Source organism: Tachysurus fulvidraco, chromosome 9 (genome assembly GCF_022655615.1).
Source record: "Tachysurus fulvidraco isolate hzauxx_2018 chromosome 9, HZAU_PFXX_2.0, whole genome shotgun sequence".
NCBI lineage: Eukaryota > Metazoa > Chordata > Actinopteri > Siluriformes > Bagridae > Tachysurus > Tachysurus fulvidraco.
The window spans coordinates 15,564,504-15,636,592 of record NC_062526.1 but is presented as its reverse complement, the minus strand read 5'-3'; the positions used below and the strand labels follow the sequence as shown (position 1 = coordinate 15,636,592).

At 37.0% G+C, this 72,089-nt stretch overlaps 2 protein-coding genes and 2 pseudogenes across 4 annotated transcripts; all 4 read left to right on the top strand.

Annotated features, from left to right (window-relative positions):
- The first annotated feature begins 11,707 nt into the window (after positions 1–11,707).
- Positions 11,708–15,813, top strand: LOC125145400 (deoxynucleoside triphosphate triphosphohydrolase SAMHD1-like). Its single transcript, XM_047817954.1, has 9 exons — positions 11,708–11,831; positions 12,024–12,124; positions 12,232–12,343; positions 12,430–12,521; positions 12,705–12,808; positions 13,578–13,720; positions 14,221–14,265; positions 14,649–14,753; positions 14,923–15,813. The coding sequence occupies exons 1-9, from the start codon at positions 11,715–11,717 to the stop codon at positions 15,067–15,069; spliced, it is 966 nt and encodes a 321-aa protein (XP_047673910.1). The 5' UTR covers positions 11,708–11,714; the 3' UTR covers positions 15,070–15,813.
- Positions 15,814–29,627: 13,814 nt separating this feature from the next.
- On the top strand, positions 29,628–41,923 carry LOC125145526 (annotated as a pseudogene).
- Positions 41,924–42,096: 173 nt separating this feature from the next.
- LOC113658749 lies at positions 42,097–51,091 on the top strand (annotated as a pseudogene).
- Positions 51,092–62,791: 11,700 nt separating this feature from the next.
- LOC113639149 (deoxynucleoside triphosphate triphosphohydrolase SAMHD1-like) lies at positions 62,792–71,802 on the top strand. Of its 3 annotated transcripts, none has more exons than XM_047819048.1 (14): positions 62,792–62,897; positions 64,378–64,434; positions 65,271–65,431; positions 65,985–66,094; positions 66,599–66,666; positions 66,891–67,082; positions 67,268–67,368; positions 67,487–67,598; positions 67,681–67,772; positions 67,959–68,062; positions 69,503–69,633; positions 70,144–70,242; positions 70,622–70,726; positions 70,896–71,802. In XM_047819048.1, the coding sequence occupies exons 1-14, from the start codon at positions 62,877–62,879 to the stop codon at positions 71,040–71,042; spliced, it is 1,500 nt and encodes a 499-aa protein (XP_047675004.1). In that variant the 5' UTR covers positions 62,792–62,876; the 3' UTR covers positions 71,043–71,802. The 3 variants fall into 3 exon arrangements, with proteins under 3 accessions (XP_047675004.1, XP_047675006.1, XP_047675005.1); XM_047819049.1 differs by lacking the exon at positions 62,792–62,897 and adding an exon at positions 63,713–63,737; XM_047819050.1 differs by lacking the exon at positions 70,622–70,726.
- Positions 71,803–72,089: the final 287 nt, after the last annotated feature.

Sequence of the window (72,089 nt, the reverse complement as noted above, 5' to 3'; positions counted from 1 at the left end):
TGCTCATTCTGGGGGGCATAGTTAGTTGTTCATTTACAGCAGTGTTTACCTGTGTTGTGCAACATATTATTTGAGTCATTATGTTTAGAGAAATATGACAGATACTAAAAAGCCCTTGTTTTGAGTTGTTTTGAAAACAGCATTCAAAGACATTCTACAAATTGTATGCTTCAAACTTAGTGCAATTGTCAGGTGTATAGATGCATTTAGAGAACAGTAGAGTAGATTTTATTAACCGCAAGGAAAAATTTGTTTTCACAAAAGCCACAATACAAGTGTAACTTAGAGCACCAGGACCCATGAAGAAAACACAACACTTGAAGTGCACAACAAGTTACTGTCCAATCTCTGCATGCTAAACGGATTCGCTATCCACTACGCCATCTAGGAACACGAGAAAGCCTTTGAGGTTTTATGTATTAATTCACTAATGTAAAGAAAATTAAAGTCATTCTTATCATTCTTTGTGATATACATGTCATATGTTTAAAAAATAATTATGTAATGTGAGGAGACAAAGAAAAAATGCGCTTAATTTTAATTAATGGGTGGCACTTAAAAGAGCCGTTGCTGTTCTTAAAAGGACATTAGTTTAAACTGAAATAAAAAATTATAAAAACTACACTGATAGTTGAAAATAACAAAAAGTTGTACAAATGGTAGAAACAACAACATATGTGACCGCCGTGCTGTCCAAGGCACCCCAGCACTAGGTTTAAGCATTAAATACACGGTTAAATGTTATAGTGTTTGAAAGCTTAGACTCTCTGGATTTTATTAAGCCCACACACAAAGCATAATATGATTTATAGCCATCATACTAATTTAATCCAAGTTGATAGTCACTGGAAATTGGCGGCACTTACCTTTCTTCACTGGGGTAATATTTTCCAAAACAAATGCTTGTAAAAAATCCCCAAGAGTTTAAGGAACTGGAATATGTAAGCCTTTTAATCCAAAACGCTTTAATCCAAAACGCGTTTCTGACCGAAAACTGTACTTCCGTCCTTGATCATTTTCTTCCAACGTTGTGTGATCTGACAGATTCACTGGTGTCTGCTGCCCTCTTTTCTATGTTAGCACATCTACAGAGAGATTCCCCATTCAAGTCTATGGGGAAAAAACACCCCTTTGAACTTCCATACTGGAAATTCTGGAATTCTGATCACTTACAAAATAGATAGCACTCCTTTCCTCAATGAGCCGGTCGATTTGACACCTCATTTGTGGGTCTAGGACAAAAGCTGCGGGACAAGTTACGTGCCGAACAAGTGTCCGGAAGAAGAAGAAGAACAATAACTAGATTTGTAAAGTTCGTCGCGACAAACTTTGATGTTGGCTTTGACGGTGCAAGTATTCGCAAAGGCCGGTGCATTTTGGAGGCGAGTGGACAGAAATATTGTGAAAGCTGCTGGACAACTAGGGTGCCAATACTTTTGGAGGTGAGCAGACATGAGCATGTGACGTGATCCGAATACCCGTGAGGTAGTTCCCCTCAATGTGCTGAGTGTTTTGATATGCCACATGTCCATTTTGTGCAAATTTTTGATTTCGCTTGTTTTGGGGGCGGGGCTACATGTGACGTCACGTGACATTACCAGAATACCCGTGGGGAAGTTCTCCTCAATGTTCTGAGTGTTTTGAAATGTCACATGTCCATGTTGTGCAAATTTTTTATTTTGCTTGATTTGGGGGCGGGGCAACACGTGACGTCACGTGACATGACCAGAATACCCGTGGGGCGGTCCCCTCATTGTGCTGAGTGTTTTGATATGTCACATGTCCATGTTGTGCAAATTTAAATTTTCACGTGTCGTCACGTGACGTGGCCAGAATACCCATGGGGCAGTTCTCCTCATTGTGCTGAGTGTTTTGATATGTCACATGTCCATGTTGTGCAAATTTTTAATTTTCACGTGTCGTCACGTGTCGTCACGTGACGTCACGTGACGTGGCCAGAATACCCATGGGGCAGTTCCCCTCATTGTGCTGAGTGTTTTGATATGTCACCTGTCCATGTTGTGCAAATTTTTTATTTTGCTTGATTTGGGGGCGGGGCAACACGTGACGTCACATGACATGACCAGAATACCCATGGGGCAGTTCCCCTCATTGTGCTGAGTGTTTTGATATGTCACATGTCCATGTTGTGCAAATTTAAATTTTCACGTGTCGTCACGTGACGTGGCCAGAATACCCATGGGGCAGTTCTCCTCATTGTGCTGAGTGTTTTGATATGTCACATGTCCATGTTGTGCAAATTTAAATTTTCACGTGTCGTCACGTGACGTGGCCAGAATACCCATGGGGCAGTTCTCCTCATTGTGCTGAGTGTTTTGATATGTCACATGTCCATGTTGTGCAAATTTTTGATTTCGCTAGTCTTGGGGGCGGGGCTACACGTGACGTCACGTGACGGGGCAAGAATATCCGTGGGGCAGTTCCCCTCATTGTGCTAAGTGTTTTGATATGTCACATGTCCATGTTGTGACGCATTTTTTTAAATAAATCTTTGTCTAAGAATAATAATAATAATAACTAGATTTGTAAAGTTTGTCGCGACAAAATTTGATGTTGGCTTTAACGGTGCAAGTATTCGCAAAGGCCGGTGCATTTTGGAGGCGAGTGGACAGAAAGATTGTGAAATCTACTGGACCGCTAGGGTGCAAATACTTTTGGAGGTGAGTGGACATGAGCATGTGACGTGAACATAATACCCATGGGGCAGTTCCCCTCATTGTGCTGAGTGTTTTGATATGTCACATGTCCATGTTGTGCAAATTTTTAATTTTCACGTGACGTGACGTGACCTCACGTGACGTGACCAGAATACCCGTGGGGAGGTTCCCCTAATTGTGCTGAGTGTTTTGATATTTCAGATGTCCATGTTGTGCAAATTTTCGATTTCGCCAGTTTTGGGGGCTGGGCTACACGTGACGTCACGTGACGTGACCAGAATATCCGTGGGGCAGTTCCCCTCATTGTGCTGAGTGTTTTGATATGTCACATGTCCATGTTGTGCAAATTTTTGATTTCGCTTCTTTTGGGGGTGGGGCTTTACGTGACATCATGTGACTTGACCAGAATACCCGTGGGGCAGTTCCCATCATTGTGCTGAGTGTTTTGATATGTCACATGCCCATCTTGTGCAAATTTTTAAGTTTGCTTGTTTTTGGGGCGGGGCAACATGTGACATCACGTGACGTCACGTGACGTGACCATAATACCCGTGGGGCAGTTCCCCTCAATTTGCTGAGTGTTTTGATATGTCACATGTCCATCTTGTGCAAATTTTTAATTTTGCTTGTTTTTGGGGCGGGGCAACATGTGACATCACGTGACGTCACGTGACGTGACCATAATACCAGTGGGGCAGTTCCCCTCATTGTGCTGAGTGTTTTGATATGTCACATGTCCATGTTGTGCAAATTTTTAATTTTGCTTGTTTTTGGGCGGGGCTACACATGACATCACAAGACGTCACGTGATGTGACCATAATGCCCGTGGGGCAGTTCCCCTCAATGTGCTGAGTGTTTTGATATGTCACATGTCCCTGTTGTGCAAATTTTTAATTTTCACATGATGTCATGTGACCTCACGTGACGTGACTTGACCAGAATACCCATGGGGCAGTTCCCCTCATTGTGCTGAGTGTTTTGATATGTCACATGTCCATGTTGTGCAAATTTTTGATTTCGCTTGTTTTGGGGGCGGGGCTACACGTGACGTCACGTGACGTTACCAAAATACCCGTGGGGCAGTTCCCCTCATTGTGCTGAGTGTTTTGATATGTCACATGTCCATGTTGTGCAAATTTTTGATTTCGCTTGTTTTGGGGGCGGGGCTACACGTGACGTCACGTGACGTTACCAGAATACCCGTGGGGCAATTCCCCTCATTGTGCTGAGTGTGTTGATATGTCATATGTCCATGTTGTGCAAATTTTTGATTTCGCTTGTTTTGGGGGCGGGGCTACACGTGACGTCACGTGGTGTCTGAGGGATACTGAGGGTTTGGACATTTTATGTCAATACTGCAGTCATTATGGGATTCTACTTATTATACTGCATAGAACAGTACATGCAATTCTTAATGTTGGACGTATTGTGTGTGTGAGAGCTTAGAGGACTTTTCGGGATTCCCTATTCAAGTCTATGGGATGTTCGATCGTCGACTGCGGGAAAACCGAAAATTCCGTTGGAACTCCGAAATAAAAATTTGGTCCGGAGTAAGATCCTAAAGAACCTGTCCAAGTTCGGTGTAAATTGCTCGAAAACTTGCCGAATTACAAACCTCAGAAGTTTATAATGGATGTCTATGGGAAAAAAGGCCACTTTGAGCTTCCGAACCGGGAATGTCGGAATTCCGATCGCTTAGAAAAATAGAAGCAACAAACTTCAGACCAGGGTCTACGACATATCCGAATTTGGTGCATGTGGCTCGAACGCCGTAGGCCGCATTTTTTTTAATGAATTTTTGTCTAAGAATAATAATAACTAGATTTGTAAAGTTCGTCGTGACAAACTTTGATGTTGGCTTTGACGGTGCAAGTATTCGCAAAGGCCGGTGCATTTTGGAGGCGAATGGACAGAAAGATTGTGAAAGCTACTGGACCACTAGAGTGCCAATACTATTGGAGGTGAGCGGACATGAGCATGTGACGTGATCCGAATACCCGTGAGGCAGTTCCCCTCATTGTGCTGAGTGTTTTGATATGTCACATGTCCATGTTGTGCACATTTTTGATTACCTTGTTTTAAGGGCAGGGCTACATGTGACCTCACGTGACGTCACGTGACGTGAACAAATTACCCGTGGGGCAGTTCCCCTCTTTGTGCTGAGTGTTTTGATATGTCACATGTCCATGTTGTGCAAATTTTTGATTTCGCTTGTTTTGGGGGCGGGGCTACACGCGACGTCATGTGACATGACCAGAATACAAGTGGGGCAGTTCCCCTCATTGTGCTGAGTGTTTTGATATGTCACATGTCCATGTTGTGCAAATTTTTGATTTCGCTTGTTTTGGAGGCGGAGCTACACGTGACCTCACGTGACGTCACGTGACGTGACCAGAAGACCCGTGGGGCAGTTCCCCTCTTTGTGCTGAGTGTTTTGATATGTCACATGTCCATGTTGTGCAAATTTTTAATTTTGCTTGTTTTTGGGGCGGGGCTACATGTGACATCCAGTGACGTCATGTGACGTGACCATAATACCCGTGGGGCAGTTCCCCTCATTGTTTTGGGGGCGGGGCTACACGTGACGTCACGTGGTGTCGAGTGACGTCACCTGAATACCCGGTGGGGTGCCAATACTTTTGGCAAAAAGTGGATACTCAGGGTTTGGACATTTCATGTCAATACTGCAGTCATTATGGGATTCTATTTATTATACTGCATAGAACAGTACATGCAATTCTTAATATTGGATGTATTGCATGTGTGAGAGCTTAGAGGACTTTTCGGAATTCCCCATTCAAGTCTATAGGATGTTCGAACATCGACTACGGGAAAACCGAAAATTCCGTCGGAACTCCGGAATAAAAATTTGGTCCGGAGTAAGGTACTAAAGAACCTGTCCGTGTTCGGTGTAAATCGCTCGAAAACTTGCCGAGTTATGAACCTCAAAAGTTTATAATGGAAGTCTATGGGAAAAAAGGCCACTTTCAGCTTCCGTACCGGGAATGCCGGAATTCCGATCGCTTAGAAAAATAGAAGCAACAAACTTCAGACCAGGCTCTACAACATATCCGAATATGGTGCATGTGGCTCGAACGCCCTAGGCCGGATTTTTTTTAATACATTTTTGTCTAAGAATAATAATAACTAGATTTGTAAAGTTCGTCGTGACAAACTTTGATGTTGGCTTTGACGGTGCAAGTATTCGCAAAGGCCGGTGCATTTTGGAGGCGAGTGGACAGAAAGATTGTGAAAGCTACTGGACCGCTAGAGTGCCAATACTATTGGAGGTGAGCGGAGATGAGCATGTGACGTGATCCGAATACCCGTGAGGTAGTTGTGCTGAGTGTTTTGATATGTCACATGTCCATGTTGTGCAAATTTTTGATTTCGCTTGTTTTGGGGGCGGGGCCACACGTGACGTCACGTGACGTGACCAGAATACCCGTGGGGCAGTTCCCCTCAATATGCTGAGTGTTTTGATATGTCACATGTCCATGTTGTGCAAATTTTTGATTTCGCTTGTTTTGGGGGCGGGGCTACACGTGACCTCACGTGACGTCACGTGACGTGACCAGAATACCCGTGGGGCAGTTCCCTTCATTGTGCTGAGTGTTTTGAAATGTCACATGTCCATGTTGTGCAAATTTTTGATTTCACTTGTTTTGGGGGCGGGGCTACACGTGACCTCACGTGACATCACGTGACGTGACCAGAATACCCGTGGGGCAGTTCCCCTCATTGTGCTGAGTGTTTTGATATGTCACATGTCCATGTTGTGCAAATTTTTAATTTTTCTTGTTTTTGGGGCGGGGCTACATGTGACATCACGTGACGTCACGTGACGTGACCAGAATACCCGTGGGGCAGTTCCCCTCATTGTGCTGAGTGTTTTGATATGTCACATGTCCATGTTGTGCAAATTTTTGATTTCGCTTGCTTTGGGGGCGGGGCTACACGTGATGGCACGTGACGTGACCAGAATACCCGTGGGGCAGTTCCCCTCATTGTGCTGAGTGTTTTGATATGTCACATGTCCATGTTGTGCAAATTTACACATACATACATACATACACACACACACACACACACACACACACACACACACACACACACACACATATATATACACACACACATACATACATACATACATACATACATACATACATATATACATATAAGAACTAGATACAAAGTTAATTCCATTCTACTCTCTGCTTCTTATATTATGTACAAGCAATTCTGCTCTTTAATTACATAATAACTCTTCTCTGTATGGGAACGGTCATGTCTTATTTCTTACACAGAAATATATTAACCTGTGGTTTCTGTACAGCAGTATGTACTCATTACCTTTGCAGTGACCATTTCAAGGAAGTCTAAGACATCACCTGTCCTGATTGTGATGCCTATATCATATGTTGACCTGGCAGATTTTAACCCAGGCTCAGTGTTTAATCTGGCCCAAGGCCCCCAGTCGAAAATTCTGATACACTTACATCTCACTAGAGAACTCTCTATGAGCTCAGCAGCTTGATTTTTTCTCTCCTAGTGGAGCACAGGTCATCCCTTATAGCTCAGCAGTCAGTAAACTTTCACATCCTCTATCAGCTGAGCATGACGATAAACACCAACCCCCTTTCCCATCTTACAATGGCTTTAGGTGCTCAGTTGAATGATCCCATTCATTCCTGTCTGACTGAGTCTCTGCCACTATTTGCATCTGGGTGGTAAAAGGCCATAAGGTTGTACTTAATGCCCCATCATATCCAGAGGTGGGGACGGAGTAAAAATACTTCGTTACTGTACTTAAGTAATTTTTTCTGGTATCAGTACTTTACTCCACTATTTATTTTTCGGACAACTTTTTTCTTTTACTCATTACATTTTTACACAAATATCTGTACTTTTTACTTCGTACATTTTCAAAACGGACTCGTTACTTTTAGTATTATTTCTTCTGATTGAGCGCTGTTTCCAGCCTATCATCCTATCATTGTGCGGCTTTTTCACCATGTGACTGGTGTACTGTATTATTTACTGGCTATCAGACATAGGCTAAGGATAGCGGAGCTAACAATGAGCAGCACGCCTACAAAAGGGATGGCTAATGTTAATTCAGAGGGAGTCACCGATGTTAAAATAACTAACAACGAGGACATTCCTGAACACACATAGCCATATATGGGGGAGATGTTTGAAGTATTCGGCGTCAAAAAGGATTCCTGGCGAATGCGTTGCGAATTGTGTCAACCAGGGGCTGTTCTAGACCTTTTGTAGGGTGGCATCAGCCCCCTGTCTGTAATCTCAGCCACCCTAAAACTATCATTTTTACGTTCATAAATAAACAATAAAAATCACGTTAAAGTGCAGGACATGTCGTCGATGGGAAAGAAAATTATTTATCAGTTTGACCCAAGCTCGATTTTTTTTTTCTTTGCTTTCACATGCGTGTGTCGTAGTCTTTCAATAGTGCGTCTTCAGCTGTTAGCTTTGATTGAATAGAAAAGCACAGGTATGCGCAGAGCTGGAGGCATTTATCTATAACGTTAATCGGCGGAAAGACGCAAAGACGGCAACCAAAAGCAGTGAAATTTCACTGTTCTTTTTACCAGAGTTGTCATATAATATATAATATAAAACTCTTCTTGTTTTAAATTCTCACTGAGGGCTACACGTGCTTAATTTAATTAACATTAATTTTGTCATTTGTAAAACATCACAATAATTTTGAGTTGTTTTCAAGGACAGAGCTGGAATCTTCCTACAGTTTGGGATATGGCCTTGGTGATACACTTGGTATACATTATATTTCCAAAAGTGAAAGGTCACCTGACCTTTCCTGCTATATGTGGTTGTTTTCTGATCTCATCCCTACTGAACACCTTTGGGATGAATGTGAACACTGACTCCACCCTACCTCACCTACATCAGTGCCTGCCTTTCGTAACACTCTTGTGGCTGATGAACACAAATATCCATCAGCACACTCCAAAATTAAATATTCATATACATACGCACACACACACAAACACACACACACACACACACACACACACACACACACACACACACACACACACACACACACACACACACACACACACACACACGCACACACACACATATGTATATATATATGTGTGTGTGTGCGTGTGTGTGTGTGTGTGTGTGTGTGTGTGTGTGTGTGTGTGTGTGTGTGTGTGTGTGAGACATTCCGTTTACTAATAAAACCCAAGATAAGGTACTCTAAGGTTCTCATTCTTATAACCCTTTTTGTAATGTGTTTCTTCTTTTAAGGCTTGCCTGACTTAAAATTATTTGCTCCTTAATTTCCTGACAAGGGTGTATTTTATTCATGTGTCAGAAAACAACATTGTATTTTAAAATCCGTTATACTCTATCATCATATCTTACTGATCATGGCATGTTAATGTATACCTGTTCTATTGCCGTATGACCCTTTAAGGTCTGATGTCAGAATGTATACGAAGGTATTGTTTTCTTTTTACTTCCCTAATGAAAGTGCATCTTGTTCATGTTTCATTCTTGTTTCTTTGCCTTTATCTTTGCCTTGATTAATGATTTATGTATGTAATGTACCGCTGCCTTCATACCGTCATTACCCTTCATGTTTAGTATCCAAATGACCACAAAATTATCGGTTACTCATTTTTCAAGCACTGGTGTATTTTAATTGAGCACGAAAGGCGCCATACCATCTAAATACACCCTGGATCAAACTTTAAAGTCATCTAAAAGTTTGATAGCTAAACCACGCCCACAGACACCTGAAACAAAGGGAGTTTTTCCCTTCAAAATCCTGACCGAAGTATTGGTCATCTTCCCAAAGATGGGTGGAGTTCGCGACCTTTAAATTGTCAGAAACACCACTAATCCGTGGTCAGACTTCAGGAACAGCTTCAAGACGACTCCATCTTCCTTCAAAGAAGTTCCAGCAAGCTTCACTTCCAAGAACGACAACTGCTCTGATCTTCAGGAGAACTTGGAAGAACGTCTGACCCCACCCTAACTGACTTTTCAGAGATTTCTCTGTTGCATCCGGACTCTTGTGCAGTAAGCCAATGCAAGTAACCGTTTCTTTTACCAACCAATTTAGATGCGTAATTTTAAGTAGGAATCTTTCATTGAATCTTAAGGTGAATTTAAGTTTCTGTGACGATTTCCCAGTTAGGGTGTGATTTAATTTTGAAGTCTAAGCTTGCCATTCCTTTCCTTCCTTTCTCTAGTTTCTTCTTTCCAGTCTCTTCCTCCCTTTCCCCAATTTTAATTTCTTTTGTTTTCATTTCCGTTTTCCCTATTTCTTTTGTTTGTTTATGTAGTTAGTTTTATGTTGTGTTTGTCTCATTCATTAAATGTCATAATTTTGAGCCACAGGTGATTTGTCTCTGAGTATCGCTCACAAATTAAGGTACCTGCAATATCTGGTCTGAACTACATGCTCTATTAAGTTAATTTAATTTAAATTACGGTATACAGTAAAAGGAGAGCGAATCTTTCTTGGCCGGGAAGATACCGCCTTCATAGAATTAATAAAGGTTACACGGCCTGTTCGCCGGACGAACAGACCAAATAAGCGTAACGTTAATTCCAGTACCGTTAATTTCAACTTAGGTTAAAATGTTTGGAAGTCACTATAACACGTTTTAGTTGCTTATAAATATTTACCTTGCTTCGCGAGCCAAAATCGCTACAATATATATATATATATATATATATATATATATATATATATATATATATATATATATATATATATATATATATACAGTACAGACCAAACGTTTGGACACACTTTCTCTTTCAAAGAGAACATTTAGTTCATAACAATAAAGTGTGAAACAACTGAAAGTATGTCATATTCTAGGTTCTTCAAAGTAGCCATCTTTTGCTTTGATTACTGCTTTGCACACTCTTGGCATTCTCTTGATGAGCTTCAAGAGGTAGTCACCTGAAATGGTCTTCCAACAGTCTTGAAGGAGTTCCCAGAGATGCTTAGCACTTGTTGGCCCTTTTGCCTTCACTCTGCAGTCCAGCTCACCGAAAAACAGGGGTTCAGGTCCAGTGACTGTGGAGGCCAGGTCATCTGGCGCAGCATCCCAGCACTCTCCTTCATGGTCAAATAGCCCTTAAACAGCCTGGAGGTGTGTTTGGGGTTATTCTTTTCACACTTTTTTGTTATGTATATAATTCCACATGTGTTAATTCATAGTTTTGATGCCTCAGTGTGAATCTACCCTTTTCATAGTCATGAAAATAAAAAAACTCTTTGAATGAGAAGGTGTGTCCAAACTTTTGGTCTGTACTACATATATATATATATATATATATATATATATATATATATATATATATATATATATATATATATATGCCCTCAATCAATATAATATTATGAATTATAAAAATATTTACAAATAAAAAAATAAAAATAGGAAGTAGAAACTTTTAACAAGAATCCTAAACATAAACACTAGATATGAATCAAACAAAGGCATGAGCTGTGAAACTCACAACACAACATCAGCACAATATAGTGACAAGAGTGATAGCTTAAAAAAGAACCATACAGAAACCAGGACTTATGCTTATCATTAGGACATGGGATGTAGACACATGGCATGCTTTGTGATGGGTAGTTCAGTGTCAATTCCCACATCACTATCACACTGATAATTATTCAAACTTGTTTTCTACTTTTTTCAAATGAAGGTCATGGCCCTTTCTCTCATTTATTTGAGATCTTCATGAAGAAGGCACAGCCAGAATTAAATTGGACGGTAAATAGTTTAAAATCTGTACAATCGATAATTGCCTTTTTAGTTTCATAAATATTTCCTTTTTTTTCTTGAATCTAAACCCATTTTAATTGTGAGCAAATAAATGTGTGCAAATAATTATCACTGAAGATAAAAATCGCAGTTCTCATGGAGTAGCATGAACAAGCATCAATCAAAATGTTTGAACAACTGATCAGTAACAGTAGGAATGGTGAAACAATTAAGGAAATCATGGTTGGATATGGACTTGATGAACAAGACATTATGTTTATCAAGGAGCTCATCTTTGGCCCAAATCCACCTGCTGAGAGGAACAATCAACTGCCAATGCAACATGCAGATCCAAATGTAATAATAATAATAATAATAATAATAATAATAATAATAATAATAATAATAATAATAATAATAATAATAATAATACAAATAAATAGATTAATATGTAAACAGACAAAAGGAAAAAGAATATATAGTTATATAATGTGTATTTACCATGCTGTTACAGCAAGTTTATATTATATTGTATCTTATTTAATGCAGTGGCCCTACAAAGGAAGAACAGAGGATAAGTCCTACTTGTATGAGATTGTGGCCAATAAAAGCACAGGTATTGATGTCGACAAAATGGATTATTTCAGTAGGTGAGTTGTGATGTGCTTGCATTCAGTGTTTATAGCTTATTTTTATAGCTTAAATGATTGTAGGGAAATATATTGTATATGCTGCATATTTATGTTTCCTTTTCCAGATATTGCCTCCATCTGGGAATGAAAAGCAACTTCTCCCATGAGCGCTACATGAAGTTTGCACGAGTTTGCACCACTGAGAACAACGAAAGGAAGATCTGCATGAGAGATAAGGTGAGCTTTAAAATAATGTTGGAATCATGTAAGCTACAATCACCTTTAATTAAAAACTTAAGTTTGAATTTTGCTTTTTCTTTCAGGAAGCACTGAATATGTACGAACTCTTTCACGTTCGCTACCTGCTCCACCAAAACGCCTACCAACACAGGGTTTCAAAAGCAATTGAAAGGATGTGAGTTCACCAGTAAAATCAGGTCAAAGTACATCACATGCAATTTAAGCAATGGTGTTTAGCTTTAGGACACTGTATGATGCTTAAATCACTCAGAATGAAATAACTGTATGTGTAAAAAAAAATGCATGCATGTTTATGCCAACGCACAACACCCCTCCCCTACCCCTATCTTTTTTCCAGGATTATTGATGCACTTTTGGCAACTGAAGATTCAGAGTTTAGGCTGGATGGCAAGAAAATCTCTGAGACTGTATCTGACATGAGAACATACCTGAAACTCACAGGTTCCCATTTAAAATACTTTGTTGCCCTGAATCACACACACACACACACACACACACACACACACACACACACACACACACACACACACACACACACACACACACACACACACACACACACACAAACTAATGTAGGGTTAGTTTTTAGTGAATAACAGACTTAAAGAAGGAGGCATGTTAAGTAATGAGTCCTGTATCTAAGTTTTTCTCAAAAGCCATCATTTATCAATTCAGTCTGGAGATAAATTTAACAAACGACTCTGCAACTTAAACTTTGGAAACAGAAGCAGTTTGGCAGATTTATAAACACAAAGAATCGACATTTCACAAGAAAATGCCCTTCTGAAAAGTTTACTAGATTGCACAAGATATAGTGGTTAACGTTGCTGCTGCACAGCTTCAATATTTTGGGATTGATTGTGAGCTTGATTGAATATGTAGAATATAATTTTATTCAAGAAATTTTATTATATTTTGATCAAATCATGCTTGCTGATAACAAACGTGAATCAATTCATTCACATGGCTGTTCTGATCATGTGATTAATATTCAATGTAACTTTAAATAACCAATAAGAAAGCAGACAGCAAATTAACATTATAAAGAGGTCCAATAGTAGGACTCAGAAACACTTAAACAAAATAAATGCACATAAAATCACACTAAACCATTGCAATTAAGTTATTTATGAGAATGTTTGACCATTTTTAATCTGTGCATGTTGTACTTTACTTTTTTATCTGTTCTGTTTTTCCTTCTGTTTAACAGATAACATTCTTGGTGATAGACATGTAACACAAAATGCAAATGAGATCATTGAGAGAATTGTGAGACGCGATCTTTACAAATTTGTTGATAGCAAACTATACAGAGGGAGTCTGATAAGTCTGAACAATGATCATATGACAACGGTTAGTTACATTCAAATTTACTTTTTTTGCAATTATTAAAATGATATTACAGAAGCTTAACCACATTGTCATTGGGCAGTTCTATCTAAATGTATTCAGTTTTTCTCCTGTTCTGTCTATTTTTTTTAGAACTCTAAATCTTTAACTTATAAATATTTTAAAGAGGTATCATGATTAAACTGTAAAGACACACCCAGGTGGCTTTTTAGCTCACATTTCGTATCAGCTAAAAAAAAAAGACCTTGTTAACTGGATAAAGTGGACAAGCATGTCTGTTGTCCTACTTGGATGTTTTTTGACGCAGGGTCATTTGTCTTTATTCTATAGTGAGCATGTCTATGAACATATATGAGTATTGAATGGGGGAGTTTTATTTACTCTAGCTCTGTGTGTGTGTGTGTGTGTGTGTGTGTGTGTGTGTGTGTGTGTGTGTGTGTGTGTGTGTGTGTGTGTGTGTGTGTGTGTGTGTGTGTGTGTGTGTGTGTGTGTGTGTTTCTCAGACACTGCAAAGGTGGCTAAATCTCTTTGGAGACTTCAGAGTCACAGTGAGTGGAACAGAAAACCCATAATATTTTTCAATGGGCTGTGGTTTGGGGTTTTAGGTTTTAAAGCCTGATGAAAAATATCAAGCTATGATGCTTCTTGTGACTTTCTTTAATATCTAGTAATGTAGCTGATATAATTGATATGGCTTTAGTCTTCAGAAATGTATGTGATTGTATTACAAGTTTTGTAAAACTAATTTTTTTTTTAAAAAGGCATTAAATGCATGCACATTTAGCTAGAAAATGAAAATGATAATATAAAAATATAGTAAAATACAATATATTGAATGTGTAAAGCTGTTACAGTAGGTAGCATTTTAAATGAGAGCATTGTAAGATAATTTTATCTGAATGATTAATCATTTTGGTACCATCTATTTCAGGTAATTAACTTTGATTACGGGCAGAGAGAGAACAATCCCATCGATTCTCTGTGGTTCTACAGAAGAGACAATGTCAGGACAGCCATAAAGCTGAGGGAAGATGAGGTAGCTATTTGTTTTTTGACCATTATCTTATTGTTTTAAATGTCTTTATAAATCTTAGATGACTAAATGATACTGCAATGTGCAAGCATTTTTATGGTATAGATTACTTTATGGCTGGAGAAGCATTTTCATCTGCAATCTGAGTGTTCATTTGAATGTATCTCCCTAGGTCTCTTTCATTAAGCCAGCAGTCTTTCAGGAAACCAAGGTCTTTCGGTTCTACACGAAAAGCACTGCCCACGGCCTAAATGATGAGCAGCTTGCCATGTTATGGGACATAATAGAGGAAGAAATCGAGCACCAGCAACACAATTGAATGAGAATTTAAAAGCATTAGATTGTGTGTGTTCAGATAATCTGTGTTTTCCTATATTTAGTCATTGAGTAAACGTCAATATTTTTTACTTACTTTTCACTCACAAGATTACAGAGTTCCATATATACATCATGTAAACAACTTTCGTTGAAAAATGATCAGGCAAACAATTAGGCCACAGGTGGATGGATTATCCTTAAAAAGTGAAAGTAATTTGTGCACAAGAGCCAATATAGTTTGGTTTGTTCCTGTATAGACACTGCTAATAGTGTAGTGGTGTGTACAAAAAAAAACACATAATTGTTCACAAAATAACAGTGCTAAAAATGTTTACAGGAAAAACAAGTAGGAATAATGTGTCCTTTACATACTTATCTTTATTTTTACAATAATCATAGGTTTGAATTAAGGATATTATTGATTTCTATAGGTCTTTTTTTTTACACTTTGCTTAAACTTGGGTTCTCCTCATTCTAAACCCGGATTTACCCCCAGGTAGAGAAATGTATTAGTTTGATATAAAAAAAAATTGTCAACTATGTGACTTTTTTTAACTTTAAAAACACTACCTATAATCATCTCTATTATTTTAATGGTGGATTGTCCTAAAAATGCCTTTTGCTGTTTTCAAAATGTAACTATAGGTCTCTTCAATATACATGATAGAAGGATGTACTGTACAAGCAGCTGTAAAATAAACATACATTTTTAGAGGGTGTTAAGGGGATTCATAAAATAAATTCAATAAAAACGTATTCAATTATATGAGTGCCACAGATTCCTCCATGTTGTGTGGATTCCATACATTAGGTAGTGTGATGATGCAAACTGGCTTCATTTCATCATAAAAGGAATATCATATCACCATTCAGACTTGCTCTGTATTTAACACTGTACTATACAATACATTCATGGAAGTTTCTCCAAAATGGGTTACAAAGATTTAAAAAAAAAAAAAAAACATTCTGATGCTAATGCGAAAAGGGTTATCTTATAAAAACAGATATGCTTTTATTTTCATTCTGCTGTAGCATTTTAAAAAGTGTCTTGTTTCCCAACAGGATTGACATCTTGACCAGATCAAGAATGTGGTGGTTTTCCCACAAGCTTCATACTTGTTCTTTTTAAACTCATTCACAATGCACTAGATATTACGGCATGCACATAAGTCTTTAGCGTTACTGTGCACAGACATGACAGCATCTTTCACTGTACTACACTGATTCGCTCTGTAGTGTTGTGATTACAGATAAAAATCCCTTTGCTTCAACTCTATGATTGAAAAGATAAACACATTTTCTGGCTTATCGGAAGAACCCTGTGCTCATATGTGAATAAATGATCAAAGGCCATGAATGGAATAATAACTTTTATAATCAACTTTAATAATAACTTCATGATTTTTTTTTATTATTGTAGCTATTTAGTGCTAGACCAGCATTTACAGTTTTTCTCAGTTGCTTTGGAGCATTTCTCTAATCATACTTAAAATTTGCAAATCAGTAAGTGTAAATTTGCAAATCAAAACAATGTGTACAAATAGCACAATACATTGGATTTCTTGCAAAAGCCTGTCATTTGCTTAAAATCCTTAGTACTTCTCTCAAAAGTATTTGTGTCAATGAACCATCAAAATAACAAGTCATTGTTTACGATCAAGCTAGTCAAAATGTTTAGTCATTTTTTCAATATGACAATGCTTTATTTTAGTATTTCCTGATGTAAACTATGTTTTGGATTACAAGTATTGAAAATGCACATGGCTGAATTTCTTCTAAGTGGCAACTATAAATTTTAACAGCACAAATTTATACATTACTGTATGTGGGATAATGATTGTAAGAGGCTGGACAGGATTCACACTTCTTTTTTTTCTTTACTAGTGGACTGAAAAAAATTACAATGTCACTGTGATAGAAAATATAAAGACACAAATAAAAATTCCAAAAGGTAAACATAGGTAAACACTTCTTAGGCAGAACCACAGTGCATATACAGTGCAATCTGTCTCTACCCCCCTGATGTCCCAGTCTGTCGGGCCACATTTTCATCCACATCACAACAGATATCATCCCTTTCAATACAGCATGGAAAAAATCTGGAATGTCTTATCCAGCCTCTGCAGGCTTCCGCTATGATGTCCTCACATGCTGCATCCATGGCAGCCAGCAGGGTCATCTGAATATGTGGCTAGCAATCATAAACCTTCAACCTCCATGCTGAATAGAACTCCTCAATTGGGTTGAGGAATGGGGAATAGGGCGGGAGAAGTCAGGGAAGTCGTGGCCTAATGTTTAGAGAGTTTGACCCCTAACCCTAAGGTTGTGGGTTCAAGTCTCGGGCCGGCGACAACTGAGGTGCCTTTGAGCAAGGCACCGAACCCCCCAGCTGCTCCCCGGGCAGGTGCAATAGACAGACAGTAGTGAAGTGGACACCAAAAGAGATCCAAATTAGTGATCTTGATCCCTGTCTGTTAAATATGTAAATAGGTGAAACCTTCCTTCACCTTCCTCAGTGAAATAGCAATACATACAAATGACATTTATTGATATATATCTGATTTAAAATCAGGGCTTTTATAAACTGATTGATTGTAGGTTTGTGGTGGATTATACCTAATGTATAAAACACTTGTCCACTTTTGAGACCACAGATTTTCATACAAAAATCAGGCCTTCATGAACAAACAAATGGCTAACCAAGTATGCATTGGTTACCTTAAAAAGTGAAACTAATTTGTTCACCTGGAGAGAACAATGTTTGTACCAACACTGTCAGTGGTGGCTAATGGTGAGCTAAAATCTAAAAGCTATTTATATAATAATAATAATAATAATAATAATAATAATAATAATAATAATAATAATAATAATAATAATAATAATAATAATAATGCTTAACAAATCAATAAGTGCTGTATTGGTTATGGATTACAAACAAATGATGTATGCTACCAGATCTTTTTTTTCTAAAATGATTATTTGGTGGGGGGGGGACGGTGGCTTAGTGGTTAGCACGTTAGCCTTACACCTCAAGGGTTGGAGGTTCGATTCCCGCCTCCGCCTTGTGTGTGCGGAGTTTGCATGTTCTCCCCGTGCCTCGGGGATTTCTTCTGGGTACTCCGGTTTCCTCCCCGGTCCAAAGACATGCATGGTAGGTTGATTGTCCATAGTGTGTGATTGCATGACTGAATGAGAGTGTGTGTGTGCCCTGTGATGGGTTGGCATTCCGTCCAGGGTGTATCCTGCCTCGATGCCCGATGACGTCTGAGATAGGCACAGGCTCCCCGTGACCAGAGGTAGTTTCGGATAAGCGGTAGAAAATTAGTTAGTGAGTGAATGAATGAATGAATGATTTTTTGGTTGTTATTTTACATAAAATGGAAACAGATCTTAAATTATTTATCTTGTTTTATTTTTTATTTTTTTGTACACTTGTAGGTCATCATGTCCTACTGCAGCTTAAGAGTTCAAATAGACAATTATTTTTTCTTCCTCTATTTGCTAAGCAAACTAGTTTTGTGTCTCAAATCACATACTATTCTACTGTAGATCATTATTCAAGAGATAAATATCGGTAACTGGTTCAGTTAAGCGTAAGTGTTTGAACAAATATAAAAAACATACTCAATCCTGAAAGCCCTATTTTGTGTTTGTTATTTTTAGATTAGTAAATACTTTTTATTTAATGCCATAATTTTTAATTTGAGATTTACCTCATGACAGCAGAAAGTTTAAAATATAAACAAGACTCACCAGACTGTTTAACATCAAGTTCTGCATGATACCACTAAATATTTTACAGAAACAGAACTATTTTACAGAACAGGAACATGGGCCTCCTGTTCTCTCTCCCAAGTCTAACACACAAAATTTACTATAAAAACACATATAAACACTCATGATATGTATAATTTCCACTACAAGAGATTTGGATGTTTTTCATAATACAGATGTAAATGCAGCAGATAATAATTCCATAATTGATTGTGTTAATGTTTGTAATGTTTTACAACATGCACACTAAGAAGGACATTCCTGAACCACAAAGCATTTATAACAAAACAGTGTAAACTCTGTACCAACAACAAAGAAGCAGCATTTAGAAATTGTTACTGGGTAGATCTGAAAATAGTACAGAATTATCTTACTATCCATGTTACTGTTTCAGACAAGTGCAGGTGAATATTTTTCTGTATTAATGGGTCTTTGGACACCAATTCCAGATAAACCTTGATTTAAGAGAATAGTGAATTTTCGCCTGTATCTTTAACTTCTGTTGTGTTCAGAGAAATATATCGAATCCAATTTAATTTTATTACATATAGGGCAGACACTGATGAGTTTAACACCACCAACCACCTGGTTTCTAAGTGTCTAGATGACAAAATAGTGCATGAATGACTGGTCTTTATTGAATTTTGTCTAATACTTTCCCTTCTCATACTTAATTTACATGTAATAGATTCATTTTCCCCTCCTTGAACTGCCACCTTATTGTGGTGGAGGGGTTTGCGTGCCTGAATGATCCTAGGAGCTATGTTGTCTGGGGCTTTCTGCCCCTGGTAGGGTCTCCCAAGGCAAACAGGTCCTAGGTGACAGGCCAGACAAAGAGCGGTTCAAAAACCTCTTATGAAGAATATTAAAGCAAGGTCCGTGACGTCGCCCGGTATGGCGCAACCGGGGCCCCACCCTGGAGCCAGGCCCGGGGTTGGGGCTCACATGCGAGCGCCTGGTGGCCGGGTCTTACCCCACGGGGCCCGGCCGGGCTCAGCCCGAAGGAGCGACGTGGGGCCGATGAGAAACCGTAAGGGGCGGGTGCAATGTGGATTGGGTGGCAGTCGAAGGCGGGAGCCTCGGCGACCCAATCTCTGGACACGGAATCTGACTCTAGGGACATGGAATGCCACCTCGCTGGGGGGGGAGGAGCCTGAGCTGGTGCGAGAGGTTGAGAGATACCGACTAGAGATAGTTGGGCTCACCTCAACGCACAGCTTGGGCTCTGTGCAGCCATGTGTTGGAGTTTACCCCGGTGAACGAGAGGGTCGTTTCCCTGCGCCTTCGGGTCGGGGAGAGGTCTCTCACTGTTATTTGTGCTTATGGGCCAAATGGCAGTGTGGAGTACCCGGCCTTCTTGGCATCTCTGGGAGGGGTGCTAGAAAGTGCCCCGACCGAGGACTCCGTCGTTCTCCGTCGTTCTACTGACTTCGACTGGTGACATTCTCGGACGGTGGAAGGAGTACTTCGAGGATCTCCTCAACCCCACCAACATGTCTTCCAGTGAGGAAGCAGAGGCAGAGGGCTCGGTTGTGGACTCATCGATCCCCCAAGCTGAGGTCACTGAGGTAGTTGAGAAGCTCCTTGGTGGCAAGGCACCGGGGGTGGATGAGATCCGCCCTGAGTACCTCAAGTCTCTGGATGTTGTGGGGCTGTCTTGACACAACACTGCAACATCGCGTGGCGGTTGGGGACAGTGCCCCTGGACTGGCAGACTGGGGTGGTGGTCCCTCTGTTTAAGAAGGGGGACCAGAGGGTGTGTTCCAACTACAGGGGGATCACACTCCTCAGCCTCCCCGGAAAAGTCTATGCCAGGGTACTGAAGAGGAGAATTCGGCCGATAGTCGAACCTCGGATTCAGGAGGAACAATGCGGATTTCATCCTGGTCGTGGAACACTGGACCATCTCTATACCCTCACCAGGTTGCTGAAGGGTTCATGGGAGTTTGCCCAACCAGTCCACATGTGTTTTGTGGATCTGGAGAAGGCATTCGACTGTGTCCCTCGTGGTGACCTGTGGGGGGTGCTCTGGGAGTATGGGGTCCGTGGCCCTCTGCTAAGGGCTGTCCGGTCCCTATATGACCGGAGCAGGAGTTTGGTTCGCATTGCCAGCAGTAAGTCAGACTTGTTCCCAGTGCATGTTAGACTCCGACAGGGCTGCCCTTTGTCACCGGTCCTGTTCATTATTTATATGGACAGGATTTCTAGGCGCAGTCGGGGGCCGGAGGGAGTCCGGTTTGGGGACCACAGGATTTCGTCTCTGCTTTTTGCAGATGATGTTGTCCTGTTGGCTTCCTCAAACCAGGACCTTCAGCGTGCACTGGGACGGTTTGCAGCTGAGTGTGAAGCGGCGGGGATGAGAATCAGCACCTCCAAGTCCGAGGCCATGGTTCTCAGCCGGAAAAGGGTGGCTTGCCCCCTTCAGGTTGGTGGAGAGTTCCTGCCTCAAGTGGAGGAGTTTAAGTATCTTGGGGTCCTGTTCACGAGTGAGGGAAGGCTGGAGCGGGAGATCGACAGGCGGATCGGTGCATCTTCTGCAGTGATGCGGTCGATATACCAATCTGTTGTGGTGAAGAGAGAGCTGAGCCGTAAAGCGAAGCTCTCTATTTACCAGTCAATCTACGTTCCTACCCTCACCTATGGTCATGAGCTCTGGGTCATGACTGAAAGGACAAGATCCCGGATACAGGCGGCCGAAATGAGTTTCCTCCGTAGGGTGGCTGGGCGCTCCCTTAGAGATAGGGTGAGGAGCTCAGTCACTTGGGAGGAGCTCAGAGTAGAGCCGCTGCTCCTCCACATCGAGAGGAGTCAGCTGAGGTGGCTCGGGCATCTGTTTCGGATGCCTCCTGGACGCCTCCCTGGGGAGGTGTTCCGGGCATGTCCAACCGGGAGGAGGCCCCGGGGAAGACCTAGGACACGCTGGAGGGACTATGTCTCTCGGCTGGCCTGGGAACGCCTCGGTATTCCCCCGGAAGAGCTGGAGGAAGTGTCTGGGGAGAGGGGAGTCTGGGTGTTCCTGCTTAGACTGCTGCCCCCGCGACCCGGCCCCGGATAAGCGGTAGAAAATGGATGGATGGATAGATTCATTTAAAGAAAAAAGTTTTAAAGTTCTATATAAATTGTTCACAATACTGCTGGGAAGGTGTATTACTGCTGAGTGGGCAATACATCTTAAGCTGTGTGAGGCTTTAACTATGCAATATTAAATATATATTAATTTATATTAATTTGCTTTATTCCTTTTCTTTTCTTCTTTGCTAGTGTTCATAATATTCTGGTCTTCATGTCCTGTCATACTGTGCAAAGTGACATCCAGTGTTGTGCTAGTTACTAAGAAATAGTAACTAGTTACCTTTACTCGTTACTTCATTCAAAAAATAATTTTAAAAAAGTTCATTCAAAAAATTACTTTGTAGATTACTTTCACCAAAAAGTATCGTGTTACTGTTAAAAGTAACTTTTTAGTTCCCATTAATGCCCTTTTATGCGTTATGGTCTATACAAACACAAAACTGTTTTTTGATCTGTGCCTGGCTAACAGTCCAGTTAAAATCTGGTCGCTGTTGTTTGGCTGGAGGGGCTTGACTCACTCTGAGTGTGTTCACCAACACCGGGTTAGATTCTAGCTTCGTCGAAGGCATGTAGTTTCTACCTCCAGATTGGAGTTGCTGTTTATCGCAGTAGATAGGACCTTCGAACCAGAAAGACAGAGCTTGCATTTGATTAAAAGGTTTTTGTCTTTATTCTCAACTAAAGTGAAATAATGAGCATATTTCAAATTTGAGAAACTCGTCTTGCTCTCGCCTTGACTAGCCATTACTGCCGCATATACTTGAATAAATGGAAACACGCCCATGGCGCTGCATCTTCGTGTTTACAGGTTTTGGCATCCACCAATCCTACAATGCGTCGCTGCTGTAAACAGGTTAGGATGTAGGCTACACTTCAGCCAAAATGAACTAATTTAAAAAAGTAACGGACAAACACACCATATAGTAATGGTAACGGAGTTACTATATTTAAAAAGTAACGCATTAGAGTATTAGTTATTGTCAAAAGTAACTGCGTAACAGTGACATGTTACTGCCCAAAACTGGTGACATCATAGGACATCATTTCTGGAATGGAAGTAGGATAACCATGTGATATTATTTATTTGAGCTTCAAATGAGAGACTGGAGTCAAAAATCTGTCTCTGTTTCAGTTAATGACTGTGTTTCAACCTACATACTGTATGAAATTTATGATCATTATCACCTGCTTGGAATGGTTAACCATGACTCTGATCATACAGAATCCTTGACTTTGTGCAAGTGTAAGAATTGATGCTACAGTATATGAAATCTCTCCCTCAATCCTGGGTTTTGCCTACACATCCCTCCTCCCCTTGCCTGTTGTTCATTCACAGCAGTGTTTTCCTGTGTTGTGCAATATATTTTTTGAGTCATTATGTTTAGAGAAATATCAACAGATACTAAAAAGCCTTTGTTTTGAGTTGTATGAAACTTGAATTCTGCCTTAGCTACAGTGTGGGAAAACAGCATTCAAAGACATTCTACAAATTCTATGCTTCAAACTTTGTGGGGAAGGCCACACATAGGTGTAATGGTCAAGTGTATAGATGCTTTTAGAGAACAGTAGAGTAGATTTTATTAACCACAAGGGGAAATTTGCTTTCACAAAAGCCACAATACAAGTGTAACTTAGAGGACCAGGACCCATGAAGAAAACACAACCCTTGAAGTTTGTGACAGACACATACACAGCTCTGTGTATACAGACTGAAACTGAGGTCTATGTAAAGATTAACTTCATGCAAAATATTTACAAGTTAATAGTTTAAAAACTGTATGTCAGATAGTAGTTTGTTAGTGTGTGTATCAAATAAATGTACAGTGGTCATAAGTAAGACATAAGAATGTACATTGACACTATGTAAAATAAAAGAGCAATATGTAGTGTAGTAGATGGTATTAAAAATCAGTTGACATGTTCATTGTCTCCTTTGTCCAGTCCAGAGAGTGTTTCATCCTCTGTGTACGGTAGAATAGCAGTTGGCAAGTATGACTTCCTGTACTTCTATACTATTTACCCATTATAGTGAGTTTTAGCATACGTTTCAACCCTTCCCTTTTAAGACCGCAGATTTTCATATTCAAAACGTGCATTAGACTACAAGCTCCTTCTGGTTTTGACTTGGAAAATTCAGGAAAATGACTAATCCACATGGGTTACTCTAATGTGAAACAAATCTATGTGCCAGAGCTGAGGAGTTTAGATTAGTGCTGTACTGACACTGCAATAATATATACTGTATATAAAAATCTGTCTTTATTGAGACTTTGTTTAAGTTAAGAGTCCTGCCCAAAAATGAATATCATTTTATCTTTTTTAATTTAAATTTAATCGCAAGATTATTAAACATTAATAATCCAGTGGGGGGGGGGGGGGGGCACGGTGGCTTAGTGGGTAGCATGTTCGCCTCACACCTCCAGGGTCGATTCCCGCCTCCGCCTTGTGTGTGTGGAGTTTGCATGTTCTCCCCGTGCCTCGGGGGTTTCCTCCGGGTGCTCCGGTTTCCTCCTCCGGTCCAAAGACATGCATGGTAGGTTGATTGGCATCTCTGGAAAATTGTCCGTAGTGTGTGAGTGTGTGAGTGAATGAGAGTGTGTGTGCCCTGTGATGGGTTGGCACTCCGTCCAGGGTGTATCCTGCCTCAATGCCCGATGACGCCTGAGATAGGCACAGGCTCCCCGTGACCCGAGGTAGTTCGGATAAAGCGGTAGAAAATGAGTGAGATGAGATGAGTGAGAATAATCCAGTGGTTTAATTAGATTAGATTATTGAATGATTAGATTAGATTCAACTTTATTGTCATTGTGCAAGGTACATGTACAGAGCCAATGAAATGCAGTTAGTATCTAACCAGAAGTGCATAGATGGCTTATTTACAAGTGGCAGTGTAACAAATAAGAGTATGAGGTTATACAGAAGGTGTAGTAATATGTACATATAACTGAATAAGGGTAAATATAGTGTGGTTTTTATACAAGTATGTTACAGTATGAAGTGTTATGACAGCTGTACAAAAGGAATGTCATTGTGCATATTTACACACATACATACACATATACACAGAATAAACAGAATAAATATGGATGGACACATAGAAGTGTAATGATAGTTTTTGGGTGGTGCAAGGATGCATGATTTTAAAGTGGTGCAAAATAGTGCAAAACACAGAAGAAAAAGTGACAGTACAATGGTGATTGTTAACACCATATCAGCTGTTCAGTGCAGAAACAGCCACAGGAAAGAAGCTATTTTTCAGTCTGTTTGTTCTGGCTCTGAGACAACTGTAGCGTCTGCCCGATGGGAGAAGTGTAAACAGTCCGTGGTTGGGGTGAGAGGGATCTTTGATGATCCCCTCGCCCATTGCAAACAGCGTTTTTTGAAAATGTCCTCCAAGGTGGTTAGTTTATTACCAATGATTTGTTGGGTGGTTTTCACCACCCTTTGAAGGGCTTTACCATCTGAAGCTGTGCAGCTGCTATACCACACTGAGATGCAGCTTGTGAGGATACTCGTGAGGATAATTTTTTCTCTCCTCAGAAAATATAGGCGCTCTTGTGCCTTTTTGATCACAATGGAGGAGTTCAGAGACCAGGTGAGGTCCTCAGAGATGTGTATTCCAAGGAACTTGAAGCTGGGTACACGCTCAACAGCAGTTCCGTTGATGTGAATTGGAGGATGAGTGTGATTGCCAACATGTCTGAAATCCACAATGACCTCCTTGGTCTTTTTGGTGTTAAGTTCCAGGTTATTGTCCTCACACCATGCTACTAGGTGCTGGATCTCCTCCCTGTAAGCCGTCTCGTCGTTACCTTCAATCAGGCCTACCACTGTGGTGTCATCTGCGAACTTTATAACGCTGTTTGAGATATCAAGACCCAGTTACCACCCTCACTGGACCCCCTACAGTTCGCGTATCGTCCAAACCGCTCCACGGACGATGCCATTGCCACAGCCCTTCATTTAGCCCTCACCTACCTGGACAATAAAGACACTTATGTACGAATGCTGTTCATAGACTTTAGTTCAGCATTCAATACAATCATCCCTCAGCACCTGATTGGGAAGCTGAGCCTGCTGGGACTAAACACCTCCCTCTGAAACTGGATCTTGGACTTCCTGAATGGGAGACCTCAGTCAGTCCGGATCAGGAACAGCATCTCCCGCACCACCACACTGAACACTGGAGCCCCTCAGGGCTGCATGCTCAGTGCATCTGCTGTTCACCTTGCTGACTCACGACTGTGCAGCAATGCACAGGTAAAACCATATCAGCAAGTTCACCAATGACACGACTGTGGTGGGTCTCATCAGCAAGAATGACGAGTCTGCATACAGGGAGGGAGATCATGAAGAGCACCAAACTTCTGTGTTCATCTAGCAGAGAACTTCACCTGGTCATTCAACACCAGCTCCATCACCAAGAAAGCCCTTCAGCTTCTCTACTTCCTACGAAGGCTGAGAAAGACACATCCCCCACTATCTCAGGGACCTGCTGCTATGAAATTGTGTTCATTATAGATTTACTGCACGCAATATTGTTGAACATTCAGTATTTACCACTGTAAATTCCACTCGCCCATCCTTGTGCATGCAAAGACATAGTGGGGATAATAAAATAAAATAGCCCCCCGGTATGACAGCAGAACCATTAATCATGCATAGTGTTAATATGCTCACTTACATGTTTTGAAAAATATAAATAAATAAATAAATAAATAAATAAATAAATAAATAAATAAATAAATAAATAAATAAATAAAAATAATGAGAGAGATAAAGAGGAGAAAAATAAAAAACAACACGAATACATGATGGAGATTTATAATGTAATACTGGTACAACAAACAATAGGTTGCAGCTAGGTAGGGTCAGGGCTGGAGGAGGTAGTTTAAATCGCAGCTGCAGCGATGCACTAGAAAGCAGCTCGAGAATGAGAATTTTAAAAGGTCAGAAGTTATGGAAGTAACAACTGATTATCAGCTGATGCATGCTTGACGACGTGGCCTGCCTGAACTAACGCAATGCTTGATATAAGGTTGAAATGACAATAAAAACTTCTTGACTTGACTTGAATATGTTTTGTAAATGTACTGCTTTCACTTTCGCTGTGAAATAACATCCTTTCAGAATAAGGCAAGGAAAGTAAGATATAGAACACTACATCCTGGAGGTATTTCCATCTGGTTTTAAAACACTGCATATGCACGATGCTGGTGACTTTATGATTCTCATCCTACTAGACTTACTGTAACTGCTGCTTTTGACACAGTCGACCACTACATTTTAATATCTCGTCTAGATCAACTTGTGGGTATTCGTGGCCCTGTTTTAGGTCCTATTTAACAAAAATAACTTTTTCTGTGGGACTTGCTGGTTTCCTATGGGGTTCCACAGGGCTTGGTTCTGGGGCCATTACTTTTTCACTTTATTTGCTTCCCCTGGGATCATATTTCACATCTTCTTGCATTGAACTTCCTTCATTTTAAGGTTAATGTAACCTTTTCATCACCAGGCATGTTATAATAAGTATATAATAATACTATTCGTATTATTATATGCCTAATGGTTAGAGAGTCTGACTCGTAACCCGAAGGTTGTGGGTTCGAGTCTCGGGCCGGCCACGACTGAGGTGCCCTTGAGCAAGGCCGAAGTATTATTATTATTATTATTATTATTATTATTATTATTATTATTATTATTATAAGAATGTTTGCATAACACCTGATATTCCCAAACTTTCTATCAAATTGCTAGGATTTTCTCTTGTTGCTCAGCACATTCAATACAGAATGATAGGAACTATTTGTACCCTGATATTCCCTGTCTAAATCTGGCCTTTTTGTTGCTATAAAGGAGCAAGTGACTATGAGACTCAGACACCAATTCCAGGTAAACATTGATTAAAAGAGAATATTGACTATTCGTCTGTATCTTTAACTCCTGTTGTGATAAAGTGTTTAGAGAAATATATGGTACCCATTTTCATTTGCTTACATACATGGCAGACACTTACTGTATGTTTTTGACACATCACAGAGTGCATGCACACCTGGTATTTATTGATTTTAGCTCAACATCTTTATCCACATTTATATTTCATATGTAACAGCTTAAATTAGAGAAAACGTTTGAACGTTGTCTTACAGGAACTGTGCACAATTCTGTTTGGAAGGTGCAGTATTGCTCAGTGGGCAATACTGTTTGAGCTGTGTAAGGCTTTGACTATGCAATACACTTGGGACCATACAGTATAATTACTGTAATATTGTAGCTATACTATACTCTGTGCAAATTTGATGAAAATGAGCATTAATGATAGCACTACAAAATACTTTTTGGTGGGCAAAACTACTAGGATTGCATATGTATATGTACAGTATTTATTTTCTTTTTTGTTTGTTTGTTTGTTTGTTTGTTTGTTTGTATCATAAACTTTACCTGACTTCATTTTATTATTTTGACACACAAATAAGTATTTACCTATAACCAAAGTTTTAGGTACGTCACAGTGGAGGCAAGCTGTATTATATTCATAAATACCTTACTTCATTTAAAATTATAGTCAAATTGGAAAATAATAGTGACTTTATCAAATGTATACACCAGAATTCTATCACTTCTGAATTTACACAGCAATACTTTTTGCCAGTAACAGTAATAATGAACTGTTGATAAGCAATTAATAGATTAGAAATTAAATTCATCAATGATCATTTCATGCAACTTATACATTAAAGTTAATTATTAATTCCATACACAGAATTCTTCTAAGTAAAAGTCTTAACATTAATAATGAAAAACCTGGTCAGATGATATAGTCAGTAAATCAGCTGTGTTGTTGCCAAGTTTGATACTTAATGGGTGTTGTCACTTTTATCAACACAAGCATATGAGCACAAAGAAAACAAAAACATTTGTGAATCCAGTTTCTGATCAGGATTATCAGAAAAAGAAAGAAGAAAAGAAACTAATAGACATCTGGTCACGGTCATCAAAGATTCCCCAATCAGCTTGCATCTATTTCAGATTTGATGAAGTGTTTGAATATTTATCCAGAATGAGGTATAAATAAACTGAGATGTTCTTTTTATTTTATTGTGTATTTACTCTCAGACTTGCCATTTCTCTGAATTTTTTTTGTTTTGTTTTTTGGTAACTAAAGTGTTTTTCTATGCACTTTTATGAATTCTATTTTGTCAGTTAATTTATTTGAATGAATATACAATAAAACAAACTTTTATTTTGTACAGTGACAGGATAGGAATACATGGCCTTTGCATTCAGCACAACTAGCTCAAATTCAGCTAACCTTGTACTTTTATTATCATATTTGTGTTGACAAATTTCATGAATTTATATCCAAAATGTGGCCCTTTTAAAAAAGCTGAGCTCTTACTTTCATTTTATTGTGTATTTTCTTTAAGACTTGCCAGTTTTCTGACACATGTCTGAAATTAAGGCTTAAAGAGAAAGAAAAAAGAAATTGAACTGAGAAATCACAGATAAAGATTTTGTGAATGTAGTGAAATGTACAGCATGTGCTAGAAGAAATGCCAAAATTTAAAAGTGTAATATTTATCAAATACACAAGCAGGGTTGGGAAGCAGGATCCAATGATACCCTTGCTCTAGAAAGCAGATGTGTAAGATATATTAATATGTATCTATGTCCAAGCTAAATAAAAATTATTATTGTCACTCTAGTCCACCGAAACAAGGATTCAGCTTCAAAGCAAACAAATGGCTACAGAAAATTACAAGGTGAGTTTTTCTTTGCATACATTGGTGCATACAGTGCACTTAAACTTTCTGATAATTAGTTCATGAGATGATTATTAGATTATTAGTTTGGCCTATAAAAACATTTCACATAACATTAATAAATTATTGAAAAAGGATGCCCATGTGTCCAATACATTATCTAAGTTAGAATGTCAGCGGCGCAGGGATAAAAGACCCAAATGCAGGATAGCGTAAAATTATGAGAAGACAGATGACAAGGATTCCGCTCTGCAATAGGCATAAGAGGCGGGGAGGAAGAGACAAGGGCGGGGCAGACACGTGACACAGAACAGAAACAAAACACGAGGCCAAAGTCCGAGCATGGATCCTGACAGAGAAATGCTAGTTATGTACTGTATCTAAAAATTGAACTTTGTCTATGAACCCTTAATAACGAAATAATCATGTGCTGGTTCGCTGAGGGAGTTTTGGGGAATAATTCCAGTATAATGGATCTTTCTGGAAGTTAATTTTTTCTGTATTCAGTATGAACCCTGCCACCCCTCTGTTCAGTGGCAACAGAACACATAACATGTTATTCAGGTGCTGAACATCATCAAAGTGTTTTTGTAGGGATTCCGAAGTGATAACATTGTTTTACAGATCAAATATGCCAAAGAAATTGGTTCATCCAACTGGTCAAATATCATCTCCTCTCAGAAGAACGTTTTGTCGTCATTATGTTGTTTTTATGGAAGCTTTGTGAATTAAAATTATCACTGAATTATTTATTTTCTGGATTACATAATTATATAGTGTATTGAGAAAAAAACAGACACATTTATATTACATTAAATTCTTCATGCACTCAACTCACTTCACATAAAAATATTTGAACTCTGTAAAATCACAGGGTATTAAAAATAATTCTTGTCTGTCATCACTCCTCATGCATTATGACATGGGTTGCTTATTGTCTCTTCCACATGCTGCACACTCAGCTGTACATCAGAAAATCTATGATTTTTTTTGAATACCTTCATAACATTAGAATGAAATATTTCACATTTCTGGTGATGAGATCTATGAACAGTACTAAATATAACATTAATAGGATTGACACTGATAGATGTTGCTAGGGGAGAAATGAATTGCGGACAATTTTTTTTGTATCACAGATCTTCAATGACTCTGTCCATGGCCATATCAGGCTGCATCCCCTGCTGGTTAAAATCATTGACACACCAGAGTTTCAGCGTCTGAGAAATATCAAGCAGCTAGGAGGCGGCTATTTTGTTTTTCCAGGAGCTTCTCACAACCGCTTTGAACATTCCATCGGGTAAAACTGTCATACTTTCATACTAACAGTAAACTATTTTAGGTGAAGATTGTGGTAGCTGATTTTGATGATGGTAAGTGATCATTCATATTCTGATTATTTCTATAAAGATTATGGACCAGGAGAGCTGATGAGAGAGAGAAAGAAAGAGAGAAAGAAAGAAAGAAAGAAAGAAAGAAAGAAAGAAAGAAAGAAAGAATATAATTAGCTATCTATTGCTATGCAGTCATATACAGCATTCATTTTTTTCAAGGCAAGCCTTTCTTTGAATGAAAACAATGATAAAATACCAATTTGAATAAATAAATAAATAAATAAATATACAAACAAACACGCAAACAGTTGGTCCTTTGAATCTTTTTACTAATAAACTGCAGATTTAATTGCTGCTGAAAAATCATTATATACTGTAATGTCCTGCAATATTTATACCACATCATGATGAGGTAACAATACAACATTTGACTTTCCTTTACAGTGTGGCTCATCTAGCAGGAGAACTTGTGCGGAGTCTGAGAGCTCATGGAGAGGAGATAACTGATCAAGATGAACTCTGTATTCAGATTGCAAGATTGTGTCATGACCTGGGTGAGTTATTCCTTGTGTATTATATGGCTATTATTAAACTGGCTTGGGGAATAACACAATCCAAATAAAATACATCAAATATCTATTTATTTATTATTTACCCACATTGAAACTTTCCACAATTTGTAGTGTTACACCCGGGACATGAAATGTATATAAATGCCCTCAATCAACACAAACTATTATGAATTGTAAAAATATTTACAAGTAAAAAAAATAAAAGTAGCAAGTAGAAACATTTAACAAGAATCCTAAACATAAACACTTGATATTAAGCAAACAAAGGCACGAGCTGTGAAACACACAACATCCTCACAATATAGTGACAAGAGTGATAGCTTAAGAAAGAAACATACAAAAACCAGGACTTATGCTTATCATTAGGACATGGGATGTAGACACATGGCATGCTGAGGGTGATGGGTAGTTCAGTGTCAATTCCCACATCATTATCACACTGATAATTATTCAAACCTGTTTCTACTCTTTTCAAATGAAGGTCATGGCCCTTCATGAAGGAGGCAAAGCCAGAATTAAATTGGAAGGTAAATAGTTAAAAATCTGTACAATCGATAATTGCCTTTTTTTAGTGTCCTATATATTTCCTTTTTTTCTTGAATCTAAACCCATTTCAATTGTGAGTAAATAAATGTGTGCAAATAATTACAGTATAACTGAAGAGAAAAATCGCTGAACAATCATATAAAGTAATACTTTTAATTATTTTTAGCTGTCACACATCTTATTTCTTTGTTTCTGTTCTCATGGAGTAGCATGAACAAGCATCAATCAAAATGTTTGAACAACTGATCAATAACAGAATGAATGGCGAAACAATTGAGGAAATCATGGTTGGATGTGGACTTGATGAACAAGACATTATGTTTATCGAGGAGCTCATCTTGCCCAAATCCACCTACTGAGAGGAACAATCAACTGCCAATGCAACATGCAGATCCAAATGTAATAATAATAATAATAAATAGATTAATATGTAAACAGACAACAGGAAAAATAATATATAGGTATATAATGTGTATAGTTTATACTATATTGTATCTTATTTAATGCAGTGGCGCTACAAAGGAAGACCAAAAGAGAAGTCCTACTTGTATGAGATTGTGGCCAATAAAATCACAGGTATTGATGTCGACAAAATGGATTATTTCAGTAGGTGAGTCGTGATGTGCTGGCATTCAGTGTTTATAGTCTTATTTTGTTCAAAGTACAATTTCCAAATGACAGTAGGGAAATGTATTGTATATGCTGCATATTTATTTTTCCTTTAATAGAGATTGCCTCCATCTGGGAATGAAAAGCAACTTCTCCCATGAGCGCTACATGAAATTTGCATGAGTTTGCACCACTGAGAACAACGAAAAGAAGATCTGCATGAGAGATAAGGTGAGCTTATAATATGAAATAATGTGGGAATTATGTAAGCTACAATCACCTTTAATTAAAAACTCTTTCTTTCAGGAAGCACTGAATATGTACGAACTCTTTCACGTTCGCTACCTGCTCCACCAAAACGCCTACCAACACAGGGTTTCAAAAGCAATTGAAAGGATGTGAGTTCACCAGTAAAATCAGGTCAAAGTACATCACATGCAATTTAAGCAATGGTGTTTAGCTATAGGACACTGTATGATGCTTAAATCACTCAGAATGAAATAAGGTGCTTGTGTAATGAAGATAAACACCCCTCCTCTACCCACGTCTTTTTTCCAGGATTATTGATGCACTTTTGGCAGCTGAACATGCAGACTTTAAGCTGGATGGCAAGAAAATCTCTGAGACTGTATCTGACATGAGTACATACCTGAAACTCACAGGTTCCCATTTAAAATACTTTGTTGCCCTGAATCACACACACACACACACACACACACACACACACAAACTAATGTGGGGTGAGTTTCCCATTAACAAAGAATCTTAGAAAATAACAGACCTAAAGAAGGGTGCATGTTAAGTAGGATTCCTGTATCTGAGTGTTTCCCAAAAGCCATCATGTTCAGAGATTTTAAATTTACATTTACATTTACAGCATTTGGCAGACGCCCTTATCCAGAGCGACGTACATAAGTGCTTAAATCTCTAACACTGAATACATTAATGCTGGTTCACTAGGTTACATACTTAAGATACCATGAGTTTAAAACATATGTTCAAAGTTACAATGAAAGTTTTTTTTTTTTTTTTAATGCAAAGGATAAGGAAAGAAGTGCTAGTTGAAGTGCTTCCTGAATAAGTAGGTCTTCAACCGCCGCTTGAAAATAGCCAGTGACTCGGCTGTCCGGACCTCTATGGGAAGTTCATTCCACCACCTTGGTGCCAGTACAGAGAAGAGTCTTGTAGTATACTTGCCTCTTACCCTGAGAGATGGTGGAACCAGTCGAGCAGTGCTGGTAGATCGGAGGTTACGGGGTGCAGTGCGAGGAATGATGAGGGCTTTGAGGTAAGAGGGGGCTGGTCCATTTTTGGCTTTGTAGGCCAGCATCAGTGTTTTGAACCGGATGCGTGCAGCTACCGGAAGCCAGTGGAGGGATCGCAGTAGCGGGGTGGTATGCGAGAACTTTGGCAGGTTGAAAACAAGCCGGGCAGCTGCATTTTGGATCATTTGCAGAGGACGGATTGCGTTCATAGGTAGACCTGCCAGCAGTGCATTGCAGTAATCCAGTCTAGAAATGACAAGAGACTGAACAAGTACCTGGGCAGTCTGTGTGGACAAAAATGGCCGAATCCTTCTAATGTTGTAGAGAAGAAACCGACATGAGCGAGTCACATTTGCAACATGAGAGGAAAAGGACAGTTGATTGTCCATGGTTACCCCAAGGTTGCGAGCTGTGGCTGAAGGGGAGATCAGATCGTTGTGCAAGGATATAGCAAGATCGTGACCTGGGGATGAATCACCTGGGATGAACAGCAGTTCAGTTTTGCTCGGATTGAGCTTTAACTGATGAGCAGTCATCCATGATGAAATTTCTGCCAGACATGCTGAGATCCGGTCAGAAGCTGTGGCATCTGAGGGTGGGAAAGAGAAGATAAGTTGTGTATCATCAGCATAGCAGTGGTAAGAGAACCCATGTGATGAAATAACTTCACCAAGAGAGTGAGTATACAAGGAGAAAAGAAGAGGACCAAGTACTGAGCCCTGTGGGACGCCAGTGGAGAGTCTGCGTGGAGCAGATGTCACTCCCCTCCATGTTACTTGATATGAGCGTCCTTCCAGGTAGGAGGCAAACCATTCCCAAGCTGATCCGCAAATCCCAAGACTCTTGAGGGAGGATAAGAGAGTCTTGTGGTTGGCCGTATCAAACGCTGCTGAAAGGTCAAGGAGGATAAGGACGGATGATAGTTTGGCTGATATAGCAGTATGTAGCTTCTCAGAGACATCCAAAAGGGCTGTCTCTGTAGAGTGAGCTGCTTTAAAGCCAGACTGTTTGGGATCTTGGAGGTTGTTCTGTGAGAGATAGACAGACAGTTGATTATAGACAATGCGTTCAAGAATTTTTGAAAGAAATGAGAGAAGTGATACCGGTCTGTAGTTACTGATGTCTGATGGATCCAGAGCAGGTTTCTTTAGGATGGGAATAACCCTTGCTCTCTTGAAAGTAGTTGGTACCTGACCAGATGCTATGGATCTATTGACGATAGTGGAAATGAAGGGCAAGAGGTCTTGTGAGATGGTCTGGAGCATAGTGGTAGGGAGTGGATCCAGTGGGCAGGTGGTAGGATTGCAGGACTGGATGAGTTGTAAAATCTCTTCTGCTGACACAGTTGAAAAATGTGACAACGAAGGTGTAGGGGAATCCATACTCTGAGATGTAAGTGCAGTCGGGGCTGAAGTGAAGGTCCGGCAGATTTCCTCAATCTTCTCCTGGTAGAAAGAAGCAAAGTCTTCTGCAGTCAGGGAGGATGAAGAAGGTGGAGCCGGGGGGTTGAGCAGAGAAGAGATGATGTTGTGGAATTTCCGAGGGTCATGTGAGGAAGCTTCAAGCTTTTCCTTGTAGAAGGAAGTCTTGGCAGAAGTCACATCTGAGGAGAACTTGACAAGAAGTGTTCTGTAAAAATCAAGATCTGCATCAAGTTGTGATTTCTTCCACTTTCTCTCTGATGATCTTAGCTCTCTTCGATTGTTGCGCAGCACATCTGAAAGCCAAGGAGCAGAAGAAGAAGTTTTCTTGGGTTTAGTGAACATAGGGCAGAGGGAGTCCATAGTTGAGGAAAGAGATGAGAGGAAAGTATCTGTGGCTGAGTCTAAGGGTAGTGAGGAAAAAGACTTAGTATCAGGAAGGGAAGAAAGAGTGCCAGAAGCTACAGATGAAGGTGAGACAGAGTGAAGGTTGCGGCGAGTAAGAGCAAGGGGGTGAGAGGTAGTTTTAGGTAAGATAGGTAGAGTGATGGTGAAGGATACCAGGTGATGATCAGAGACGTGGAGTGGGGTAGCAGTCACATCTGTAGCTGGAGAAGGACGGGTGAAAACCAGGTCCAGGACATTGCCTCCTTTGTGTGTGGGGATGTAGCTGTTGAGTGTGAGGGAGAAAGAGTCGAGAAGAGACAGGAGGGAAGAAGAATGTAGCTTGTCAGAGGGGAGGTTGAAGTCACCAAGCACTGTCAGGGGGGAGCTATCGGAAGGGAAAGCACTAAGCAGTGAGTCCATTTCTTCCAGGAAGTTTCCTAGGGGACCAGGAGGGCGGTAGACAACAATGATAACAAGGTTGATAGGAGAGGTAACTGAAATGGCATGAAATTCAAAAGAAGAGATGGTTAAATTAGAGAAGAGTAGAGGTGTAAAGCACCATTTCTTTGACAACAATAAACCTGTGCCACCACCCCTGCCTGTTTCTCGTGGTGAGTGAGAGAAAGCATAGGCAGAGGATAAAGCAGCTGGTGTAGCAGTGTTCTGTGGGGATATCCAGGTTTCTGTTAGAGCAAGAAAATCAAAGGAGTAATGGGAAGTTAAAGCAGAGATAAAATCAGCTTTCTTTACCGCAGACTGACAATTCCAGAGCCCACCTACCACTACTGTTTGAGACTTACACAACAGAGGAGGGTAGATGAGGTTATTGGGATTGTGACCTCTGCTTTGTGGATGAGAGCGTCTGCGAGAGTAGGCCTTGAGTACAGAGATGGGTTTAAGGCACATATTTGTAGTCAAACAAGAGTGAGAATTGAGGTATGGTAGAATATATCAAGACAGTACTAGACACTAATGTTAGAGAGAGAGAGAGCTACTAACAAACCGCTACAGACGCTAGCGTCTGTAGCGGAGAACCTTCAATTTAAATAGGTAAGCCCTGCCCCCAATTCACACCTTAAGGGAGACTGAAACTACTCCTGATTAATCAGCTGAGAGAACAACAAAAACCAACACTATAAAAATCAACAATGCTATAGAATATAACACGATTCAAATCACACTACTCTAGAACAAAGTGAGTTAAGCAGATAGTATACAAAAGACAGGAACCTACTTTACCAGAAGACAATATAATCAAATGTAGAGAGTTAAAGCACACAGTTAAATTCAGCAGTTAAAGCACACAGTTAAAGCCAATTCATTGGTTTGTGCTATATGCCAAAGAGTGTTTGGTTTAAAATAAAAAAAGGATATGAAATAGGAGTTTAAAGATAGGACCTCCGATTTTTGAGAAATGCGAGTCGGGCCGGAAAATCAAAAATCAAAACAAACGTGTAGCCAATGAGCAGAAAGGGACAGGTCTTGTCAATATGGGCAGAGAGAGTGTTCAGTGCTCATGTGTGACATTAGCAGAAAGCAGTTTTAACATTGACATGGAGGATAAAAACAAAGAAAGAAAGCAAAGAAAGGCTTACGATAAGGCAAGAAGAACGACCCGTGTTAATATAGGATCAGGTTTCCAGCGCTGGAGCGAACTGAATTAGCAGGAAGTTGGCCGTATATTCACAGATTTGAGTTTCCCGAGTCAATAACTCCTGAGCTAAACGCTGTTACTACACAAATAACACCTCTTTTCTATCGTAGTAATGTAGAGGGGAAGGTTTTTTAAATTAGGGGTAATTAAAAAATCTTGACCCCTTTATTTCCAACACTCTGACAAAGTTAGTAGCACAGCAGTTATCCTCATACCTACATAAAAACATGTAGTGTAATGAAGTGTATCAGTCTGGATATAGGCCTCATCACAGCATAGAGACTGATCTGGTAGTAAATTGCCTTTTACCGGGATTGTGTCTCCTTCCTGGTGGCATTAGAGAAGATTTTGACTTTACTGGTCATATTAATCTCCTTGATAAGCTATAAAATTTGATTGGTTTTTAAAAATTCAGGTCTTATTTGTCTGATCAATTTCAGATTGTAGATGTAAATGGTTACTTCACAATGCATACCAAGGTAAAGTTTGGTGTTCCACAAGGTTCTCTTTAGGGCCCACTGCATATATGCTACCTCTGTGTAAAATTCTTTGTAAACATGGTATTAGCTTCCACTGCTATGTTGATGACATACAATTCTGCAAAGATTTACTTACATATTTAATAGTGGAGCAATTTGTACAAACATACACATTTATTTGACCACAGTTTCACATTAACAACACTGCATGGGGTGTGTAGTTGAATGTGAATGTGCCCATGCCATTGCAACCACATCTATAGGTGTGTTTGGAATTATTAAAATTTGAAATTGCCACATCAAGTCTACATTGGGAGACAATCCAAAAACATATATTTACTCTATTCTGTAAAGATGTTCAGAAGGCTTAATGGTAATTAGCTAGAATTTCATTAATTAATAGAATAATTAGTCTGTGAAGTTTCAGATTTCCAGAATTTTAACAATCATGAAAGTGTCCATGGGCCAAATAGTGATGAGGTCTTGAGGTCTTTTAGGGTTTCTGGTCCCATGCCACAGAAGTATCTTATCAGAGTGATCATGCTGACCTCTGTCCACCATCAAGAGCGAAGCAGCGACAATGGGCAATATTTGGGTTGTTTTTAATCTCATATTTTATAAATTGTTTTTTTTTTAGAAGATGGAATTAATATTTGTAATGTTTATCTAAAACATTCAACTCAAGAAAAGCACATGGACACTGGATACAGGTTTCTCATCTAAACTCACACATTTTGTTTTATTCATTTCCATGAACTGTAAATGGATGTGAGAATTTTGAGTCTGTTTTCTTTTCAAGGAATGAATTTTTTTTTTAATTCATTTTATCTCCTGAATGAAAAGAAGGAATTCTTGCTCTCATTTTGACATCTATGTAAGCCTTACTATTATCTTGCTTCACTTTAACATACTTCATAATGGCAGAATCTTGTGAAGTTTGTGTAGGAAGGATTTGCGCATTTGTCACTCTCTCACCATTTTGAAAGGAGTTTTGTTAGTAGTTGCATGAGGTGTTGCTCTGTAGATAAGTAGAAATGCAGTTACTTCCTGGGTACATGGCATGAGTAGCTGCACAGCAGTTTGTATGCAATTCTTGAGGACTCATTGAAACGTTTGACAGCAACATTTGCTTGAGCATGAATACAGAATAAAAGTCGAGGGAAATGCAATCAATGTCATACACATGAAAACTAGGCAAAATTAAATGGCTTGGGATGTAACATGAGAAAACTATGTGAAGGAAGCAGCGTTCATTGAATTTAAATCCATGTTAAAAAACACACCTCTTTTCCTGTGCTTTTAATTGTTGGTAATTTGTACGTGTTCTTTTATATTTATGTTCTTTCTTTTTTTCCTTTTCTTTTACCTCTATGTACAGTACAGCACTTTGGCCAGCTCAGGTGGATTTTAAATGTGCTTTATAAATAAAATTGAATTGAATTGAATTGAATGTTATAGTCCCCTGCAAAGCTACTGGAATTTTAAAGCCAATTCATTTGTTTGTGCTATATACCAAACACTCTTTGGCATTTGTGAATGTTGTGAAATTGGGTGGTCTGATACAAAATTTTCTGTTTTGTTTAACACGTTCAACTTTTATTTCCTGGTATTTACATTTACACATGTTAAACAAAACAGAAAATTTTGTATCAGACCACCCAATTTCACAACATTCACAAATTTCATGACATGGAATTTTATGGGCAACTCAACTGGCCATTAGACATCCATAACACTTAACATGATTTATGATTTTTTTAAGCCAACTTAAAACAACTTGGGTTTGTTTATAGCCAAGGATAAATAAACAATTTCTGTGTTAATATTCATATTTCTTTCCAGATCTTCTACATTCAGCATGAAATATTTTATGAATTCAAGGTCATGCTGATCTATATAAATAGACTTGACCTATGCCGAATCAGGGATGACTACAAAATGTTTGTCATTGAAGCAAGAAGGATATCCTGAATGTATTCATGCCAGTACAACCACACCTATGGGTGTCTGTGGAATGATTATCATGCAGAAGTAACATTTCGAGTGTACACTGGGAACCAATCAGAAATTATACTATATTATTTACTATTCTTCGTGAAGATGTTCAAACAGCCTGATAGTCATTAGGTAGAACTTAATTCCAAACAACATATCATAGTTTTAATATAATAATTAGCCTGTGACGTTTTAGATTTTCAGATCTACATATGGTTAAATTGACAATAAAAGCTTCTTAAATGTTGACTTAACTTGATTTGCTCCTGATAGGCCAGCAGCATTTCACCTTGTTGAGAGATGAGGGCATGGAGCTGTGAAACATCCACTGGGATCCAATTGAGGTGAAGTATTCCACATTGAATGCAGAGAATGCAAAGCTACTGGAATTTTAAAGCCAATTAATTTGTTTGTGCTATATGGCAAAGAGTGTTTGGTTTAAAATCAAAAGAAAGAAATCGGAGTTTAAGTTTTAAAAGTTCAACTTTTATTTCCTGGTATTTACATTTACATGTGTTAAACAGAATATAGAAAATGTTGTGTCAGACCACCCAATTTCACAACATTCACAAATTTCATGACATGGAATTTTATGGGCAACTCAACTGGCCATTAGACATCCATAACACTTACCATGAGTTATGATTTTTTTAAAGTCAACAGAACAACTTGGGTTTGTTTATAGCCTGAATGTGTCCATGCCAGTACAACCACATCTCTGGGTGTGTGTGTGTTGAATGATTATCATGCAGAAGTAACATTTCCAGTGTACACTTGGAACCAATCCAAAAATATATATTTTATCTTCTCTGTGAAGATGTTCAAACAGTTTGATAGTCATTAGATAGATCTTAGTTCCAAACAACATATCATAGTTTTAATATAATAATTAGCCATGTACCATAAGTGAACTGAGAGTTTATCCTTCTGGAGATGTGGGCCCGATTCCTATGTTTGACAGATGTTATAGTCAACTGCAAAGCTACTGGAATTTTAAAGCCAATTCATTTGTTTGTGCTATATGCCAAAGAGTGTTTGGTTTAAAATCAAAAGAAGGAAATAGGAGTTTAAGTTTCAAAAATTCTACTTTTATTTCCTGGTATTTACATTTACACGTGTTAAACAAGACATTGTATCAGACCACCCTATTTCACAACATTCACAAATTTCATGACATGGAATTTTATGTGCAACTCAACTGGCCATTAGACATTCATAACACTTACCATGTGTTATGATTTTTTTTTAGAATAGTTTATGATTTCAAGGTCATGCTGTTCTATATAAATAGACTTGACCTTTGCCGAAGCAAGGATGACATCAGAATGTTCGTCATTGAAGCAGGAAGTACAACCTGAATGTGTCTTTGGCAGTACAACCACATCTCTGGGTGTGTGTGGAATGATTAGATTAAATTTTAGATTTTCAGAATTAAAATTAGCAGAATTTCAAAACAAAAACAAAACAAAAGATAAAATAAATAAACATGAACTTGACCCCATTATTTTCAGTGTTCTAGGAAAGTTTGTAGCACAACAGTTATGCTAAAACCTACATAGGAGTAACATTCATGAAGGGTCTCAGTCAGGTTTAGGACTCAACATAGCACACAGACAGCGTTTGTTAAAATGGCAAATGATCTTCTACTGGCCTTTGATTTAGGTTGTGTCTCCTTGCTGGCTTTGACTCTAAGCATACTCATCTCTAAAAATGTTGTCTAATTTAAATATGGTATTAGCTTCCACTGTTAGGCTGATGACAGTTTTACTGAGCATTACTTACATAGTTAATAGTGTAGCAATATGTACCATCACACACATATCTGGTTACAATTGTACAAGAAAAATGGTGTGCGTAGTTGCATGGTGTGCGTAGTTTCTTGTTTCTCATTGTATTTTATAGCACCTTGTATTTTTTTCTTTTTTTTATCTACTCAAAAATTATAAATTTACTGTGTCTATGCCAGTACAACCACATCTAGGGGTGTACGTGGTATTATTAACATGTGAAAGTACCACATCAAGTGTACACTGGGAACGGATACAAAAATAAATATTTACTTTTTTAGTATAATAATTAACACCCAAAAAAGGTGTGTCCATAGTTTGTTGATTCATAACTGCATTCATTAGAATGTATATAAATACACACACACAAACACACACACACACACCAGTCTGCTGTGTGGAATTCAGAGGATCGTGGGAGAAAGGTAAGCAAATCATTACAGTATGACTACAAAAATAGTGTTCACTTCTTTACAATTGTTTTAATCATTTTTAATGATACAAAAATGTATTGTTTATTTTGTCTTTATGTTATACTTCAGTAATAAATTAAATGAATAGTAAAATATGTTTTATACCTTAATGTTTTTGACAAATGAATACATTTCACTGCAATTAATGTTAAAGTGTTTTTCTATGGACTTAATGAATTCTATTTTGTCAGTTAATTTATTTGAATGAATATACAATAAAAAAACTTTTATTTTATACAGTGACAGGATTTGAACACACGATCTTTGCATTCCTTTGCACACAATTTTTATTATTATCATATTTGTGTTGACAAATTTCATGAATTTATATCCAAAATGAGGCCCTTTAAAAAAAACTGAGCTCTTACTTTCATTTTATTGTGTATTTTCTTTAAGACTTGCCAGTTTTCTGACACAAGAAATTAAGGCTTAAAGAGAAAGAAAAAATTTAATTGAACTGAGAAATCACAGATAAAGATTTTGTGAATGTAGTGAAATGTACAGCATGTGCTAGAAGAAATGCCAAAATTTAAAAGTGTAATATTTATCAAATACACAAGCAGGGTTGGGAAGCAGGATCCAATGATACCCTGGCACTAGAAAGCATATGTGTAAGATATATTAATATGTATCTATGTCCAAGCTAAACAAGAATTATTGTTGTCACTCTAGTCCACTGAAACAAACTGAGCTGTTCTTTTTATTTTATTGTGTATTTACTCTCAGACTTGCCATTTCTTTGAAAAAAAAAACAACTGTAAATGTAAATCATAGTAAAAGTCTTGTTAACATTAATAATGAAAAACCTGGTCAGATGACATGGTCAGTAAATCAAGTAAAATGGTCAGTAAATCAGCTGTGTTGTGAGTAAGTTTGGTACTTTGTCAACACAAGCATATGAGCACATCTTGCACATGCTCAATTTGTGTGAATTATAAAAAATATTAACCTTAATTTTGTTCCCTTTTTTAATCCACTGACACAAGGCTTCAGGTTCAGGGCAAATATGGCTACAGGAACAAGTGAGGTAAGTTTTAGAATTGCTTACATTGTGTTTTTATTAGTAATGTTATGTTATGATCAACATGTTACTTCTGTTGTTATCATATTTGTATTGACAGATTTGATGAAGTGTTTGAATTTATACCCAGAATGAGATATAAATAAACTGAGCTGTCCTTTTCATTTTATTGTGTATTTCCTCTCAGACTTGCCATTTCTCTGAAATGAGAAATTAAGCTTTGAAGTGAAAGGAAAAAACTGTAATAAGCATTAGTTAAGCACGAGTAAATACAAGCAACACCCTTAATTGTTTGTATTATATTGATAAATACCTTACTTCATTTAAAATTATATTGTCAAATTGGAAAATAATAGTGACTTTAACAAATTTATACACCAGAATTCTATCACTTCTGAATTTATACTCCAATACTTTTTGCCAGTAACAGTAATAATGAACTGTTGATAAGCAATTAATAGATTAGAAATTAAAGCTCATTCATTCATCAATGATCATTTCATGCAACTTATACATTAAAGTTAATTATTAATTCCATACACCCAATTTTTCTAAGTAAAAGTCTTAACATTAATAATGAAAAACCTGGTCAGATGACATGGTCAGTAAATCAGCTGTGTTGTTGCCAAGTTTGATACTTAATGGGTGCTATCACTTTTATCAACACAAGCATATGAGCACAAAGAAAACAAAAACATTTGTGAATCCAGGTTCTGATCAGGATTATCAGAAAAAGAAAGAAGAAAAGAAACTAATAAACATCTGGTCACGGTCATCAAAGATTCCCCAATTAGCTTGTATCTATTTCAGATTTGATGAAGTGTTTGAATATTTATCCAGAATGAGGTATAAATAAACTGAGATGTTCTTTTTATTTTATTGTGTATTTACTCTCAGACTTGCCATTTCTCTGATTTTTTTTTTGTTTTCTTTTTTGGTAACTAAAGTGTTTTTCTATGCACTTAATGAATTCTATTTTGTCAGTTAATTTATTTGAATGAATATACAATAAAACAAACTTTTATTTTGTACAGTGACAGGATAGGAACACATGGCCTTTGCATTCAGCACAACTAGCTCAAATTCAGCTAACCTTGACTTTTATTATCATATTTGTGTTGACAAATTTCATGAATTTATATCCAAAATGTGTCCCTTTTAAAAAAAACTGAGCTCTTACTTTCATTTTATTGTGTATTTTCTTTAAGACTTGCCAGTTTTCTGACACATGTCTGAAATTAAGGCTTAAAGAGAAAGAAAAAGAAATTGAACTGAGAAATCACAGATAAAGATTTTGTGAATGTAGTGAAATGTACAGCATGTGCTAGAAGAAATGCCAAAATTTAAAAGTGTAATATTTATCAAATACACAAGCAGTGTTGGGAAGCAGGATCCAATGATACCCTTGCTCTAGAAAGCAGATGTGTAAGATATATTAATATGTATCTATGTCCAAGCTAAATAAGAATTATTATTGTCACTCTAGTCCACCGAAACAAGTATTCAGCTTGAAAGCAAACAAATGGCTACAGAAAATTACAAGGTGAGTTTTTCTTTGCATACATTGGTGCATACAGTGCACTTTCTGATAATTAGTTCATGAGATGATTATTAGATTATTAGTTTGGCCTATAAAAACATTTCACATAACATCAATAAATTATTGAAAAAGGATGCCCATGTGTCCAATACATTATCTAAGTTAGAATGTCAGCTGCGCGGTGATAAAAGACCCAAATGAAGGATAGCGTAAAAGTACGAGACGAAAGATGACAAGGATTCCGCTCTGCAATAGGCAACGCGGCACGGTTAAATACACCACACAATTAACGCATAAGGAACAGGTGTGCAGAGGCATGAAGGAAGAGACAAGGGCGGGGCAGACACGTGACACAGAACAGAAACAAAACACGAGACCAAAGTCCGGGCTGGATCCTGACAGAGAAATGCTAGTTATGTATCTAACAATTGAACTCTGTCTATGAACCCTTTATAACGAAATAATCATGTGCTGGTTCACTGAAGGAGTTTTGAGGAATTAATTCCAGCATAGTGGAACTTTCTGGAAGTTCATTTTTTCTGTATTCAGTATGAACCCTGCCACATGTCTATTTAGTGTCAACAGAACACATAACATGTTATTCAGGTGCTGAACATCACCAAAGTGCTTTTTGTAGGGATTCCAAAGTGATAACATTGTTTTTCAGATCAAATATGCCAAAGAAATTGGTTCATCCAACTGGTCAATATCATCTCCTCTCAGAAGAACGTTTGATGATTTGTCATCAATATGTTGTTTTCATGGAAGCTTTGTGAATTAAAATTATCACTGAATTATTTATTTTCTGGATTATATAATTAATTTTTTTGTATCACAGATCTTCAATGACTCTGTCCATGGCCATATCAGGCTGCATCCCCTGCTGGTTAAAATCATTGACACACCAGAGTTTCAGCGTCTGAGAAATATCAAGCAGCTAGGAGGCGGCTATTTTGTTTTTCCAGGAGCTTCTCACAACCGCTTTGAGCATTCCATCGGGTAAAACTGTCATACTTTCATACTAACAGTAAATTATTTTAGTAGCTGATTTTGATGATGGTAAGTGATCATTCATATTCTGATTATTTCTATAAAGATTATGGACCAGGAGAGCTGATGAGAGAGAGAGAGAGAGAGAGAGAGAGAGAGAGAGAGAGAGAGAGAGAGAGAGAGAGAGAGAGAGAGAGAGAGAGAGAGAGAGAGAGAGAAAGAAAGAAAGAAAGAAAGAAAGAAAGAAAGAAAGAAAGAAAGAAAGAAAGAATATAATTAGCTATCTATTGCTATGCAGTCATATACAGCATTCATTTTTTTCAAGGCAAGCCTTTCTTTGAATGAAAACAATGATAAAATATCAATTTGAATAAATAAATAAATATATATATATATATATATATATATATATATATATATATATATATATATATATATATATATATATATAAACACACAAACAGTTGGTCCTTTGAGTCTTTTTACTAATAAACTGCAGATTAAATTGCTGCTGAAAAATCATTATGTAATGTCTTGCAATATTTATACCACATCATGATGAGGTAACAATACAACATTTTACTTTCATTCACAGTGTGGCTCATCTAGCAGGAGAACTTGTGCGGAGTCTGAGAGGTCATGGAGAGGAGATAACTAAACAAGATGAACTCTGTGTTCAGATTGCAGGATTGTGTCATGACCTGGGTGAGTTATTCCCTGTGTATTATATGGCTATTATTAAACTGGCTTGGGGAATAACACAATCCAAATAAAATACATCAAATATCTATTATTTAATATTTACCCATATTGAAACTTTCCACAGTTTGTAGTGTTACACCCAGGACATGAAATGTATATAAATGCCCTCAATCAACACAAACTATTATGAATTGTAAAAATATTTACAAATAAAAAAATAAAAGTAGCAAGTAGAAACATTTAACAAGAATCCTAAACATAAACACTAGATATGAAGCAAACAAAGGCATGAGCTGTGAAACACACAACACAATATCCTCACAATATAGTGACAAGAGTGATAGCTTAAGAAAGAAATATACAGAAACCAGAAACTTATGCTTATCTTTAGGACATGGGATGTAGACACATGGCATGCTGAGGGTGATGGGTAGTTCAGTGTCAATTCCCACATCATTATCACACTGATAATTATTCAAACCCTTTTCTACTTTTTTCAAATGAAGGTCATGGCCCTTTCTCTCATGTATTTGAGACCTTCATGAAGGAGGCAAAGCCAGAATTAAATTGGAAGGTAAATAGTTAAAAATCTGTACAATCGATAATTGCCTTTTGTTAGTGTCCTATATATTTCCTTTTTTTTCTTGAATCTAAACCCATTTTAATTGTGGGTAAATAAATGTGTGCAAATAATTATAACTGAAGAGAAAAATCGCTGAACAATCATATAAAGTAATACTTTTAATTATTTTTAGCTGTCACACATCTTATTTCTTTGTTTCTGTTCTCATGGAGTAGCATGAAAAAGCATCAATCGAAATGTTTGAACAACTGATCAACAAAAAGAATGGCAAAACAATTAAGGAAATCATGGTTGGATATGGACTTGATGATCAAGATATTGTGTTTATCAAGGAGCTCATCTTTGACCCAAATCCACCTACTGAGGTGAGCAATCAACTGCCAATGCAACATGCAGATCCACATGTAATAATAATAATAATAATAATAATAATAATAATAATAATAATAATAATAATAATAATAATAATAATAATAATAAATAGATTAATATGTAAACAGAAAACAGGAAAAATAATATATAGTTATATAATGTGTATAGTTTATACTATATTGTATCTTATTTAATGCAGTGGTGCTACAAAGGAAGACCAAAGGAGAAGTCCTACTTGTATGAGATTGTGGCCAATAAAATCACAGGTATTGATGTCGACAAAATGGATTATTTCAGTAGGTGAGTCATGATGTGCTGGCATTCAGTGTTTATAGTCTTATTTTGTTCAAAGTACAATTTCCAAATGACAGTAGGGAAATGTATTGTATATGCTGCATATTTATTTTGCCTTTAATAGAGATTGCCTCCATCTGGGAATGAAAAGCAACTTCTCCCATGAGCGCTACATGAAGTTTGCACGAGTTTGCACCACTGAGAACAACGAAAAGAAGATCTGCATGAGAGATAAGGTGAGCTTATGATATGAAATAATGTGGGAATCATGTAAGCTACAATCACCTTTAATTAAAAACTTTTTTCTTTTTCTTTCAGGAAGCACTGAATATGTACGAACTCTTTCACGTTTGCTACCTGCTCCACCAAAACGCCTACCAAGGTTACAAAAGCAATTGAAAGGATGTGAGTTCACCAGTAAAATCAGGTCAAAGTACATCACATGCAATTTAAGCAATGGTGTTTAGCTATAGGACACTGTATGATGCTTAAATCACTCAGAATGAAATAAGGTGCTTGTGTAATGAAGATAAACACCCCTCCTCTACCCACGTCTTTTTTCCAGGATTATTGATGCACTTTTGGCAGCTGAACATGCAGACTTTAAGCTGGATGGCAAGAAAATCTCTGAGACTGTATCTGACATGAGTACATACCTGAAACTCACAGGTTCCCATTTAAAATACTTTGTTGCCCTGAATCACACACACACACACACACACACACACACACACACACACACACACACACACACACACACACACACACACACACACACACACAAACACACACAAACTAATGTGGAGTGAGTTTCCCATTAACAAAGAATCTTAGAAAATAACAGACCTAAAGAAGGGTGCATGTTAAGTAGGATTCCTGTATCTGAGTGTTTCCCAAAAGCCATCATGTTCAGAGATTTTAAATTCAGTCTGAAGATAAATTTAACAAACAACTCTGCAACTTAAACTTTGGAAACATCAGCAGTTTGTCAAATTTATAAACACAAATAATTAATAATTCACAAGAAAATTCCCTACTGAAAAGTTTACTAGATCGCACCAGATATAGTAGTGTAGTGGTTAACGTTGCTGCTGCACAGCTTCAATATCTTGGGATTGATCCTTAGCTTGATTGAATATATAGAATTTAATCTTAATCCATAATTTTATTATAGTTTGATCAAATCCTTTTTTCTGATCATAAACTTAATGCAATTCAATTCATTCACATGGCTGCTCTGATCATGTGATTAATATTCAATGTGACTTTAAATAACCAATAAGAAAGTAGACACCAAATTAACATTATAAAGAGGCCCAATAGTAGGACTCAGAAACACTTAAACAAAACAAATGCACATAAAATCACACCAAAAGTTCTACTACTTTTAAAGTTATATTCTAGTGAACAATAATATAGGAAAAAAAATTATAGAGTTCATTAAACCATTTTTTCAAAAAGTAGGAAGATATAAAACATTAATAAACCAATCTTAAGAGAAGAAAAAAATAATAACATAGATACAGAAGGAAATAGACAAGTGTCAGGTTAAAAGTTTCACGTTGTACTTTATTTTTTTATCTGTTCTGTTTTTCGTTCTGTTTAACAGATAACATTCTTGATTATATTAAGCATGCAACACAAAATGCAAATAAGCTCATTGAGAAAATTGAGAGACGGGATCTTTACAGATTTGTTGGTGGCAAACTATACAAAAAGAAATCAAACATCACTGATATGAAAGAGGTAAGTTACATTTATGTTTACTTTATTGCAAATATTAAAATAACATTACAAAGCTTAACAGCATTGTCATTGTGCAGTCTTTCTAAATATATTCTGTTTTTTCCTTGTTCTGTCTTTTTTTTTTTTACAATTCTAAATCTTTAACTTACAAACATTTTAAAGAGTTTTATTGAATGGGGGGGATTTTATCTACTGTGTGTGTGCGTGTGTGTGTGTGTGTGTGTGTGTGTGTGTGTGTGTGTGTGTGTGTGTGTGTGTGTGTGTGTGTGTGTGTGTGTGTGTGTGTGTGTGTGTGTGTGTGTGTGTGTCTCAGACACTGCAAAAGTGTCTAAAACTGAGCAAGTTCACACAATGCTCCGAAGAAGACTTCAGAGTCACAGTGAGTGGAACAGAAAACCCATAATATTTTTCAATGGGCTGTGGTTTTGGGTTTTAGGTTTTAAAGCCTGATGAAAAATATCAGGCCATGATGCTACTTGTGACTTTCTTTAATGTCAAGTAATGTAGCAAAATATGGCTTTAGTTTTCAGAAATGTCAGCGATTGTATTACAAGCTATGTAATACCATTTTTAAAAGGTTTTTTTTAAAAAGGTTTTTGCACATTTAGCAAGAGAATGTAAATGATAATATAATATAATGAAATCCAATATACTGAATGTACAAAGTTGTTACAATAGGTAGCATTTTAAATGAGAGCAATGTAAGAGAATTAAAATATAATATTCATTTAGAATTTAAACTGCATGTATATTCAACATGATGTTAACTACTATGTTGCTTTGTTCGTGGAAAACTGTTTTTTTTTTGACACCACATTAAATGAATTAATCAGAATTAGTCACAAATTATCTGAATTTACAGCTTCACCACAACACAAGTAATAATTTGTTGCCACATTACTACCTGTTCATGACTGCTGCTGAATGATTAATCACTTTGGTACCATCTATTTCAGGTAATTAACTTTGATTACGGGCAGAAAGAGAAAAATCCCATAGATTCTCTGTGGTTCTACAGAAGAGACAATGTCTTGAAAGCCATAATGCTGAGGGAGGATGAGGTAGTTATTTGCTTTTTAACTGTTATCTTATTATTTTAAATTTTTTTATAAATCTTAGATGACTTCTATAAAAATGGTACTGCAATGTGCAAGCATTTTTATGGTATAGATTACTTTATGGCTAGAGAAGCATTTTCATCTGCAATCTGAGTGTTCATTTTAATGTATCTCCCTAGGTCTCTTACATTAAGCCAACATGCTTTCAGGAAACCAAGGTCTTTCTGTTCTACACGAAAAGCTCTGCGTATGGCCTAAATGATAAGCAGCTTGCCGGGTTATGGAAACTAATAGAGAAAGAAGAAAATACCAGTAAGAAAAGAAAGTACCAGTAACACAACTGAATAAGAATTTAAAAGCACTAGATTGTGTGTGTGTTCAGGTGATCGGAGTTTTCCTATATTTAATCAATATTTTTTTACGTACTTTTCACTCACAAGATTACTTTCTTTGCAAATGATCAGGCAAATGATTAGGCCACAGGTGGATGGATTATCCTTAAAACGTGAAAGAAATTTGTGCACAAGAGCCAGGAAAGTTTGGATTACAGACACTGCTAATAGTGTAGTAGTATGTACAAAAAAGACACAATTTTCACAAAATAAAAGTGCTAAAAATGTTTACAGGAAAAATAAAAGTAGGAATAATGTGTCCTTTACATACTGATCTTTATTTTTACCATAAGCATAGGTTTGAATTAAAGATATTATTGATTTATGTAGGTCTTTTTTTACACTTTGCTTAAACCTGGGTTCTTCTCATTCTAAACCCGGATTTACCCCCAGGTAGAGAAATGTTTTAGTTTGATATCAAAAAATATTTGGTCAACTATGTGACTTTTTTTTTCACCTATGTTAGTGATATGTTTAAAAATGATGATTGAAACCACTCATGCAAATATGGTTACAATAAAAACACTACCTATAATCATCTTATTATCTTAATGGTGGATTGTCCTAAAAATGCCTTTTGCTGTTTTCAAAATGTAACTATAGGTCCCTTCAATATACATGATGGAAGGATGCAGCTGTATAAATAAACATTAATTTTTAGAGGGTGTTATGGGGATTCAGAAAATGTATTCAATAAAAACATGTTCAATTATATACGTGTCACAGATTCCTCCATGTTGTGTGGATTCTATACATTAGATACTGTAATGGTGCAAACTGGCTTCATTTCATCATAAAAAGCATATCATATCACCATCCAGGCTTGCTCTGTAATTAACACTGCTATACAATACCTTCACAGAAGTTTCATAAAAATGCTTTACAAAGTTTAAAAAAAAAAAAATTGAAAAACTTTCTGATGCTAATGTGAAAAGGGTTATCTTATAAAAACAGATATGCCTTATTTTCATTCTGCTGTAGCATTTTAAAAAGTGTCTTGTTTCCCAACAGGATTGACATCTTGAGCAGATCAAGAATGTGGTGTTTTTCCCACAAGCTTCATACTTGTTCTTTTTAAACTCACTCACAATGCATTAGATATTACGGCATGCACATAAGTCTTTAGCATTACTGTGCACAGACATGACAGCATCTTTCACTGTACTACACTGATTTGCTCTGTAGTGTTGTGGTTATAGATAAAAATCCCTTTGCTTCAGCTCTATGATTGAAAAGCTAATCACATTTTCTGGCTTATCGGAAGAACCTTGTGCTCATACGTGAATAAATGATCAAAGGCCATAAAGGCAAAAATAACTTTAATAATCAACTTTAATAATAACTTCATGATTTTTTTTATTCTTGTAGCTATTTAGTGCTAGACCTATTTAGTGCTAGTCCTGCCCATGTAGGCCCATGTAGGCTATAAAAGGCAGGCGTAGTCTCACATACAGGGTTTTCTCTGGGAAGAGGTGGTGAGTCAAGGTCAGGCTTGTCAAGGCTGGATGGCTGGAGCAGTACTGAAGGGCAGGGCCGTGGAGCAGGGCTTGGGAGGCCACCATGGTCAGTCTTATATATACAGTATATATATTATAATTAGGCCACCCAAACCCAAATCTATGCTGAGGCTAATGTAGTGGCCAGCCCAGGCCCTGTACCGGGTCTTGTTCCACCCATTGTTTAGCGTTAGTCTTTGCTAAGTCATTGTTTCCTTATTTTTGTTTTATTTGTTTGTGTGACTCATGTCACGTTTCCTTTGCCCAAGTAAGTTCTCAAGGTCCCACATACCATACACATAACATGGATGAACTCTTACTTCTAATGGTAATAATGAGATCTGCCTACTTGCCGCATCAGGCCCATTAGGCGAGAAAACATTGAAAATAGATCTGTAAATAGAGCTGGGCCAGGAGCATAATCACTGGTTAGGATATAACAGGGTCAAGGAATCTTTTACAACATCATTGGGATGTTTGTACCAACAATGTTTGTACCAACACTATCAGTGGTGGCTAATGGTGAGCTAAAATCTAAAAGCTATTTATAATGTAACAATTAAACTAAGTTAATAATAATAATAATAATAATAATAATATTAATAATAATAATAATAATAATAATAATAATAATAGTAGTAGTAGTAATAATAATAATAATGCTTAGCAAATCAATATGTGCTGTATTGGTGATGGATTACAAACAAATGGTGTATGCTACCAGATCATTTTTTTTCTAAAATGATTTTTTGTTTGTTATTTCAAATAAAATGGAAACAGATCTTAAATTATTTATCTTGTTTTCTTTTTCTTTTCTTTTTTTTTTGTACACCTGTACTGTAGGTCATCATGTCCTACTGCAGCTTATGAGTTCAAATGGACAATTATTTTTCCTTTCTCTATTTGCTAAGCAAACTAGTTCTGTGTCTCAAATCACATACTATTCTACTGTAGATCATTATTCAAGAGTTAAAAATATCAGTAACCGGTTTAGTTAAGTGTAAGTGTTTGAACATATATATATATAAAAAAATACTCATTCCTGAAAGCCCTATTTTGTGTACCATTCATCTGTCTTTTTAGTTTAGTAAATACTTTTTATTTAAGGTCATAGTTTTTAATTTGAGATTCACCTCATGACAGCGCAAAGTTTAAAATAGAAACAAGACTCACCAGACTGTTTAACATCAAGTTATGCATGATACCACTAAATATTTTACAGAAACAGAACTATTTTACAGAACAGGAACATGGGCCTGTCTAACACACAAAATTTACTATAAAAACACATATAAACATTCATGATATGTATAATGTCCACTACAAGAAATTTGGATGTTTTTCATAATACAGACGTAAATGCAGCAGAGAATGATTCCATAATTGATTGTGTTAATGTTTGTAATGTTTTACAACATGCACACTAAGAAGGACATTCCTGAACCACAAAGCGTTTATAACAAAACAGGGTAAACTCTGTACCAACAACAAAGAAGCAACATTTAGAAATTGTTACTGGGTAGATCTGAAAATAGTACAGAATTATCTTACTCTCCATGTTACTGTTTTAGACAAGTGCAGATGAATATTTTTTTTTTTTGTATTAATGGGTCTTTGGACACCAATTCCACATAAACCTTGATTTAAGAGAATAGTGACTATTCGCCTGCATCTTTAACTTCTGTTGTGTTCGGAGAAATATATGGTATCCAATTTCATTTCTTTACATATAGGGCAGACACTGATCAACACCACCAACCACCTGTTTTCTAAGTGTCTAGATGACAAAATAGTGCATGAATGACTGGTATTTATTGAATTTTGTCTAATACTTTACCTTCTCATACTTAATTAACATGTAATAGATTCATTTAAATAAAAAAGTTTTAAAGTTCTATATAAATTGTGCACAATACTGTTGGGAAGGTGCATTACTGCTGAGTGGGCAATACATCTTAAGCTGTGTGAGGCTTTAACTATTAATATATGCAATATTAAATATATATTAATTTATATTAATTTTCTTTTTTTTCTTTGCTGGTGTTCATAATATTCTGCACTACATGTTCTGTCATAATGTGCAAATGATAAAATTGACTTGACTTCATTACATTATTTTGACAGACAAATAAGTATTTACCTATAACCAAAGTTTTTAGTTTTTCCGGGCAGTCTCATCCACAGCAATCCCAGGAGTCACTGGCTGTCCATGCAGTGGTGTGACGATCCCTATCTATCTATCCCTGGGTGACGAGACTCGAACGAGGGGTAGGGCATCAGGATTGAAGTAGGTCTACCAAATAGCCAGCATCTTTTGTTCGAAGTAGTGACGGTTTATAAAAAAATTAAAAAATAAAAAATAAAAAAGATTGCTTAGGTACTGTGGCACAAGACCATAACATGCTTTATAGGTCAGTAATAGTATAATATAATCAATGCAAAATTACACTGGAAGCCAATGCAGCGTGGATGAGATAGGGGTGGCGTGTTCATATTTTCTGGTTCTGGTTAGGACTCTAGCTGCTGCATACTATAATAACTGGAGCTTGTTTATGCTATCACTGCAACATCCACACAGAAAAGTATTACAGTAATATAACCTAGAGGTAACAAATGCATGAACTAGTGTTTTTTGCATCATGTAGTGACATCATAGTTCTTATCTTTGCAATATTTCAGGAATGGAAGTAGGATAACCTTGTGATATTATTTATTTGAGCTTCAAATGAGAGACTGGAGTCAAAAATCTGTCTCTGTTTCAGTTAATGACTGTGTTTCAACCTACATATGAAATTTATGATCATTATCACCTGCTTGGAATGGTTAATCATGACTCTGATCATACAAAATCCCTGACATACAAAAGTGTAAGAATTGATGCTATAAGGGTAGAAGCACCAGCTATTGATTCAAGCTAGTCTTTTTTTCTATTTGCTCACTTGTAAATTGATTTAAAAAAAAATTAAAAATTAAAATACACATTTTTGAAAGCATTCTTACTTTACAGCATTTCTTCACAAAACTTTTGCACAGTATGTTTTGTGTGGAGAAATGTAAAAGCAATGAAATATGAAAGAATAATGACAAAGAATCAAGAACTTTTGTTTACAATTGTCCCAAGCCTGTCTCTGGCATCCTCATTTCTGTTCTACCTCATAAAGTGTCTTGGAACCAGGGACTGAGAAAGAAGACACACTGTCATGGAGCTTTTGCCACTTGCAGTAATCGTCAAGATCCTCACCAGCAACCACAAGGCACAACATCAGGCCCTTCATGAGCTGTGTACAGAGTAGGAGCAGTGCTTTCAGACTCATCTCCAAGCTCAGGCAGAGGACCTGTAGGTGCTACAGCAACACCTTTTGAGGCCAATTTCACTGAAATCTCTCCCTCAATCCTGGGTTTTGCCTACACATCCCTCCTCCCCTTGCCTGTTGTTCATTCACACATTCACAGCAGTGTTTTCCTGTGTTGTGCAACATATTATTTGAGTCATTATGTTTAGAGAAATATTAAAAGATACTAAAAAGCCTTTGTTTTGAGTTGTATGAAACTTGAATTCTGCCTTAGCTACAGTGTGGGAAAACAGCATTCAAAGACATTCTACAAATTCTATGCTTCACACTTTGTGGGGAAGGCCACACATAGGTGTAATGGTCAAGTGTATAGATGCTTTTAGAGAACAGTAGAGTAGATTTTATTAACCACAAAGGGAAATTTGCTTTCACAAAAGCCACAATACAAGTGTAACTTTGAGGACCAGGACCCATGAAGAAAACACAACCCTTGAAGTTTGTGACAGACACATACACAGCTCTGTGTATACAGACTGAAACTGAGGTCTCTGTAAAGATTAACTGCATGCAAAATATTTACAAGATAATAGTTTAAAAACTGTATGTCAGATAGTAGTTTGTTAGTGTGTGTATCAAATAAATGTACAGTGGTCATAAGTAAGACATAAGAATGTACATTGACACTATGTAAAATAAAAGAGCAATATGTAGTGTAGTAGATGGTATTAAAAATCAGTTGACATGTTCATTATCTCCTTTGTCCAGTCCAGAGAGTGTTTCATCCTCTGTGTACGGTAGAATAGCAGTTGGCAAGTATGACTTCCTGTACTTCTATATGATTTACCCATTATAGTGAGTTTTAACATACGTTTCAACCCCTCCCTTTTAAGACCGCAGATTTTCATATTCAAAACATGCATTAGACTACAAGCTCCTTCTGGTTTTGACTTGGAAAATTCAGGAAAATGACTAAGCCACATGGGTTACTCTAATGTGAAACAAATCTATGTGCCAGAGCTGAGGAGTTTAGATTAGTGCTGTACTGACACTGCAATAATATATACTGTATATAAAAATCTATGTCTTTATTGAGACTTTGTTTAAGTTAAGAGTCCTGCCCAAAAATGAATATCATTTTATCTTTTTTAATTGAAATTTAATCGCAAGATTATTAAACATTAATAATCCAGTGGTCTCATAATACTTACTGTATTTAATTCAGGATTTCCATATTATTATTCATGTCATGTTCATATTCACATATATATGTCAATGTCATGTCAAATAGGCCCACCTTAATACTGACTGTAAGGTTTAATCAGCACTCTCTTTGCCTAGTTTTTAAATTATGTGCCTTCCTACAGCAATGTGCTGTTTTTGGTTGATTTGGTGCACAGCTATAAAGAGCAGTTTTAACATTAGGTCATGCAAGTCCTATGTACTAGGGTCTCTTACAATGAAGAGCATCTCTTGCATTAATTTGCCTGCAATTCCCAGATACACTGAACGACTTCTATGCTCGGGTTGAGGTGCAAAACAACATATCCGCAAGGAAGACCATTCCTCCCCCCAACGACCAGGTACTCTGTCTATCCACGGCCAACGTAAGGAGAACTATGTGCAGAGTTAATCGACGGAAGTTGATCCCTCAATGACTGATCCCTCTGTACCGTCGCACTCACACCCATCGTTATGAATTGATTCGAGAAGTTTGTCATGAGGCACGTCAAGACCCAGTTACCACCCTCACTGGACCCCCTACAGTTCGCGTATCGTCCAAACCGCTCCACGGACGATGCCATTGTCACTGCGATGTCACAGCCCTTCATTTATCCCTCACCTACCTGGTCAATAAAGACACTTATGTACAAATGCAGTTCATAGACTTTAGTTCAGCATTCAATACAATCATCCCTCAGCACCTGATTGAGAAGCTGAGCCTGCTGGGACTAAACACCTCCCTCTGCAACTGGATCTTGGACTTCCTGAATGGGAGACCTCAGTCAGTCCGGATCAGGAACAGCATCTCCCGCACCACCACACTGAACACTGGAGCCCCTCAGGGCTGCATGCTCAGTGCATCTGCTGTTCACCTTGCTGATTCACGACTGTGCAGCAATGCACAGATCGAACCATATCATCAAGTTCGCCGATGACACGACTGTGGTGGGTCTCATCAGCAAGAATGACGAGTCAGCATACAGGGAGGGAGATAATGAAGAGCACCAAATTTCTGTGTTCATCTAGCAGAGAACTTCACCTGGTCATTCAGCACCAGCTCCATCACCAAGAAAGCCCAGCAGCGTCTCTACTTCTTACGAAGGCTGTTGTTTACATGCTGTTTTTGCACACTTTTTGCTCTTTGGACACACTGTCTTACATTTCAGTCGTTTGCTGTTTTGCACAATTCTTTACATTATCTCAGGGACCTGCTGCTATGAAACTGTGTTCATTATAGTTTTACTGCACGCAATATTGTTGAACATACAGTATTTACCACTGTAAATTCCACTCGCCCATCCGTGTGCATGCAAAGACATAGTGGGGATAATAAAATAAAATAGCCCCCCGGTATAACAGCAGAACCATTAATCATGCATAGTGTTAATATGCTCACTTACATGTTTTGAAAAATAAGTAAATAAAAATAAATAAATAAATAAAAATAAATAAATAAATAAAAATAATGAGAGAGAGAAAGAGGAGAAAAATAAAAAACATCACGAATACATGATGAAGATTTATAACGTAATACTGGTACAACAAACGACAGGTTACATCTAGGTAGGGTCAGGGCTGGAGGAGTTAAATCACAGCTGCAGCAATGCACTAGAAAGCAGCTCGAGAATGAGAATTTTAAAAGGTCAGAAGTTACGGAAGTTGTACCGGATTGGTGCGCATCATGAACAACTGATTATCAGCTGATGCATGCTTGACAACGTGGCCTGCCTGAACTAACGCGATGCTTGATATATGGTTGAAATGACAATAAAAGCTTCTTGACTTGACTTGACTTGACTTGACTTGATAAGGCATCTAGCAATATGATTCAACCTCTCTGTGTTTATACACAGATTGATTGAAGTATTTTTGTAGGTTTGTGGATGAATAGAACAGGACTCATCAGTTTGTTTAACATAATGTTGTGCAGGATATTTCAGCTTTTTTTTGGTAGTCACTTATGTAACTAACATTAAAAATGTTTAAATATTACAATAGATATTATTTTTTAATGTGTAATATGTTTTGTAAATGTACTGCTTTCACTTTCACTGTGAAATAACAACCTTTCAGAATAAGGCAAGGAAAGTAAGATGGAAAATGGGAGAACAGACCCCTGTGGATGTGGATATAGAACACTACATCCAGAAGGTATTTCCATCTGGTTTAAAAACACTGCATATGCACGATGCTGGTGACTTTATGATTCTCATCCTACTAGACTTAACTGCTTCTTTTGACACAGTCGACCACAACATTTTAATATCTCCTCTAGATCAACTTGTGGGTATTCATGGCCCTGTTTTAGGTCCTATTTAACAAATAGAACTTTTTTTGTGGGTCTTGCTGGTTTCCTATGGGGTTCCATAGGGCTTGATTCTGGGGCCATTACTTTTTCACTTTATTTGCTTCCCCTGGGATCATATTTCACATCATCTTGCATGTCCTAATGACATTAAGGCTTGGATGGCATTGAAGTTCCTTCATTTTAAGGTTAATGTAACCTTTTCACCACCAGGCATGTTATAATAAGTATATAATAATACTATTGCTATTATTATATGCGTAATGGTTAGAGAGTCTGACTCGTAACCCGAAGGTTGTGGGTTCAAACCTCGGGCCGGCCACGACTGAGGTGCCCTTGAGCAAGGCCGAAGTATTATTATTATTATTATTATTATTATTATTATTATTATTATTATTATTATTATTATGGGCAAGTGCATGAAGTGGTTAAATATCAGTGGACTATTTTATGTTGTTGCTGACCCATTTGAGGACTGTAGGTAAATGAAACACCACATTTTAGACAAACGGGGGCTCTAGTGGCTCTAGCCACTTAAAAGACACACCTTTGTCTGACCTTTTTGTCCACACTTAACAGCCGAAAAATGTGAGGTATGTGTCAAATTTCAAGTTAATCTAAGCACGCCAAAAGCCTTAAAAATGCCTCAAATAAAAGTAAACTTTGACACGATGCCATGGCAACGGTGTTTGAAATATCAAAAATCCGTTCATAATTTTGCATTAGATTCAATCGCATGAATCCTCTAGGAGGAGTATTTAAAAGTTCATTGTATGCAACTGTGAAAAAAATCAACCTGACTGACACACTTCCTGGGGCCTGTTGGTGGCGCTATATCCGGGACTCACAATAAGCACATCAATACGATCGGAATCCTTGGCTGAACATACACAAGGCGTGTCATCACAATAAGACATTTTTTGGCTTAGATAGAAGACACTTCCTGTTTCTCTGAATTCGTCATAATTTAGTCGCCTTGCCATGGCAGCACCGTTCGAGATATCAAAAATCCCTTCGCAATTTAGCAAGTGCAACGTCTCGGCATCATGTTGACCACTTTTGGTGTCAATCGCATGAGTATTTAAAAGTTCACCACATGCAACTGTTGTGACTGACACACTTCCTGGCGCCTGTTGGTGGCGCTATGTGCGAGATTCACAATAGGCACATCGATGCGATCGGAAACCTTGGCCGAACATACACATTGCGTGTCATCCAAATAAGACATTTTTTGCTTTAGATATTTGACACTTCCTGTTTCTCTGAATTCGCCATAACTTAGTCTCCTCGCCATGGCAGCACCGTTTGAGATATCAAACATCTCTTCGGAATTTAGCAAGTGCAATGTCTCGGCATCATGTTCACCACATTTGATGTCAATCGCATGAATTCCCTAGGAGGAGAATTTAAAAGTTCACCGCATGCACTTATAAAACAATCCAAAATGGCCGACTTCCTGTTAGGTGGAGCTCATAGTTTACAGCATGAAAGTTGTTCGGGTCGATGAGATCTATATGCGTACCAAGTCTCGTACATGTGCATACATAATTGCCCGATCTGTGCACAAATGTTTGTTTTTGCATTACAGGGGGCGCTACAGAGCCCTCTGCCACACCCGTATTCCACCCTTTGCCCGAGCCTAGTGTCGCACGGCTCTGACGTGTGTTCCAGTTTTCAAGAGTTTTCGAGCATGTTAAGGGACCCCAATTGGCCAATGTGTGCAAAAAATAAATAAATAAATAAATAAATAAATAAATAAATAAATAAATAAATAAATAAATAAGATAGATAGATAGATAGATAGATAGATAGATAGATAGATAGATAGATAGATAGATAGATAGATAGATAGATAGATAGATAGATAGATAAACAAACAAACAAATAAATAAATAAACCTGAGCAAAAACAATAGGGCTTCGCACCATTCGGTGCTCGGGCCCTAATGACAGGAACTATTTGTACCCTGATATTCCCTGTCTAAATCTGGCCTTTTTGTTGCTCTAAAGGAGCAAGTGACTATGAGACTCAGACACCAATTCCAGGTAAACATTGATTAAAAGAGATTATTGACTATTCGTCTGTATCTTTAACTCCTGTTGTGATAAAGTGTTTAGAGAAATATATGGTACCCATTTTCATTTGCTTAAATACATGGCAGACACTTACTGTATGTTTTTGACACATCACAGAGTGCATGCACACCTGGTATTTATTGATTTTAGCTCAATATCTTTATCCACATTTATACTTCACATGTGACAGCTTAAATTAGAGAAAATGTTTGAACATTGTCTTACAGGATCTGTGCACAATTCTGTTTGGAAGGTGCAGTATTGCTCAGTGGGCAATACTGTTTGAGCTGTGTAAGGCTTTAACTATGCAATACACTTGGGACCATATATTTACTGTAATATTGTAGCTATACTATACTGTACACTGTGCAAAACTGATGTAAATGTGCATTAATGATAGCACTACAAAATACTTTTTGGTGGGCAAAACTACTAGGATTGCATATGTATATGTACAGTATTTATTTTTTTGTTGTTGTTGTTGTTTGTTTCTTTTTTTTCTTTTCTGGTGTTTATCACAAACTTTACCTGACTTCATTTCATTATTTTGACACACAAATAAGTATTTACCTATAACCAAAGTTTAGGTACGTCACAGTGGAGGCAAGCTAATCCACAAACAAGGGGTTGTCTGGATTTATACTGTGTCTTTTGGGCTATATGTATCAGTCTGCTCTGCTGTTTCATAGGTTTAAATTGTAAACCAAAGGTAAGCCAAAGTTTTTCATGTCATAGCATTGCTGTATGGTATTTTGTGATCTGCTCTTGATGCTTTATAGGTAATGAGTGAGTGAAATGAGTGAAAATGAGGGAAAATGAGTGAGTGAGTATTTTTATTAGTAATGTTATGTTATGCTCAACATGTTAGTTCTGTTGTTATCATATTTGTATTAACAGATTTGATGAAGTGTTTGAATTTATACCCAGAATGAGATATAAATAAACTGAGCTGTCCTTTTCATTTTATTGTGTATTTACTCTCAGACTTGCCATTTCTCTGAAATGAGAAATTAAGGTTTGAAGTGAAAGGAAAAAAACTGTAATAAGCATTAGTTAAGCATGAGTAAATACAAGCAACACCCTTAATTGTTTGTATTATATTGATAAATACCTTAATTCATTTAAAATTATATTGTCAAGTTGGAAAATAATAGTGACTTTAACAAATTTATACACCAGAATTCTATCACTTCTGAATTTACACAGCAATACGTTTTGCCAGTAACAGTAATAATGAACTGTTGATAAGCAATTAATAGATTAGAAATTAAAGCTCATTCATTCATCAATGATCATTTCATGCAACTTATACATTAAAGTTAATTATTAATTCCATACACACAATTCTTCATAGTAAAAGTCTTGTTAACATTAATAATGAAAAACCTGGTCAGATGACATGGTCAGTAAATCAAGTAAAATGGTCAGTAAATCAGCTGTATTGTGAGTAAGTTTGGTACTTTATCAACACAGGCATATGAGCACATCTTGCACATGCTCAATTTGTGTGAATTATAAAAAATATTAACCTTAATTTTGTTCCCTTTTTTAATCCACTGACACAAGGCTTCAGGTTCAGGGCAAATATGGCTACAGGAACAAGTGAGGTAAGTTTTAGAATTGCTTACATTGTGTTTTTATTAGTAATGTTATGTTATGATCAACATGTTACTTCTGTTGTTATCATATTTGTATTGACAGATTTGATGAAGTGTTTGAATTTATACCCAGAATGAGATATAAATAAACTGAGCTGTCCTTTTCATTTTATTGTGTATTTCCTCTCAGACTTGCCATTTCTCTGAAATGAGAAATTAAGCTTTGAAGTGAAAGGAAAAAACTGTAATAAGCATTAGTTAAGCACGAGTAAATACAAGCAACACCCTTAATTGTTTGTATTATATTGATAAATACCTTACTTCATTTAAAATTATATTGTCAAATTGGAAAATAATAGTGACTTTAACAAATTTATACACCAGAATTCTATCACTTCTGAATTTATACTCCAATACTTTTTGCCAGTAACAGTAATAATGAACTGTTGATAAGCAATTAATAGATTAGAAATTAAAGCTCATTCATTCATCAATGATCATTTCATGCAACTTATACATTAAAGTTAATTATTAATTCCATACACCCAATTTTTCTAAGTAAAAGTCTTAACATTAATAATGAAAAACCTGGTCAGATGACATGGTCAGTAAATCAGCTGTGTTGTTGCCAAGTTTGATACTTAATGGGTGCTATCACTTTTATCAACACAAGCATATGAGCACAAAGAAAACAAAAACATTTGTGAATCCAGTTTCTGATCAGGATTATCAGAAAAAGAAAGAAGAAAAGAAACTAATAAACATCTGGTCACGGTCATCAAAGATTCCCCAATCAGCTTGTATCTATTTCAGATTTGATGAAGTGTTTGAATATTTATCCAGAATGAGGTATAAATAAACTGAGATGTTCTTTTTATTTTATTGTGTATTTACTCTCAGACTTGCCATTTCTCTGATTTTTTTTTTGTTGTCTTTTTTGGTAACTAAAGTGTTTTTCTATGCACTTAATGAATTCTATTTTGTCAGTTAATTTATTTGAATGAATATACAATAAAACAAACTTTTATTTTGTACAGTGACAGGATAGGAACACATGGCCTTTGCATTCAGCACAACTAGCTCAAATTCAGCTAACCTTGACTTTTATTATCATATTTGTGTTGACAAATTTCATGAATTTATATCCAAAATGTGTCCCTTTTAAAAAAAACTGAGCTCTTACTTTCATTTTATTGTGTATTTTCTTTAAGACTTGCCAGTTTTCTGACACATGTCTGAAATTAAGGCTTAAAGAGAAAGAAAAAGAAATTGAACTGAGAAATCACAGATAAAGATTTTGTGAATGTAGTGAAATGTACAGCATGTGCTAGAAGAAATGCCAAAATTTAAAAGTGTAATATTTATCAAATACACAAGCAGTGTTGGGAAGCAGGATCCAATGATACCCTTGCTCTAGAAAGCAGATGTGTAAGATATATTAATATGTATCTATGTCCAAGCTAAATAAGAATTATTATTGTCACTCTAGTCCACCGAAACAAGTATTCAGCTTGAAAGCAAACAAATGGCTACAGAAAATTACAAGGTGAGTTTTTCTTTGCATACATTGGTGGATACAGTGCACTTTCTGATAATTAGTTCATGAGATGATTATTAGATTATTAGTTTGGCCTATAAAAACATTTCACATAACATCAATAAATTATTGAAAAAGGATGCCCATGTGTCCAATACATTATCTAAGTTAGAATGTCAGCGGCGCGGTGATAAAAGACCCAAATGAAGGATAGCGTAAAAGTACGAGACGACAGATGACAAGGATTCTGCTCTGCAATAGGCAACGCGGCACGGTTAAATACACCACACAATTAACGCATAAGGAACAGGTGTGCAGAGGCATGAAGGAAGAGACAAGGGCGGGGCAGACACGTGACACAGAACAGAAACAAAACACGAGACCAAAGTCCGGGCTGGATCCTGACAGAGAAATGCTAGTTATGTATCTAACAATTGAACTCTGTCTATGAACCCTTTATAACGAAATAATCATGTGCTGGTTCGCTGAAGGAGTTTTGAGGAATTAATTCCAGCATAGTGGAACTTTCTGGAAGTTCATTTTTTCTGTATTCAGTATGAACCCTGCCACATGTCTATTTAGTGTCAACAGAACACATAACATGTTATTCAGGTGCTGAACATCACCAAAGTGCTTTTTGTAGGGATTCCAAAGTGATAACATTGTTTTTCAGATCAAATATGCCAAAGAAATTGGTTCATCCAACTGGTCAAATATCATCTCCTCTCAGAAGAACGTTTGATGATTTGTCATCAATATGTTGTTTTCATGGAAGCTTTGTGAATTAAAATTATCACTGAATTATTTATTTTCTGGATTATATAATTAATTTTTTTGTATCACAGATCTTCAATGACTCTGTCCATGGCCATATCAGGCTGCATCCCCTGCTGGTTAAAATCATTGACACACCAGAGTTTCAGCGTCTGAGAAATATCAAGCAGCTAGGAGGCGGCTATTTTGTTTTTCCAGGAGCTTCTCACAACCGCTTTGAGCATTCCATCGGGTAAAACTGTCATACTTTCATACTAACAGTAAATTATTTTAGTAGCTGATTTTGATGATGGTAAGTGATCATTCATATTCTGATTATTTCTATAAAGATTATGGACCAGGAGAGCTGATGAGAGAGAGAGAGAGAGAGAGAGAGAGAGAGAGAGAGAGAGAGAGAGAGAGAGAGAGAGAGAGAGAGAGAAAGAAAGAAAGAAAGAAAGAAAGAAAGAAAGAAAGAAAGAAAGAAAGAATATAATTAGCTATCTATTGCTATGCAGTCATATACAGCATTCATTTTTTCAAGGCAAGCCTTTCTTTGAATGAAAACAATGATAAAATATCAATTTGAATAAATAAATATATATATATATATATATATATATATATATATATATATATATATATATATATATATATAAATAAACACACAAACAGTTGGTCCTTTGAGTCTTTTTACTAATAAACTGCAGATTAAATTGCTGCTGAAAAATCATTATGTAATGTCTTGCAATATTTATACCACATCATGATGAGGTAACAATACAACATTTTACTTTCATTCACAGTGTGGCTCATCTAGCAGGAGAACTTGTGCGGAGTCTGAGAGGTCATGGAGAGGAGATAACTAAACAAGATGAACTCTGTGTTCAGATTGCAGGATTGTGTCATGACCTGGGTGAGTTATTCCTTGTGTATTATATGGCTATTATTAAACTGGCTTGGGGAATAACACAATCCAAATAAAATACATCAAATATCTATTTATTTATTATTTACCCATATTGAAACTTTCCACAGTTTGTAGTGTTACACCCAGGACATGAAATGTATATAAATGCCCTCAATCAACACAAACTATTATGAATTGTAAAAATATTTACAAATAAAAAAATAAAAGTAGCAAGTAGAAACATTTAACAAGAATCCTAAACATAAACACTAGATATGAAGCAAACAAAGGCATGAGCTGTGAAACACACAACACAATATCCTCACAATATAGTGACAAGAGTGATAGCTTAAGAAAGAAATATACAGAAACCAGAAACTTATGCTTATCTTTAGGACATGGGATGTAGACACATGGCATGCTGAGGGTGATGGGTAGTTCAGTGTCAATTCCCACATCATTATCACACTGATAATTATTCAAACCCTTTTCTACTTTTTTCAAATGAAGGTCATGGCCCTTTCTCTCATGTATTTGAGACCTTCATGAAGGAGGCAAAGCCAGAATTAAATTGGAAGGTAAATAGTTAAAAATCTGTACAATCGATAATTGCCTTTTGTTAGTGTCCTATATATTTCCTTTTTTTTCTTGAATCTAAACCCATTTTAATTGTGGGTAAATAAATGTGTGCAAATAATTATAACTGAAGAGAAAAATCGCTGAACAATCATATAAAGTAATACTTTTAATTATTTTTAGCTGTCACACATCTTATTTCTTTGTTTCTGTTCTCATGGAGTAGCATGAACAAGCATCAATCAAAATGTTTGAACAACTGATCAATAACAGAATGAATGGCAAAACAATTAAGGAAATCATGGATGGATATGGACTTGATGAACAAGACATTATGTTTATCGAGGAGCTCATCTTTGGCCCAAATCCACCTACTGAGAGGAACAATCAACTGCCAATGCAACATGCAGATCCAAATGTAATGATAATAATAATAATAATAATAATAATAATAATAATAATAATAATAATAATAATAATAATAATAATAATAATAATAATAATAATAATAAATAGATTAATATGTAAACAGACAACAGGAAAAATAATATATAGTTATATAATGTGTATAGTTTATACTATATTGTATCTTATTTAATGCAGTGGTGCTACAAAGGAAGACCAAAGGAGAAGTCCTACTTGTATGAGATTGTGGCCAATAAAACCACAGGTATCGATGTCGACAAAATGGATTATTTCAGTAGGTGAGTCGTGATGTGCTGGCATTCAGTGTTTATAGTCTTATTTTGTTCAAAGTACAATTTCCAAATGACAGTAGGGAAATGTATTGTATATGCTGCATATTTATGTTTCATTTCCCAGAGATTGCCTCCATCTGGGAATGAAAAGCAACTTCTCCCATGAGCGCTACATGACGTTTGCACGGGTTTGCACCACTGAGAACAACGAAAAGAAGATCTGCATGAGAGATAAGGTGAGCTTATAATATGAAATAATGTGGGAATCATGTAAGCTACAATCACCTTTAATTAAAAACATTTTTCTTTTTCTTTCAGGAAGCACTGAATATGTACGAACTCTTTCACGTTCGCTACCTGCTTCACCAAAACGCCTACCAACACAGGGTTACAAAAGCAATTGAAAGGATGTGAGTTCACCAGTAAAATCAGGTCAAAGTACATCACATGCAATTTAAGCAATGGTGTTTAGCTATAGGACACTGTATGATGCTTAAATCACTCAGAATGAAATAACTGTATGTGTAATAAAAATACATTCATGCATGTTTATGCCAATGCACAACACCCCTCCCCTACCCCCATCTTTTTTCCAGGATTATTGATGCACTTTTGGCAGCTGAACATGCAGACTTTAAGCTGGATGACAAGAAAATCTCTGAGACTGTATCTGACATGAGAACATACCTGAAACTCACAGGTTCCCATTTAAAATACGTTGTTGTTCTGAATCACACACACACACACACACACACACACACACACACACACACACACACACACACACACACTAATGTAGGGTTAAGTAGTTAAGTGTTAAAACCTTTTCAGGACCTCACCCCCTTTTTGCAGGTTTTTCGCCTACATGACCTACCCAACAAAAAGTGGTACAGCTCCCACATACTTTGACACACAGGAGGAATCCTGGTCTCATTGGAAAGAAGAGATTCTCTAGTTTCAGAAACTAGTTTCATATTGATTCTAGGCCTTACTGGCACAAAGTTACTGAGGCTAGAATGGAAGGTTTTCATTTCCGCCTGGGTTGTTTACCTGATAAACTGATTAATTTTATTTTTCTGGAACATGTTAGGGACCAAATAACAACTGAGAGTCATAGCCACATGTCTTTCTTTCACCAAAAAAAAATTCAAGTCAAAAGACCCAAAAATGGCTTCAATAAAAATATTTTTCTACGGACATGGTCGTCTGGTCCAGCGTTTTTGTGTACTTGTTTACTGTATAACTTTGAATTAAAAGGCTGCATGCTCAGTTTAAAAGGCCTAAAACAAGCAGAGACTCTCTGTCTACTACTCTGGTGTGAAAACAGGCCTGTAACTTGACACCCTGAGCTGTGAGAGTGACAAAAGGTCAAGGATTACACAAGAATTCTTCTGCGCAGCTTTTTCACGCAGAACCAGGGAGCAAAGAGGGGGGTTGCCGCATATCGTTGGAATTGTCTGCTTATTGGCTAAAGAGCTGTATAGGTCCCGGCCCATTTCATTGCTATTGGAAGGAGTAATTGTCAGTCAAAGGCGGGTTCCCAAAAATGATGTCATGACATCATTGGCTTCCCAGTCGTCTATCTCTGCAATACAAGCACCGATTGGCTCAAGTGAGGGCTTGTTTGATTCGTTAGGCCCTGGGCTATATATATGGCAGATTTATAAAAACAAAGAATCGACATTTCACAAGAAAATGCCCTTCTGAAAAGTTTACTAGATTGCACAAGATATACTGTAGTATTGTAGTGGTTAACGTTGCTGCTGCACAGCTTCAATATTTTGGGATTGATCCTGAGCTTGATTGAATATGTAGAATTTAATTTTATTCAAGAAATTATTATATTTTGATAAATCATGTTTGCTGATAACAAACTTAAATCAATTCATTCACATGGCTGCTCTGACCATGTGATTAATATTCAATGTAACTTTAAATAACCAATAAGAAAGTAGACACCAAATTAACATTATAAAGAGGTCCAATAGTAGGACTCAGAAACACTTAAACAAAATAAATGCACATAAAATCACACTAAACCATTGCAATTAAGTTATTTATGACAATGTTTGACCATTTTTAATCTGTGCATGTTGTACCTTACTTTTTTATCTGTTCTGTTTTTCCTTCTGTTTAACAGATAACATTCTTGATGATATTAAACATGATGTTTCACCACAAAATGCAAATGCAAAAGAGATCATTGAGAGAATTGTGAGACGCGATCTTTACAAATTCGTTGATAGCAAACTATACGGAAAGTTTAATTTGGTTAGTTACATTCAAATTTACTTTTTTTGCAAATATTAAAATGACATTACACAAGCTTAACCACATTGTCATTGGGCAGTTCTATCTATTGTAAATACATTCAGTTTTTCTCCTGTTCTGTCTTTTTTTTTTTAGAACTCTAACTTACAAATATTTTAAAGAGGTCTCATGATTAAACTGTAAAGACACACCCAGGTGGCTTTTTAGCTCATTTCACACATTTCGTATCAGCTAAAAAAAAAGACCTTGTTAACTGGATAAAGAGGACAAGCATGTCTGTTGTCCTACTTGGATGTTTTTTGATGCAGGGTCATTTGTCTTTATTCTATAGTGAACACGTCTATGAACATATATGAGTATTGAATGGGGGAGTTTTATTTACTCTAGCTCTGTGTGTGTGTGTGTGTGTGTGTGTGTGTGTGTGTGTGTGTGTGTGTGTGTGTGTGTGTGTGTGTGTGTGTGTGTGTGTGTGTGTGTTTGTGTGTGTATGTGTGTGTGTGTGTTTCTCAGAAACTGGTGGCTAGATCTCAAAGGTGGCTAGATCTCTTTGGAGATCTGGTGGCTAGATCTCAAAGGTGGCTAGATCTCTTTGGAGACTTCAGAGTCACAGTGAGTGGAGCAGAAACCCATAATATTTTTCAATGGGCTGTGGTTTTGGGTTTTAGGTTTTAAAGCCTGATGAAAGATATCAGGCTATGATGCTTCTTGTGACTTTCTTTAATATCTAGTAATGTAGCTGATATAATTGATATGGCTTTAGTCTTCAGAAATGTATGTGATTGTATTACAAGTTATGTAAAACTTTAAAAAAAAAAAAAAAAAGGTTTTATTAAATGCATACACATTTAGCTAGAAAATGAAAATGATAATATAAAAATATAGTAAAATACAATATATTGAATGTGTTACTGTAGGTAGCATTTTAAATGAGAGCATTGTAAGATCATTTTATCTGAATGATTAATCACTTTGGTACCATCAATTTCAGGTAATTAACTTTGATTACGGGCAGGGAGAGAACAATCCCATCGATTCTTTGTGGTTCTATAGAAGAGACAATGTCAGGAAAGCCATAACGCTGAGTCCAGATGAGGTAGCTATTTGCTTTTTGACCATTATCTCATTGTTTTAAATGTCTTTATAAACCTCAGATGACTAAATGATACTGCAATGTGCAAGCATTTTTATGGTATAGATTACTTTATGGCTGGAGAAGCATTTTCATCTGCAATTTGAGTGTTCATTTGAATGTATCTCCCTAGGTCTCTTTCATTAAGCCAGCAGTCTTTCAGGAAGCCAAGGTCTTTCGGTTCTACACGAAAAGCACTGCCCACGGCCTAAATGATGAGCAGCTTGACGAGTTATGGCACATAATAGAAAGAAGAAACCAGCACCAGCAAGACAATTGAATGAGAATTTAAAAGCACTAGATTGTGTGTGTTCAGATAATCGGTGATTTCCTATATTTAGTCATTGAGTAAACGTCAATATTTTTACTTACTTTTCACTCACAAGATTAGAGTTCCATATATACATCATGTAAACAACTTTCTTTAAAAAATGATCAGGCAAACAATTAGGCCACAGGTGGATGGATTATCCTTAAAAAGTGAAAGTAATTTATGCACAAGAGCCAATATAGTTTGGTTTATTCCTGTACAGACACTGCTAATAGTGTAGTGGTGTGTACAAAAAAACACAAAATTTTCGGAAAAATAACAGTGCTAAAAATGTTTACAGGAAAAACAAGTAGGAATAATGTGTTCTTTACATACTGATCTTTATTTTTACAATAATCATAGGTTTGAATTAAGGATATTATTGATTTATGTAGGTCTTTTTTTTACACTTTGCTTAAACTTGGGTTCTCCTCATTATAAACCCGGATTTACCCCCAGGTTGAGAAATGTTTTAGTTTGATATAAAAAGAAAATTTGTCAACTATGTGACTTTTTTTAACTTTAAAAACACTACCTATAATCATCTCTATTATTTTAATGGTGGATTGTCCTAAAAATGCCTTTTGCTGTTTTCAAAATGTAACTATAGGTCTCTTCAATATACATGATAGAAGGATGTACTGTACAAGCAGCTTTATAAATAAACATAAATTTTTAGAGGGTGTTATGGGGATTCTTAAAATAAATTCAATAAAAACTTATTCAATTATATGAGTGCCACAGATTCCTTCATGTTGTGTGGATTCCATACATTAGGTACTGTGATGATGCAAACTGGCTTCATTTCATCATAAAAGGAATATCATATCACCATTCAGACTTGCTCTGTAGTTAACACTGCTGTACAATACCTTCATGGAAGTTTCTCCATAATGGGTTACAAAGATTTAAAAAAAAAAAAAACATTCTGATGCTAATGCGAAAAGGGTTATCTTATAAAAACAGATATGCTTTTATTTTCATTCTGCTGTAGCATTTTAAAAAGTGTCTTGTTTC

Coding starts and splice junctions, on each gene's coding strand:
- LOC113639149 (XM_047819048.1), top strand. CDS start 62,877: ATGGCTACAGGAACAAGTGAG. Junction 66,667..66,890: donor AGCCAGAATTAAATTGGAAG/GTAAATAGTTAA, acceptor CTCATGGAGTAG/CATGAACAAGCATCAATCAA. Junction 70,243..70,621: donor TTGGAGACTTCAGAGTCACA/GTGAGTGGAGCA, acceptor CATCAATTTCAG/GTAATTAACTTTGATTACGG.
- LOC125145400 (XM_047817954.1), top strand. CDS start 11,715: ATGGTTGGATATGGACTTGATGAACAAGACATTATGTTTATCAAGGAG. Junction 12,344..12,429: donor AGATCTGCATGAGAGATAAG/GTGAGCTTTAAA, acceptor TTTTTCTTTCAG/GAAGCACTGAATATGTACGA. Junction 13,721..14,220: donor ACAATGATCATATGACAACG/GTTAGTTACATT, acceptor TGTGTTTCTCAG/ACACTGCAAAGGTGGCTAAA.